At 36.8% G+C, this 52,379-nt stretch overlaps 7 protein-coding genes across 7 annotated transcripts; 1 reads left to right on the top strand and 6 right to left on the bottom strand.

Moving 5' to 3' along the window:
• Positions 1-1,595: 1,595 nt before the first annotated feature.
• LOC146137002 (cytochrome P450 7B1-like) lies at positions 1,596-13,115 on the bottom strand. The gene is made up of 10 exons (XM_083395716.1): positions 12,976-13,115; positions 12,190-12,276; positions 11,600-11,775; positions 10,822-10,970; positions 9,356-9,488; positions 7,062-7,232; positions 6,296-6,470; positions 4,952-5,057; positions 3,256-3,441; positions 1,596-1,792 (listed from the first exon to the last, which is right to left on the bottom strand). Exons 1-10 carry the CDS (start codon positions 13,097-13,099, stop codon positions 1,597-1,599), a joined length of 1,503 nt encoding a protein of 500 aa, XP_083251842.1. The 5' UTR covers positions 13,100-13,115; the 3' UTR covers position 1,596.
• Positions 13,116-17,294: 4,179 nt separating this feature from the next.
• Positions 17,295-20,311, bottom strand: LOC146137001 (malonyl-CoA-acyl carrier protein transacylase, mitochondrial-like). The gene is made up of 2 exons (XM_083395277.1): positions 19,898-20,311; positions 17,295-18,379 (listed from the first exon to the last, which is right to left on the bottom strand). The coding sequence occupies exons 1-2, from the start codon at positions 20,282-20,284 to the stop codon at positions 17,648-17,650; spliced, it is 1,119 nt and encodes a 372-aa protein (XP_083251403.1). The 5' UTR covers positions 20,285-20,311; the 3' UTR covers positions 17,295-17,647.
• A 494-nt stretch (positions 20,312-20,805) lies between these two features.
• Positions 20,806-21,928, bottom strand: LOC146137000 (protein AAR2 homolog). Its single transcript, XM_083395278.1, has one exon. It carries the CDS (start codon positions 21,896-21,898, stop codon positions 20,822-20,824), a length of 1,077 nt encoding a protein of 358 aa, XP_083251404.1. The 5' UTR covers positions 21,899-21,928; the 3' UTR covers positions 20,806-20,821.
• Positions 21,929-23,830: 1,902 nt separating this feature from the next.
• On the bottom strand, positions 23,831-29,513 carry LOC146136999 (NADH dehydrogenase [ubiquinone] iron-sulfur protein 3, mitochondrial-like). Its single transcript, XM_083395513.1, has 7 exons — positions 29,377-29,513; positions 28,337-28,411; positions 27,089-27,180; positions 26,414-26,569; positions 25,675-25,800; positions 24,961-25,080; positions 23,831-24,075 (listed from the first exon to the last, which is right to left on the bottom strand). Exons 1-7 carry the CDS (start codon positions 29,450-29,452, stop codon positions 23,908-23,910), a joined length of 813 nt encoding a protein of 270 aa, XP_083251639.1. The 5' UTR covers positions 29,453-29,513; the 3' UTR covers positions 23,831-23,907.
• Positions 29,514-29,850: 337 nt separating this feature from the next.
• Positions 29,851-31,195, top strand: LOC146136998 (malignant T-cell-amplified sequence 1-like). The gene is made up of 6 exons (XM_083396368.1): positions 29,851-29,861; positions 29,921-30,073; positions 30,518-30,615; positions 30,694-30,830; positions 30,898-30,965; positions 31,039-31,195. The coding sequence occupies exons 1-6, from the start codon at positions 29,851-29,853 to the stop codon at positions 31,118-31,120; spliced, it is 549 nt and encodes a 182-aa protein (XP_083252494.1). The 3' UTR covers positions 31,121-31,195.
• LOC146136997 (thioredoxin domain-containing protein 9-like) lies at positions 30,965-33,326 on the bottom strand. Its single transcript, XM_083396367.1, has 4 exons — positions 33,111-33,326; positions 32,298-32,416; positions 31,997-32,153; positions 30,965-31,710 (listed from the first exon to the last, which is right to left on the bottom strand). The coding sequence occupies exons 1-4, from the start codon at positions 33,276-33,278 to the stop codon at positions 31,489-31,491; spliced, it is 666 nt and encodes a 221-aa protein (XP_083252493.1). The 5' UTR covers positions 33,279-33,326; the 3' UTR covers positions 30,965-31,488.
• A 2,521-nt stretch (positions 33,327-35,847) lies between these two features.
• LOC146136996 (protein N-lysine methyltransferase METTL21D-like) lies at positions 35,848-36,989 on the bottom strand. Its single transcript, XM_083395818.1, has one exon. It carries the CDS (start codon positions 36,987-36,989, stop codon positions 36,219-36,221), a length of 771 nt encoding a protein of 256 aa, XP_083251944.1. The 3' UTR covers positions 35,848-36,218.
• Between the last annotated feature and the right edge of the window lie 15,390 nt (positions 36,990-52,379).

Raw genomic sequence — 52,379 nt, 5'->3', positions numbered from 1 at the left:
TTTTGGTAGCACCAGGATGACCTGAACATTTTGCACTGTTAGCCCCAGTCTCTTGATCAATTTCGATGACAATCAGGTCAATTTCCTTCTCTAGGCACGTTACTTCTTCTGTATTCATATTAAGGTATGTTTTGTATTCAAAAAAATAATTACCGTGGGTTTGCTTTTTATTTATTAGAGCAAACTTTGAGAAAATTTTAAAACGTCCTATGCAATTACAAGCAAAATCAAATAAAAATGGTCACGTGGCAACGCTTCATCCAAGCGTGACCAATCTGCAGAGGCTGGTCGAATAAAAAGGTGTCGCAATTCTTTATTTGTTTAATTTTTGCAAAACTAAAACTTTATTCCAAAGAATAAAGTTGTTTATTACCTTATTGTTTTAAAAAATATATATTTTTTGCTAAACAAGAAAAGTTATGATTGATTTCACGCTTGAGTGAACAATCAGTTACCTCTCTAGTATTACTGCTCTATGGTATAACAAAATATTAAGATTTTTGCTGGACTTCCGATATTTAAAGATTACCACTGGAATATAGCATCGTTATGGATAGAAAATAAATTTGGCCAGTGTTTCTTAAACTGGTGAATGGGAACTTCAGGGTGATTAAAATTTGAAGAAGTGAGCCAGGTTGAATGATGGGCGGCAAACTAGAATTGGGTGTATATCACAGCAGATTTTTAAAGCTTAGTCTAGCAGAAAACTAATAATAACAGAAAACACTAAAATCCGTCAATTCTTTAATAGAAGTGGGAAGAAAATATAATTCAATTACAATTTTAAAAAAATGTTTACTTATATATGTAACACCCTTCTCTGGTCTTCTAAAGTAATAATTTATTTTATGTACTTTTATTATATTTATGAATTCAAATATTCAAATAAATTGATATGTAGGCCTATGTAAAGAGTTAGTCTTTTACACATTAAAATAAATCAGAAACTATAGATAGGACCACATTAACAATAATGAAATATAAAGCTAGTAAGTCCAGTGACCGAAGTAGGCTATCAGTTCAAAACAAATTTTTGAAACTTAATTACTGGGATTATTTGGAACGAAAAATTTGTTTTGGTTATTAGGGTAAATTAATAGAGTGACAAAATTTTGTTATAGCCCCTGGGTAGTTCATCGTTTATGTTGGTTCACATTAGGCGTGTTTTACATCTGGTGTAAAGCGCTAGAGCCAAGGATTTGACAAAATAACGCGTTGCCAGCGTTAGCGGCAAATTTCCTAGCTCCTAACAGTTCAAATTAAAATATTTCAACATTTTGCAAAGAAAAGCGTTTTTTACGCTTAAGGTGGTGCCTAAGGTTTTTGTTTAGGCATAAAGACTAATGTGAAACAATCTGTGTAAAACGTAATAGGAATATCAAAGCCCATACAGAAGTAGGTATCATTTCGAACGTCTTACTACAACCTCCAACCATTGTACTCCAAAATTTGTGTAAATTTACCCAAACCGCAACCGCCAGGCCTTACTGCGACCGGGCCATTTATAACAAAAAAAAAAGTTTGGTGATCCCCTTTCAAACAAGCGATAAATCTCAACAAAACGAAGCGTAATCGAACAAAATGAAGAGAAAAAGTCTAGCAAGGAACCATCTCACGTCTTCTGAAGCGAACAGGGACGTCGTTAGTGGGCGGTAAAGAGCCAAACGCGGTTCGACTTACTCGTCCTTTGATTGGCTGCAGTGGTTCGACTGGTTTTATGTCATAGTAGAGCAGCATGAGAATCAGAAATTGCTTGATCTCGGCGACGGCGAAAAAGCGGCCGGGACATTTGCTGGTAAAAGGTGAAGACAACGTTGTTATTTTTTTACTTATATAGTTTTTAGCAATTGGTACCTATCAATGATATTAAAAAAGGGGAAAGATAACGTTGTTTTTTACTGTAGTTTTTAGCTTTAGATGCGTATCAATTGTATTTCCACGTTTCATAATTTTCCGTTTATTTTCGGGTAGTGAAAAAAATAAAACAATAAAAAATTGAAAAACGACAACAAAATACCAACAGATGGCCGAGGTTAGATTACGGTTTTGAGGGACCTGGCGCTATACTATGGCAGCTAGTGTTAAGCCTATTAATTTTGTGTTTGAAAAGCCCAATAAAACATCGGCCATCACATCATAATTCAAAGTAATATTTAGAAGTATGTATCGATCTGATAATTCCTTTTTTAATTTTTGGATAGGCCTGGGGCTGTGTTTTTGGATAGGCCTGGGGCTGCATCCCAATCAGGCTCCAACCTAAATCGACCTTGCAGATAACAAACTTTTTTTTCAAACGTCTGAAACACTAACTTTGTACACGTTTTATACACACCCACCATTTTATATATGCTTTAATCGAAAAGATTTTATTGCAAATCTGTTTAATCGAAAATTTTTAAGCAATAAAGTATAGGGAATGTGTGACATAAAAAACATTTAACACAAGACTTTGTAAAACTAAATAGTTTTTTATGCAAGATTTCTGATTGTAAGCTAAAACTGTTGAAAATGACAGTGAGTTTGCTGAAGCGCAATTTGATGTAGGTGCTTTATGGCCTATTTAATTGTGTAAGCATTCTATTACTTGCGGTCAAACGGTCAAAGGTCACTGAGCACATGTTGCCTTCACGTTGTAATCGTCCTTGAGGCAGTTGGTGTTACTACCTTGTCGCGGTAGGAGCATGTATTGTGAGTTACTAGTAGGCGAAGATGTTTAACTTACACTGATGTTATTTCTGTTCTAATAACATTGTTTTGTACTCATTCGAATTAAGATATGAATCAACTTGTGTAAGTTTTTGTGTTTATTAATAAATTCCTGTACACTGATAAAGACTAGTATCGGATCGGATCCATTAGTTTTCAAAAACAACCAGGAGTGCAAAAACACAAATCTTTTGAAGGTCATAAATGGGTCTGTAAAAAATCGGTCTGCAAATAGTCAAGGTCATAAATTGAACCTCCTGCAGGTCATAATTGGTCTGTAAGAAGACTTCTGAAGGTCATAATTTGAATCTCCTGAAGGTCATACATGGTCTGTAAAAAGTCTGAAGGTCATGAATTGAATCTCCTAAAGCTCATAAATATTATGTAAAAAGTCGGTCTGTAAAAAGTCAAGGTCATAAATTGGACCTCCTGAAGGTCATAAATGGCATGTAAAAAGTCTTCTGAAGGTCATAATTTGAAATTCCTGAAGGTCATAAATGTTCTGTAAAATCTATATACATCGATAGCAAACATCAATCTCATACCAACCTTAATCCGCTTCCAAACGGCTGCAGGTAATAGCGAACCTGCTTTCCGTTTTTGTAAAAGTCGGTTTTTTCGCTGCCGTCCTCGTTCAGAAAGCGGTCGAACTTGAACTTTTCCGGTTCAGGGAATATCTCGGGGTCTTGGTGGGTGAGCTGCAAAACTGCCATCACTGTGTCGCCCTCGCGGATTCTGCAGCATTAGTGGGGTATTGGTAAATGACGGCGAAAAATGGAACGTTTTCAGCAACGTTCAACGTTTGCATCACAGCACGAGTGCAAGTGATATACGTCTGCATAACACAGGGGTTCTTAAACTGGGGTCCATGGAGCCCTTGGGGGTCCGTGAACTAGTTTTAGGGGGCCCATGAAGGCCTGTTGGAAATATTAGTTAAAGAAGTACCCAATTAGAAAAAAAGTTTAATTAAAATTAAAATGGTTTTACACTGAATGTAGACTCCATTACAGTTTTACATTTTTTCGCTCGAAATCAGCAGTTTTTTAACTCTATTTGTAATATTACGGCAATTATGACGTCATCTCTGAAAATTGCTTGCTAACCGTGGTCCAAGTATAGCAAAAAATATTTAGGGGTCTGCGGTAAAAAAAAGTTTAAGAACCCCTGGCATAACATGTCCGTTACTTGACAATAGTGGGGTTATTAGGAAACGGCGGCGCGAAATTTGTAATGTTGTAATATAGCACAACACGCATGTAAGTGATTTACATAATATGCATAGAACCGAAGATGTCCGTTACTTGGCATTCTATTCCAATTGCGATACCCCACAAAAGTATCTCGACCTGATGCCAAAAGCAAATTGCTGCAAGTTTCTCACAAGCAAAAAAATATAAAATTGAAACGCTTAAAGGTCTTTTTGCCATGTTATTAGAAAAACAAGTTGATTTAGCCTAGAAAAAATTAGTTATCTGCAGTTGTAACATTACCCTTTTTGATACATTTATCTTGCAAATAAAAATCGCTTCGTTGTATCACAAACCATTAGTTAAGATCGTACGTTAATTTTGTATGCAGTAAACAAGTCATTTTGAAATGACTTATAACTTAAGTCAAAGTCAGGTCTTTTTGAATAAATAAAGGGTTAAGCCCCAGTCAAGTCATTATTAGAGCAAGTCAATTTCAAGTCACGTCCTTGTCGTAAAAGTTAAACTATTAAAATTGATAAACTAGTTTGATTATATTAGCAATACTTTAGCTAAACAACAACAAAAACGCAACATATAGTGGCAAGCAAATTGTTTTATGTTCAAAAATTGAGAAAAGTAACCCAAATTTATGACGGCACTTTGTGTTAACTTACGTGACCTACAAAAGACCAGTCAAGTTATTTTAAAACAGTGACTTAAATTAAAGTCATTGACAAGTCATTACAACAGTGCGGACTAGTACCGACAGCACGACTTGGTATGGTATAGTGGCTCCTACACTAAATTACGGCCATATTTATGCATATCTCAAGGAAGGAACAGTTACAACTGATAATGTAACTCGCATTTGCACTCTAGGAAGGCTAATTTGAAAATGAAAATCCAGATGTCAACTCTTATCAATACCAATTATTAGCAGAATAAAACTTTTATTTGTGGGTAAAACTTTCGCAAATCAGTTCAAACCTACAACTTTCTAACGATAAAAATGAAAAACTGCGAAATTAAGGCTAGTAACAAAAAAACTTCAATACCTGAAAGTCTGGTTGAGGCTTTTTACGTTGAGGTCGAAATTTTCCATTGCTCTTCGAAGCATAGAGGGGGAGTCACTAAGGCGAAATGACTCCCGCAAAATACTTTCTAAACAAAGAAACAGATTTATACTTCTATTAGGTTATATTTATATTCTATAAACATATATAGGCCTATAGCAATTTATAACACTTCCTCGTAGAAGAGCTGTATTAGGTTAGAAAATACATTGCCAGAAGACTGTATTAAGTCAAGATTACTCCAGACATCTACAGTTAAGGTAGGTTTACACTACAGCTGCACTGAACTGGGCAAAGCGTAATTTGCATTTAAATTATATTGTGTTTTCACGCATTGCTAAACTCAAGGCAGTGCAGCTGAAAAAACGTTACGTTTTGGAGCGAGTTTTACGCCCAGCTCAGCTCAGCGCAGCTGTAGTGTACACGGGCCTTTATATTTGGCTGTTTAACCATTTCGCACAACCATGCTCCATTAGGCCAAAGTAGAACTCATATTACTCAAATTCGAACACGTCAATCTCCAGTGTTGTATGAATTAAGCCATTGACTTAATTAAGTGCTCTTTAAGTCACAGCCTTCAAATGGCTCGATTTATGTCTTTTGACCAAGTTTTACTTGACTTGATTCAAGTTTTTTTCTTTTTCTTTTGGACATATGACTTGACTTGGACTGAAGTCATTTTGTAAAATATCTTGGGATTAAATTTAGTTTTCATAAAAATTTATCTCAATTTTGTACATTAAACCATTCGCTTGCAGTATATTGTGTTTGAATTGTTGTTCATAATCAGGCGAGTTTACCAATTTTAATATTTTAACGGTTACTTTAATGGCAATGACAAGACTTGAAGTGGACTGCTCTCATAATGACTTGACTGGGATTTGACCTGTGCAAACGATTACTTGGACTGGGACTTGACTGTTAGTTTTGCAAGGGTCGCGACTTGGACTTAAGTTATTTTTCAAATGACTTGACTGGGACCTAAGTCATTTCAAAATGACTCGTTTTTAGTTGACTTATTTTTCATAATCAGAAAAATTTACCAATTTTATTTGCATGACGTTATGTTTATGTCAATGACTTGACTTAAAATTGAATTGCTATAATGTTGACTTGACTGCGAGATTTTTAAATGTTTTTTTTTACAACACAGCTATGTGATCACTTGCAAAGTTTAAAACACTATAAAAAAAGCACATGGGGGATCAATGTTGCAGAAAACAGGTCAAAAAACACTTAAGTTACCTTGTTTGTTAAAGATTTTTCGTAGAAACCGCAAGACTATCTATTGTCTAGTCAACTAAGCAGGTAAGGGACTATTCTTACCGAGGACCGTCATTTTGGCCAACTGACTTCGATCAAAGTGGATCTGATTTTGCGAACCAACTTCTTGCGACGTTTCCTTCAACATCCGGGATATTTCCTGGCGTGCCGCTTGAGCGGCTTCGGGACACGTCAACAAATAGTACAGAGCCCAGAATGCGGTGATGACCGTGTTCGACTGTCAAGTGAAAAAATGAATAGCTTTGCAGCAAACGTTTGAGGAGCAAAAAGGCCGAAGTTGTCAACTTAACAACGATAAGAATTATGAGTTCAAAATAGGATAAAAACGTTGAGTTTCGACTTATATCCATGGAGATTTATCTACGAAGCAATAATCACTTGGGTAAATCTTTTATCTTTCCAAAATGACGTGCAGGTCTATACCCCCAAGTCAGACGCCCGGTAGAAAATTTTGGTTTAAGTAATTATGTCAAAAAATATACTCGGAAAGTACTCGGAAAGTAGGGATATCCAATAATATCGGATCGGCACCATCACCCGGATGCAAGTTAGTATCGGTACTCGTCTGATACTAGAGAGTTGTCTGTACCGATCGAAAACCAAATTAGTTTCATTACGACGACTTCAGGAGAGTTGCGTACTCTCTTAAAGGTAAATTACTGAGAAATTACTACGTTAAAATGGAAGATAAATAGGCTTAGTAACGCCTAAGTAATTTCGGCCTTAGATCGGACGGCTAAAAGCATATAAATGACGTCGTTTGTTATTAGACCGGAAAGCACTACGTAGAACTAAAACAAATCCTAACTTCTGCTGCAAACAACTGCGCGAGACTCTGCTTCATTGCGTCATCTGAACTCCGGCCCTCTCTCCTCACGTTTTCGACGCTTTCCGAGATGAGCGGATGAACTCCTTCGCGTTTCTCCATAACATCGGGACGAAGAAGTTCCCACAAACGCTCCCTGGCTTCGCTGACGCCCTGAACATTTAGTGAACACACCGTAAGACCTTAAATCAGGGGTCGGCAACCTTTTTCTAGTCGCGGCCAAAACCAAACTTAGAAAGGTCTTTGCGGGCCGCACAATAAGAATTGCGTTATTGAAATGTTAGAAATGTGAATCAGCCGGGCTTCGGATCGTTTTTGCACTTTAAAACGTGTTTAATTACATTTAAAAAGGCAGTAAACTGTTGGCGCAAAGTGCAAAAAAAGCGTTTGTTTGGTTTAAAATTAGAGTCCACACGTCGTCATCCATACTACTAATAAAAAGTGTAATAAAACTACTTTGAAGAAATGGAATAACTTTGATAGTTGATCTATTCAGTGTTTGTTACCTTTTTTAAGTCGGGGCACACCTGGCGAGCGAAGTAGGCCAGTGGTTCCCCAACGTTTTTGGTTCGCGGCACATAAAAATATCTTAAATATTTCGCGGCCCACTTTTAACAGAACAACAATAGGGTCATTTTGCAATCGCTCTTAACGCACGACAAACAAATGAAAATGTCTCAATATGATTAATTTGTAATGGGTAGTGCATATTTAAGTCTAAAATGCTTGAGCCTATTGGTATCCAAACACTCTATTTCCGAAATTACAAAAAGTTTCGCGGCACACGGCTTGGTAATTACTCCCATGAAACCTTTAAATACAACGTCAACTAAAGCAGCAGAATGCTACGGTAGCCTATAGCTAGTAATTAAGGCCGGAATATCTTAAAAATATATATATATATTCAATATAGGTGGTAAGAGTAGGAAATACAAGCTGGTAAGATTAGGAATAGGTAGACATGTGTAGTTTAAGACAAAAACGTTAAAAGCCCAAAAGTTTTATTGAAATGAGCCTCGGGTTAATTGCTTGTCGGGCCGGATGCCGCCCGCGGGTTCTATACGTTTAATATATTTTAGATTGTTGAACGTAATAAACCCACATCTCTTTGCGGCAATACAAGCTAAAAGTTCGCATTTAAAAAAGTTGTAATAAATTTCCTTTGCTGAACATTTGTGTTTTTTTAAGGCCAATCCGCGACATAATTTTCATATTAAACCGTTTCGCAGGGTGAAAAAGGCTGCCGATTCCTTCTTTAAATGATACTCTCGAGCTTTGTAAAACCCTAATGTAAATGCCGCCGCAACCCAATGCCATCAGACGTTGGGTACATTAAAAAAGAAACAACGTTTTACGTGAAACGCGTTCACGATTTTCGTAAACGTTTAGCAAATACAGGATTCTTTAAACACGTTAACCGTTAACATGCTTTTATATGACACCAACCGCTATCGATAAGTAAACCATCACCTGTTAATGTAACCGGGATTACAATAAAACTTACATGAAGGGAATTATTATAAACTTACATAAAGAGGATGACGTTAACACGTGCGTCTAACAGGAGTTGCAAGTCTCGTTTAAATATTTGCTCTGAGTAAACAAACACGGTAAGCTAAGCGCTGTTAGACTAATACACCAAACTACGGCCCAAGGGCCGAATCCTCGCCGGTTGAATTCTTTTGGATTTGGCCTCACCACGGAATTTCACGCTTTTATGTTTGACGCAGCTGTTTTAAAACAACAAGCTTCCTGATTTTCTATAATTTACAAACAAGCGACAGTGTATACAGATACGTTATACACGATAAAAAGAAAAACAACTCATTGATGGTTAACTTTCGGCCCGCGAAATATTCCCTAAAACAAGGTTACCTATAGTTAATTAACCGCAATGTTTATCAGTAAAACTAAGTTAATTATTTACGAGATTTTAAACCCAACGAGAATTTAATAAAGCTTATACATATATTTTTGTAAAATTAAATATATAAATATATATACATATTTTCGTTTGTTTTGTTAATAATTAAGTCAAGTAAGGTTAAAACAACATTTTCTATCCGGCTCATGATTATTATTATCAATCATAAGAGTCATTCGCTCTTTACGAAAAACGTGGAGACCACCGTTACTTTGTTACACGTAATATAACCGCTGAGTTTAACAGACCAAGCACTTTATAGTTTCTTAAAATTGTTTAATATGTTTCACACAAAACAAGCCCGTTGAAGAATTAGGTTATTTTTTTAAGCCAAATGTTGACGAAGTCTGACCTTGAGCGACGAGATTGGATAACCTTGAGCGATTAGGGGAAACGCGTCGTCAAATATTACGAAATCCTTGATGATTTCTTGAAACTTTGCGTCGTCGATGAAGCCAGAACTCGATTTGGTGCCTTGTCCGAATCTAAGAAAACAGGCTCTGCCTACAATTTATTGACAAATTGTTTGGCCTATGTTCCAGTGTTGTAGTGACTTAAGTCAATGACAAAGGCTTGTGACTTAAGTGCAAATATCAAATGACTTGTATGGACTTAAGTCCTTAACCAAAATGTCTGAACTTGACTTGACTCTTTTCGCATAAAAGACATTTTGTCAACCACCTTGGGTTAAAATTAAGTATTTCCATTTAATATTTTTAAATAAAATTGGGTTATTTGTCGTAATTGTTGGACGTGAAACAATTTTCATGCTGTATATAGCGTTTTTAGTCAAGATACTTTCATAAACGGACGAATTTACCAATTTTATTCGCTTGATGTTATGTTTATGTCAATGGCTTGACCTAAATTTGAGTTGCTCTAATTGTGACTTAAACAGTACTTAAGTCTTTCAAAATGACTTGTTTATAGCACTGCTTTATTCACTTGTAAGGTTTGAACACTAAGGTAACAATAGGCACACGAGTGACCATGTTGCTGCAAACAGATCGGAACACTAAAATCACGCCACTAGCTTTCTCATAAAATGGTTTCCCAGAAGTTACCTTGTTTGCTTAGTTTTTTTCGTGGAAACCGCAAGGCCTTTGCGGTAACATTTAAAACAGCTTCAAAAACCCAAACATCTAGTAAAATAATGCAGGTTTGCAATTTAGTTATTTTGAAAATTATCATAGCATCGTGCGAGGTGCTTGGTAACTGCTTTGTTTCAACATTAAAATGCAAATATTTACAAAGCGTCAATATTTACCGAACTAAAACAGCTGATGCGGTGGAGCGGAAATCAATTTCGACTTTATCGAAACGCATTTATGTTACATTCGAAAAAGGTTATACGAGTTAATTAAAATAGGTAAACATGCCGTAAAACAAACATGGGAAATTTGGCAGTTAAGCTAATGTTGGAAATTAACTGGAATTCTGGAATGATACGTAGGTCTCTGAAAAAATGGACTTTACCGGACGATAATCTTTTAAGTTATTCAAATGACTTGGCTATGTTTGTATTGCATTAAACTTTATAGGTTTTGAATAAAATTGGCCTCTTTTTCCTTCTTTACCCACCTTAAACCAGGTGGTCTTTAACATTGATGAATATTTTAAGGGAGCTTTTATTACTTTAATAAAGTTGGCGCAGCTTTAGATATTTAAAAGAAAAATAAATCTGTGTTTTGGAATTACAAACTTGTAAGACACGATATTGACAGGTGGAGCTGCAATAGAGTGCTGGTTACGATTATAATAGCCAGGCGCTTTTGGCAACAGTTACAAAGTTCAAGAAACGTTACTCATTTATCTTACAGGGACTTGAATCCAGCCGTGAACATGACGTCATACGTGAGGGCAAGAAGATTCGCCTGACACCACTTGGGGTTGGTGAAGCGGTCTTTGTTCAAAACCTCGCACAGGTTGTTCATCATTATCTTCATCAGTTCCTCAAGGGACTCGCCCTGTAAGACAAGAGTGTCTACTCTATCAAATCCCGGTTGGAGTGCACCGCAGACAGCTTAGCATACACGACAAAAACTGATGTGAAAACGTTGGAAGGACGTTAGTAATTTATTTTGTTTTTACATCGTGTTGAAATAACCCACTAATGCAGTGGTTCTCAACCGGGCGCCATTTGGGTGCTAACTTTTTGTGTATATTAAGAGTGGAATAACTCCAACTTAAAAGGAAATAATGGAAACTTAAATTTAATGAGCAATGCGCTGTCGTTTGATATCATGCGTGTTATACGTGGTTCTACTATAGTTTTTCACACAACTGGTCATAAAGTTTAGGACTTAAAAAGTTGTAGCCTATTTTTAAACAGTTGCACAACACTTGCAGCATTGTGACGTACGATAAAGTCCAAAATAAACAATTAACTCTATGTTACGTCACGATGAGGCAACTTACGGAACTGGCGAAGTTCTAGATTGGACGGACAAGCCTTCAACATCTTGCATTTTGCATTTGAGATATAAAATTGTGATATATTTGGCGAACCGGCAAAAAAGTTGACACGGACCGGTGCCGCTTTGCGGACCGGCGGCCGAGAACCACTGCTCTATCCTATACTATCGTGCTTCCATACCTGCAAGTGTTGGTGGAAGAGTCCATTGTTGGTGCTGTGCTCGACTCCTCGGCGCACAAAGTCGAACACCTTCTTGACGAAGGGAATCGAGTGGATTCGAAAGTTGAGTCTCCGGCTTTCCTTGGCGATTATCGGATGAGTGAACGGGTCGGTAACGAACGTAAAGTAACGGCCACCTTTAAAAGTGTTTTTAGATGTTATTTGGCAGTGTTGTAAAAAGGCAATTTGGAATGAAGTCCAAGTCAAGTCATTTGTTAAATAACTCAAGTCCAGGTCAAGTCTTTTTAAACAATTACAAGTCATTATTAGAGCAAGGGCTGCGGAGTCAGAGTTCGAAAGTCGGAACTCGAGTAAGACCACGTAAAACTATCTTGACTAAAATACTAAAATAGCAAAACCAAACATACAGCAAGCTAAATTAAATAAATATTTATTTCATAATGAAAAAAAAAATTACAACAAAAAATATTTTTCTCAGGTTTGCTTTTTTTTCGAAAATTATAATTAATTTTACTTTGTTAGCGCGCCAATAACCTTTTGTTGATAACTAAGTCCCCCCCTCCAACTTCTGCTCTATAAGGTTTGCTTACCCATTGCAACGGTGAATATTGGGCCATATTTCTTTTCGCACTTTTGCAGAAAACCACAAGGATCCTTCTGGTAATCAAGTCCGCGGCCTTAAAAGAAGAAAACATGTAGATTAACTAGGGATGTACGATACTTAACATTTATCCCGATACCGATTCCCGATATGTTGGACAAAAATATCGCGATTCGATCCGATACATAATGACGTCATTCCTACGCACAAGCAATCAAAATTAGACGAAGGAGCAATTTTTCTAAGTTTTGGGGCAATTTGGCCTTGTTGAAGAGGTTTAGTAACCTGCAGATAAATTTACCTTTTTTAAAATAGAAATCACCGCGTTGGATTGCAAAACATTACCACCCTAGTATCGGACGATAACCGATACTAGAACTTAGTATCGGGTAAAATCTTCCATCGAATATTTTAAGATTAACTATAACTAAGTGCTATTCAGCATATACTCCACACAAGACCGTAACTTTGTGACTTGGGACCATGTCGAGTTTGTGACGTCATGCTTGAGCATTTGTATGCCCCACATACAAACATAATAAATGGTCCCCAACCCAAATAATGTGCGCTGATTAAATTATGGAAACCCTGTCGTATGATTCTAGACAAGCGCCAAATATAGAGTACACTTCATTTAAAAGAGAATACGTTAAGTCCAACTAGATTTATTTAGGAGAATTCTGAGACTTGCAAAAAACTAAAATTATTTCCATAAAAATACGCATTTTTGTCAGAATAATTTTGTCTTTTGTATAAAACCAAAAATCGTACTTACCAAGCCACGGAATATAATAAGGCACCATTGGAGGCTCGGAACCTTTGGACGATCTCTTAGTGTTGAACCAGAATAAATAAACCGCGCAAAGAAACAGCAACAGTGATACGACTAAAGTCAACATCGTTTGCTCTGCGCCTAAATCCCTGCAATGAATGAAAATTCGCTTTGCTTTTGTATTATGAAACAACCAGTGGCGAAAGTAAGGTAAAAAACCGTACCGGTAAATTGGGTTTTTCAGGCACCGGTACAATTTTTTTTCTTTGGGACATCGAAAGATAACCTCATGCGTGTCCAAAAGTTACTTTTTTAGACTTAGATGTCCTGGTATGACGTAATTTTATGACGTCATCTCTACTAAATCTGCCATGGCTTTGAAAATTATTCTACTTAACCACTGGAAGTAACTAAAATGCCATAAACAGTCGCCGTAAATAATATTGAAATTCTGATGAAGACTGCAAACCAGTGGTTATCAAACTTTGTTACTTAAGATTTACAACCGAGTATTTTTGTGTAAAAAATAAAATACCGTATGAGAATTATACGTTGGCACAAGCCAGGGATTGCGAACCTTTTCATCGCGCGGGTCACAGACACGACTTTAATCCTTACAAAATGCCCAGGTGAGTCATACATTTAATTATTTGCCAATTTTATGCGAAACTCTGCTGTGTCGTTTGGAGTATATTTGTGATTTAAGGTTTTTGGATAATTTCCAAATTCGAAATCCCACAAATATTAAGAAGCTAAATAGTTAACAAATGCTGCAGCATTTTTTATGGGATTACAGGAGTTCAGCAGAAAGCTTTTCGACATGATTTATTGGTTTAAACATGTTTTTTAGAACTTTTAGTCCGCGAACTCATAGTTTCCCTTAATGGATCACCACCCGATAAGTTTTATGGCGATAAACAAAATGCTTTTAGTTGTCTGCTTTTCTGCACCGAATTGTTAAAGTGCAGTTAATGTAGGCAACCCCTTAAACACTTTTGCACGACGCACAGATTTGCCAGTCCTGATTTAAACAGTATAGTGCTATCTAACGAAGAACTGTTTTTTTATACTTGTTCTTTCATGAAAATAATTGATAACATATCGGTATTTCTTGAGAGACAAGTGGGTCATTAAAAATCTGTGGTGGGTCATGACTCCGCGGGACAGTGGTTCCCCGGCATAAGCAAACATGACTTGAATATAAGTCAATATCAGCCCGTCACCTGAAAATATTATGTACTTTACCTAATGCCTTTCCGGGCAATAAGGGTTAGTTATAATTGCATTTAATTGTTGTGTAATAATATAGTTTGAAACAAGGGTGCTGCGGTTTATTTTATAATTTGTTTAGCGGTCGGCAAAATTGGACATACCACTGCTGTAAACAAGCAATTTTCCTCTTTCCTTTTCAGTACAAAATTGGCCAGCTTTCTTGAGTTAATAACATTTGTACTAATAAATTCTACTCTGTACATTTTGAATAACCGTGTTGGACTATTTCCCTGATGTTTTGTTTTTATCTAAGGACAACAAAAGAACACTAAACTTCCTTTATTCTCTACTAAAATTGTTATCAGCATCTGTTGTAAATAACTAAGCTCAAAGCGAATTTGTGTTACTACTAAACAACGTATTGAATAGTGGACTCACATATCACCGGTATCTTAATAATCTTTACAGCAACTTGTGGCTTGTGGTTGCTTACACAGTTCACAGTCAAAAAGTTCTCTGAAGCGCTAACTTTTTAAATCGCGTGCTGCCAAGCGAGACCTTAGCAGAAGAAGGCATTTTTTACGCGAGCATTGTCTGCGTTGATTGAATAGCACCCCAGGTCAATGCCCTTCGAAACATTTAAGTAAAGGGAGATGTGTTTGTTAGTTGGTTGGGTTTATTTAAATTAATAAACAGCCAAGTTAAACCTAAGCCAATCTTTGGCAAAAGAACAGTTCTTCTGTAAAAAGAATTTTATTTTTTTATTTAAGTTCGAAACATTTAAGTAAAGGGAGGTATGTTTGTTTGTTGATTTAGGTTTATTGAGGCAATATATACAGACTTAAGCCCAATTGGTCATTATGCGAGCAAGTAAAAATTCAAGAAAGTCATTGACATAAAAAGTAAGACATACAACTTAAATTGGTGCACTCGCCCGATTATAAACAATACCTCAAACTAAAAATAACAAAAACGCAATTATCAAGCAAAATTTTGCGTGTAAAAATTGAGCTTGAATAACCTAAAATTAATTCAAATTATTTTATGAAAAACATTTGATTTGAACACAATTTTTTTGACAAAATGACTCTAATTCAAGTAATTTGCCAAAAAATTAAAACAAGTCATTTTATTCGAAAGACTTACGTCAAGTTAGGTTATTTAAAAACAGTGACATAAGTGCACCTAAGTCAAGTCATTGTTTTAAGTCATTATAACACTGGGGATAATATTCACAATCCGCGACCAGAAGAATTTAGGACGTAAGTTGCTAACTTGATACTTTTTATATTAAATAGAAGTTTGCCTTCAACATTAAGCTGACTAAAATATAGTTTTAGTGTAGTGACTCTGCAAATCTAGCAACCTAGCTTTATCAGCCAAACCGAATTCCTACTGTATTGTAATATTGTCCCTATTTTTTGCTCTCTTATATACCTTGCCCTTACTTGATCTTTCCGTCGTAGACCTCCTGGATCTCGGACCGTCCAGAACAGTCACGTCTGGCCTTTTACTTCCCGCTATCCTGCGACCTTCTGTGACGGAATAAACGAACCCAACTGTGGAGTGCATCGCGAACTTGATTACAAAAGAATTGTGGATTTTAGTCCATACCATTTCGCTCAGTTCATTTACTAATATTTCTTCCGATTTATAAGTCGTATTTCTTTGTTAATTTCTTTAATCGAAAACTATTTGTGCACTCTCTCACCAGTTTGTATGAAGTGCAGTGTGCAGTTCACAACTGTTTACGGTCATTTAAAATGATATTCATGAGCTGAGTTGTTCCGACATCGTTTGTTATTTTGGACTCTAGCCATAAGACCAAAATAAGAACAACTTCAACGTCGGAACAAGACCAAAATAGCACTAATACCTAGCGTCGTAATCCAAAAATACCGGATTAGGACCTAAACTAGTCGCAAACACCTAAATGGCAAAAATTAGGCTTATACAACATTTTAGCTAGCACAAAACCCCGCCCCTAAGTACACCACTAATTCCCCCAATAATTTCAACTCCAGTCCATTTTCTAACCCCACCCATTATCCACAAATAACCCCAAACAGGACCAAAAAATCCAGTGTCAAAACAGCGGCGCTCTAACGGCACCATTCAAACTAGGGCGGCCAAACGTTGACACCATGACGGTCGATGATAGACCCATGAGCCTGATTTCATTTCTTCTTCTGTCGCGGTTATTACTGAGTATTTGGCTCTATTACGTCGCTGGTTTAATCCTATGGTTATATATATTTTTCTGCTTTACGTCATATTGCTTTTTAGGTGTTATTGTGTGTTCCCATTCTTTTATCATTCGCAAAACTAGCACTAGCTGTACACTGTACCGGTATCACACGTCAACTGACTTTCATAAAAACAGGAATCAGCCTTTTTTATCTAACCTAATTGTACCAGTATTCTTATAAACCGTCATTACAACGACCCTTACAATAAGAAGTTGTATTCTGATATGGGTAACCCAGCTAGAATTTACATGTAGTAGAATCGACGCACTTCCTACTATTAAGATAGCGTATTCTATTAACTTAGAGAACATAATTTGCGTGCAGCAGTAAACAAAAAACAACAGGATTGCGTTTTATTTTTTAGACGCCGATTCTACAATGTCTGTCAAGTAGAAATTTTCCATACGTATTATTTAAGACAAATGCAGTGCCGATCCGACGGGATTCTACATGACGTCATTCTTGTTAAATAGGCAAAATTAATGAAGAGCGTACAAAAGGTTTGTTGCTAACAAAAAGTCGCTGTAGTTTTATAAAGTTGAAAACATCGTAACACGGGCGGAAAAAAATAACTTTTCATGTGTAAATGAAGATTATAACCCTGATGCTGTTAGTTATGCTGCCAAAACTTCAGTTTATAACTTCATTTACAACAGAAGAGCGATTTATATCTATTGATATGTTGCAAATTCATTACATTATCGGACATCCTTACTATAGAAGCAGACCGATAAATCGGTCGATATTTCACTCCAACTGATATATTGGTATCGGTAAGTTTGGCCGATATTTTGTCACGAAAATAAGATATGGTTGTTCCCAAAAGCAAAACAAACTTTCTTTAAAAAAAGTTATTTAACATCCAAAATAAGAGTGTAATAAATATAGGTATAGAACTTTAATATTATTGGGATGTTATTTTTAATTAATTAACATTTTGATAATATTTCAGGCAAATAAAAATGTCGGTATTGCTATCGGTCGGCTCAAGTGCTGGTCACACCTCACTGGCCACCGGTTACAGGTATAGTGACGTCAAGTAAAGCAAAGCAGTGTGATAATGCTTATTAAATGCACAGCGTAAAATCGGCTATCGGGTATCAGTCCGAAAAAGTGATAACATTTGATCTCTAATCCCCACTGCCTCATCAGCCTTCAACGCCGGGATTTTCTCCACAAGTTCACACAATTACCAGCAACAGCTTTCCTCACAATCACAGGCTGTCCAGCGGGTTTACAGCCAAATACTGTTGGTATGCCTTGCCGTTGCACTTCCTCAGCAGAACGCCGAGCTGTTTGCCGGGCCCGGCTTCGTACGCGTGCGGCATTGGGACGTCTGGGACTCGCGCGAACATCTTGTGCACAGTTTGTTCCCAGCGAACGGGCGAGACTAGCTGTAGAGGCAGCGAGCGGCAAATCTCAGCCACACTGCCGTACTTTTTGCCGCTAACGTTGCTGTAAACGTTCACGATTGGAGTTTGGAAGGTAACGCGTCTAAGCGCGCGCGAAAGTTTTTCAACCGCGGGACGCATCAGCTCGCTATGGAACGCGCCCGAAACTGGGATCGGTGTGGTCTTGACGATGCCGTGTTCGCGACAGTTTGCTACCAAGTAATCAAGCGCGCCTTTATGGCCAGCTATGGTGACGAGGTTTGGCGCTAAGTAGCCGGACACTTTGCACACTGGGTTCTCTATCAGTAGTTCGTTTCTGGCGTGTTGCGCTGCCTCGTTACAAGCAGCTTTGAAGTGAGTGCCCGCGCGGCCGATAGCCGTTATCATACCCGATGGCGTTTCGTTGCAAGCGGATTGCATGGCCTCGGCGCGCGTTTTTACAAGGCGAACTGCGTCTTCGAAGCTTATGGCGCCTGAGAAGACCAGGGCTGCGTACTCGCCCACACTGAAGCCAGCGCACGACGAGCAGGTCTCTAGAACGTTCGGCTCCTCTACCTGTAAAATATAAGGGTTGGTTTTGCCAAAAGCAGTACGATGACTGATTATACCAATATTACAAAAAGGAGTCAGATCCGATCTGATACCAAAAAGCCGGTTTATTGCAACTTTCGGCAGATTAGATTAAAGTTCAATCCGGATTGAAAAGTAATCCGTTCCAGCGTCGTAATTACATGGCGTGAAATTTAAGCCAGCTTGAGTGAACAAACTGCACTGATATGTATTATTACGTAATATATATTCCAGTAAACTTATGATGCACAACCCATTTTTCAGCTTAGGCTACTCCTTGCGGTAGCAATCTATTGCTGCTTGTTCATTTTTATTAACCTAAAATTGAAAAAAAAACAAGAATTACTTTGTCAACGCTATGTACAAGGCAGAGTGGAAAAAAGAAGGTGAAACTGAAAGATGTACCAAACATGACTAATAAAAAATGTATTTGGCGCTGGCCTAGAATCCTACCACAGCGTTGAGACAATTATTAAAGCATTGCACAATATTTGGATGATGGTGGGAAAAGTATTACTATTTAAACCTACCCAAACCCGCATCCTAACCCAAATAATGTTCGATTTTGTCGACTAGTCGTTAGTGTTACGTCATAATGCCGTGGCAGTGAACTCGTAACACTTAAAAAAAAATTAAACTTCTCGCTCGATTTAGGCCGTAATCGAAATAAACAGATTAAGCGCGAACGGATTGTAAACCACTCCTTTTGACCGATTAAGAAACGAGAGAACTTAATTCAATCCAGCGCCAAAACGAGAGAGAATGAATTAACGAAATAGATTTGAATCCGGCTTAAACGTGCATATAAACGGGCTGAAAGACTGCATTATTATTCTAATACAAACAAAATTGATTATTAGAACTAACAAAGTTGTTTATATAAAATGTTGATAATAAGTTTCCCAGGTAATAAAAAAAAAAAAAAAAAATTAAAAAAAAAGTCAAAATTTGCCTGAATTACTAAGAAGTTCAATCACCATCAGTATTACCAACAACTACTACCAATAACTGCAAAAAAAATGTATTCTCATACAAACAAAATCGATTAATAGAATAACAAAATAGGTTGACTGAAACATGCAAAGATAAACTTTTATAGGTAATTATGTAAAATTTGCCTTAATTAGGCCAAAATTTGCCTTTAATATTTCAAAAAGTAGTCAGATCCGATCCGATCTGATACCAATGACTACATTAGTTTTCTTATACAAACAAAATAGATTAACTAAAACTTTCAAAGATAAGTTTTCCAACGTTATTAGGCCAAATTCGCGTTTATTGCTGAGAAGTTAAATCCATCAGTTGTTAACCTACAAATTGTTTTACACCAAAAGCAATCCAAGGCTGATACTTGACATTTAATTGGATACTGGTAATACAAAAAGTACCCAATGACTGTTTTAGTATTCTCATACACACAAAATCAATTAATAGAATAACAAAATAAATTAATAAAACGTTAAATTTTCCTAGGTAATAAGGCAAAGGGGCAAGTTTAATTACCTGTAGTTTTTCAACGCCTGCAAGTGAAGTTACAAGAATCGCGGGTTGACAGTGAACCGTTCGATCCAATTCACTTTGTGGGCCCTTCTGGCAAAACTTCAACAAGTCGTAGTTGAGAATGTTGGAGGCGGCAGCGAACATTTCTTTGACGTTGGGGTATTCTAAGAGTCCTTTAGTCATCCCCACTTTCTGGCTTGCCTGGCCGGAGAAAAGCAGAATGGTTGTTGTTTTGGGGTCGATTTTGACCCTAGCTTGCGTAGTCGGTACTACCATTTGTTGGACTTCTTCTGGGACATCACTAAACTTTTCCGTTGAAAAACACCTTGAGCTTAGAAATCGTCCAAGGGCTTTTATTCTGAATCTGGACACTTTGTTACACCAGGACATTTTCGCTAAATATTTAAACCTGATTTAAGAAACATACATTGTATAAAATTGGAGAAAAAAATTAAGGTAAAGTGCACACTGCACAAAAGCCGTAAGTATAACGCTTGATGCTTTGGTGACCCAATTCTCTTTGCTTAACTTTTTGCAAGCGAACAAATGACAAATAAACAATAGCATAAATAAGTTAGAGTTTATTAGGAGACATGTATTGCATTTTTTATGCAATTTATTCAAATTTTGAGTAACTTTGGTCAGTGTTGATCTTAATTAATTTAACCATGTGGAGTACGACAGTCGGCGACCCAACTAAATCAAACAGCGACCCAACTTCAAGCACAACCTAAAGGTTTAGTTACATTGTATAATAGTGTAGCATAACAAAATCGAAATTGTTTTGTTGTCATTTATGTAGCTTAAAAATCTAAAGTTTTCATAGTCATGACTGAAAGTTGAAGTGAGAAAGTTTTATATGCATATATCTAATATAAAAAATATATTTCTTTAACTAGAAATTCAAGTTTTTAAAGACCACATGATTCAAATTTCAACGACCACGGGAGCCCAGTCATCAGGATCCTGGTTCAGCTTCCACTTATATTTCTTAGTAAGATGTTTGCGGAACTGCTTTGCCCTGGTTTGTAACTCCTCGTTGTAGCAGCTCAACTGGATATTGCAAAACAAGCGTGAAAGGGTTGACACTAAAAAGTTGTTCGAAGACACAATGTCAACAAAAAAGTCCACTGGTATTTCATCTATCTGGTGATACAGCACACCAACTAAAGATTTGTACAAGTCGAGATAATTGTTCAAGGCTCCTTCGCACATGCATAACACCCTGGTCAGGTTTTTCCAGTGTTCGAACGAATCAAAAACTTGGCCCAATATAAAGCAGACAAAGGCAAACTGCATTTCACCGAGAATGTCATTCGGGCTTTCGTAATTGCCAAACAATGTTTCCAGAATGTAGGAAGAGTCCATGCTGTGCTTAGACATTTCTGAAGGACTTGCACCAACAGGGTACCACTTTTCAGGAATACTGCTAAAGTTAATAACACTAGACGGATTGACCTTCAAGTTTGGAAGACCATCTTCATCCAAATCTGGCTTTTCTGCCATTCTTTCTTGAGACGAGCTCGATGCATTAGGTAGCAGTTCTAGGACAGACCTTATTTTACCATCTTCCGGCTGTAGTTTTTGCACCAAATTCGGAGTAATAAAACTTGACATTGAAACCCATTTCTTCAGTGTGTCATACGGATATGCGGCTAAATTTTTATCTAAATTTTTTAGGTTGAGTCTCAGTGAGTCGAGTTCAGCGTCTGTTGGAAAGGTTTTCACTAGCTCCTCAGTTTCATGGCTGTATTGGTAGACGAGGATTTCTCGCACCGCAAAGTTGTGAAAAAATCCGGTCCTCGGTGCCGGTTGGCCACCCTGATTGGACACGGCACTGTAGAAAACAAAATGAACCCCAGGTGGGATCATTTTCACCCCTTCAAAGTTGGGGCCAGTGACCCAACTATTCCAGTCCATTCCGAAGTTAGTACCTTGAGGTACATCTTTTAGAATAAGAAAAGCACCATTCTCGAATAAAGCTCTTGCTGTTTCTTGATCCATAGCAAAATACAGTAAGATAATGGCACTAGTAATCTATAAACCCTGATCCTAAAATAAAAAAGTCATTAATCTGAGGCTAGTTGGCATAATTGTTTCTAAATCACTTTTTTGGTCATGAAACACACTTTCTTAGCTTCAAGTTAAAAATAAATTTTAGATATACTTGGTACATGTCTGTGCATATGATTATGTGGTGTACGCTTGATGTCGATATGAGAGTATCTTCATTTTGATTTATTTTTTCGGATTGGTCTTGTCAATCGTTTTAACTCAAGTCCAAGTCAAACTCTCTTTGAATAAAAAACAAGTCCTGTGCCAGTCAAGTCATAATTGAAGCAAGTCAATTCCAAGCCAAGTCCTTGTCATAAAAAATACATGTTAAATTATTAAAATTGGGCGAACTCGTCCGATTATGAGCAATGCCCAACTAAAAACATCAAAAAGGTAATAAAGGGCGAGCAAATTGTTTTATGTGTAAAAATTAGGATAAGTATCAAAATTTTACGAAAAAATGCTTAATGAAATTTACACTTAATTTAATCCAAGTCATTTGTCTAAAAGACTTAAGTCAAGTCCTTTACCCAAAATGACTCAAGTCATTCTAAAACAGTGAATTAAGTCAAGTCATTGTCTTCGGTCAAATTTACAACACCGCAATTTACTGTGTGCCTTTATCGAAAATACTATACACGTAACTACAGGAAGGTCAGTTTGATTGGGCACCAATAATTTTCACCACTTTCGATAAATGAATAGGGCGGTCAGTGAACTAAAAAGAAACACTAAGTGTGGTGGTAAGGTGGCCATATAACTGCGTGTATATGTCAAAGTAGTTAATATTTAGCAGGAAAGTTTTACTCTAATATAAACTGCGTTTGCTAAACGTTTCACGTGTTTTTAAAAACGTAAACATTGCGAAATAAAGGTATTTACGTCAAACGTAAGCGTAGTTTTTGCAAATCGGGGATAAACGTAAAGCAAAAATCAACCCATTTTTGTTTAACTTTATAAATAATATTAAAGTATTTATGGAAATATTAGGGCTTTTAGATATATTATGTAGCATTATGTTAATTTATCTATAGTAACAACCCTGAAATAATGCTACTCTCATATAAACTTCACTGATGTTCAATCAAATGTGACCAACGCCTAAAGCTACTCCAGGGTTTTTTAACCAAAGGAATTCACGGATTGTTCCAAATGTTTTACTGTAATTTATTTCTTTGCTCAGGTAATTGTAAAACTAACTCACATTTTGTATTGTGTTACTGTGTTATCAGTTACTTGTAAAAAAATATAATTGCAAAGGTTGGTTATGAAACATATGTACACAAATATGTGTGTTATCAACTGAAATCTCAGTTGGTAGAGCGACAGTCCTGGCTTGACCGGAGGTCGTGAGTTCGAACCTCACTGCAGGCTAGTTGCTTTTCTAGCTCGCTCTGCTTGCATTATTGATCGACAGATTCGGTGCGTCTGCAATGGCTTTCAGTGTACTAATGGTTGGTTATTTAAGCAATTCTAGAAGGGTGGCGAAAATTGGTTGGTGATTTGAAAGGGGTTCAGCAACGAAATAGGTTAAGAACCACTGAAGTACTCTTTACTGTTCGTTATTCGATTTCATGCTACCCAGGTTGCCAAAACCCGGCGCTCCAGTTTAAGAAACACTGTGTTTGGGGGTGGTAAATTTGTTTAGTTTGCAGCTAACTTTCTAAACTTAGAAGACTTCCCATGATTAACCTGTATGCAAAAAATGGCTTTAGTTCTTCCCGAATTATTTGTCTCAAAACAAGAATAAAATTTGGGCGCCGTATAATTTAGCCCAGTCTTCGGAAGGTCTCGAACATATGCTTTTAATATTAAAGAGTCCATAGAAAAAGGGGCAAAACCTATAGAGGTTGAAAAAAAGAGCCACACACCCGAAACCGTTAAAGCTTTTCCTTTTGTTATACAACATTCGAAATGAGAGAAACCAGAGGAACAACAACAAATGATCAATAAGCAGTTTATTTCTTCTCTTCGGCTGGGGTTTCGGGGGCTGGGGCGTCGAGTGCCGGGGTCGGGCGATAGTTGGGGAAGACCTCCCACGGGGTCTTGAGATCGAACTTGCGGAATTCCTGGGCGAGTTCGACCGGGTCGCGTACTATTCGCTGCAGGTCATCGTCGTAACGAACCTGTCAAAAAACAAACATGAGGAGTGCTGATAACTTAGGTAAGTTGTTACGATTTTTTGCTGAGATTACCAGTGAAGTAAACAGATCTAAGTTTAAAATGACTCAAGTCCTATAGTCAAGCCATTTGTGAAACTGTTTTTTTAAGAAATAACTTTTTTGATTAATGAGCAATTGATTAATGTCGTCGTCGCAGAGAACCTGTCAAAAACGTCAGGTCAAGCGCTGATGGTTTTAACCTTTTTGGGTGAGATTACCAGTGTTAGATAAGTGTATTAAAGAAATAATAAAGTTGCCTCAGTTTGCCCAAGTCGAGTCCCAGTCAAGTAACTATTAGAACAAGTGATTTCCACGTCAAATCATAATGCACAAATAAAAACAATTAAAACCATTAAAATTGGTAAATTCGTCAGTTTATAAGCAATAACTCTACTAAAAAACAAAACAAAAAAACAACATAAATAGCAATCGAATCGTTTTACGTCCAAAACATTACATAAATAGCTAAGTTTATAAAAAAAATGTTAAATTAAAACACTTATTTCAACCCAAGTGTTTAATATAATGACTCAATTATTCCGCCAATTTACGTAACTAAAATAACGTGGATATCAGCAATCCACTTAAAGGGGTTTTGTATAATTCATTCACTCACAATACATTGTTGGAAAATATTGCACCATATGCTATTCCACCTTTACAATTTACAGTTGGCGGCCTTATCAGTTTTAAAATTTGGTACTGCGCATGCGCATGTCGGAATCGGGACTCGGGACTCAGTAGTTTTACGCGGTCTTACTCGATTCCCGAGTCCGACTCCGCAGCCCTGGTTTAAAGCATGAGATTACGCTATTTTCACCCATTTTCAATTACCGCTAGACGTCCTACCTCGTAGTATCCAGACAACGGGAAATCTTTTCTGAATGGATGACCATCGAATCCGTAGTCGGTTAAGATTCTTCTCAAGTCGGGGTGGTGTCGGAAGAACACGCCGTACATGTCCCAAACCTAGATTACAAGGACTTTAAAGCTTCCCGAGAAATGCATTATACATTATACAATTATAGATGCGTGTATACTGCAACAACTGTGATCTAGCCCTTCAGAAGTCGTCCTTCTGATCAACGATACCGGTTTGTGTAAGATAGTACAGCTTTAAGAGACCAACTGGATCGGTCGATCAATTAATAATTCTCATAAGGCAAATCTATAAATTTACCTACACAGGGAAATGTAAATTAGGCGATAGCTGAGTGCTTTAATTGTATTTCATCCTATGTGGCAAGTGACGTAAAGTAATCCATTCAAAAGCTAAGGAATTTCACTTCACAAAAAGTGTTTTTACTGAAAATTAGTAAGTATTACGAGAAAAAAGCAGAGAATTAGCATACCTTGGTGACAATAATTGCGATAGCTAAAAAATTATTTGCTTAAAATTTCTAAAAAATATGTAAAAAAAAGCGTATAACAGATAATTATAACGCCTCATTATGATTAAGTGCAGGTTTATTTAAAGATTTGTCTGTAGAAATCGCTAAGAAATGGTAAGAGATGGAAAATATAATTGTTTGGAATCAGACTTTCGTCGGTTTTTCGTCTTACCTCTCTTTCATACCAGTTTGCACTCGGGTGGACGCTGCAAAGTGAGTCGATAGCAGTCACCTCGTTCGTGTAGGTTTTAATCCTGATCCTTTGATTGTAGTTGATTGACAGCAGGTTGTAGACGACCTGGAAAGCGTTTTTTTTACACTTTAACCCAGGGGGCTTCAAACTGCAATCCGCGCGACAGATCTTAGGCCCGTTGGGATAAATAAAAGTACGATCTGAGCTCAATGCAAATAAAAGGCCTGGATTACTCAACCTGCCGGCTCGCATATACTGTATATTTCTCTTTTCAAGATAGAATACAGTTAAAATGTTGTTGGTGTAATTCAAAGCTAAAATTTGATAAACTTTTACACGAACAAAACGGAAATATATCAATTTATGCACTTTCATACAAATAAGAATGTATGGTACATTATTATGCTTAATCAAATAGAATTCGTGAAATTAATATGACCGAAGGTAATCATTTATTATTATTATTTATCAGGCAAAACTTTGAGTACAGTAACCTCCAACCTTAAATTAGTGTTTGACAAATCACCCTAAGGTAGTAATCGCTGTATTGGGTTGTAAATCATGGATGAAATTTCTATACCAATTTGGTATAAAATAGGCCGCCATCCTAATATCGGGCAGGTAACAATGCTACCACTTAGCAAAAGGTATTATCTCCAAAATTAAAAAAAATGTATTATCTTCAAAATATCATCAGACATCCTTAAACGCAAGTTACCTCAAAACGACAGGGTCTAGTTGGCACATCCACTGCTGTCAGATCTGACAAGTTAGTGAACTGACAAAGAAGATTATCCCGGAGGAATGTCATGACTGGAATAACGGATTCAGGTGAAATCATCACTTCCAATTCGTTGGTGTAAGTAACTTGTACCTGAATTTGCAAAAAATGCAATTATTTTGTAAGAGAATTATAATATATAACTTACAATTAAATCAATAAAATAATTTGTACTTCAAATGAAATGCTATTTTTGAAGACAAAAACTTTGCATTATAGCTTTGATAGAAAATCACAGCATATACTTGAAAACCTTTATTGATTATAAGGCCACATTTAGTCTACAAACTAGTTGATTTAAATGTGACATTCTGGATAGCTTTTAGACAGCAGAGTGTTTTAAGTTACTCTCACTAAATTGAAGCTGGGATTGAAATGTTTGAGCAGCTTACAATCGAAGCTGATAAGAAAACCAAGTACAGGTTTTCACAAACACATGCACTATGGTAGATCACAACGAAATAGTTTAGTTCTTATTTTGATAAATTAATTGTTGTGAGATTAGGCAGCAAACTTTATATTTGTCCTCACAATTCTAAAATAAACTTACTTATTTTCAGAATGAGGCAGTTATCATCTCCACTAACAGTATTGCATTAGTAAATGGCTCACCTGTTGCACATATTTCGGCAAGCAGTTTGCAACGTAATCTCCAAATTCCACAAGTTTCTGTTTCACCACAGAAGATGAGGCAAGAGTAGCGGCTAAACAAAAGTTAATAAAACATTTCTAATCTTTGTGCCAAACCCAATTAGGCTACATAAGATTTTTTTTGCTAAGCCATTAACATTGCTATTCTTAGTGCAAAATAATTTTGGTTTTGCCAAATTAGATAAGATTATTCAATTAAGCCTTCAATGTGAATTCAAACATAAAGTTAATAGCACATTGCTAGTCTTTGAGGCAACTTGCATAGAGGTTTATCAGATAAGCCTTCAATGTTTTATGAATTTAGAAATAAAAAGCTGATTATCATTAGTTTCCAATCAACCAACAAAAATTCTTAATTAATGAGATTTTTTTCGAAGAACCAAAATGGAGACCTGGTCACACACCAATACATGCTAAAGTGAGATACAGTATTAAGACAATTTCACCATGATTTTAATAGTGACTAATACCAAATTTAAATACAAGAAGATATCTGTAATACAAAAGAGGAAAATCTGAATCACAAAAACTTTAATACTTGATACATCTACAAAAAATAATTAACACAAGAAACACTGTGTGTGAATGATGCTAGGAGGTTTCCATAGAGTTTACAATAAGGGTGTACAACCTGCAGACATGGCAGGGGTTAAACAACTCCATTGGCTGTAAAATTGGTATTTTTTAAATGTATGTGGGTATGTTGTAGAATTCACAAAAAATATTGGTTTGCCTAGACCAGGGTGAACATGGCTGGAAGTTTTTCAAAGGTTATGTCAGAATACAGGTAGATATAATAAACCTGCTATTTCGGGTTGTATTTATGTGAAAATATTAAACTTAAATTGAATATAAATGCAATCAATGGAATGGGAATGCATTTTTTGAAAAAAAATAAATCGATTTTGAAATTGTACACTCCAATAGGCCTTAATGAGACAACACAAACTAGTCCAACCCCTAAATCTGGAGACAAAACAATATGTACCAGATTTTAACAGCAGTTATAGTAGCCGGTGCACTTTTGACTTTCATTGCACCCAAGTACCCACTTTTTGTGCACCCATGAGATCTCGTGAAGATCTGCCATACTTTCCATTGAGCATTATTACATTTTACAGTCTACATGAGATCGTGATATATGAAAGAGTTACAGCTATATGGTTTATGAAGTGTTTTAATCTTGTGAACAGCCTTGTTTGTACTTACGAATTTGTTCAGTCGCTGGAAAGACGTCGGTCTCAGCGCTGTAGAACTGTTTTTGAGTCAGAATATTACTTGCAGCTGGAAAAGAATAATCAGTTAAAACATATAATATATTTTTTTACTAAAAATTTGTAATTTTAGTCTTGCAAACCAGCGTTAGACCTCAATATCCAAACCTATACCAGTTTCTTTTCACCCAAGGTATGGAATATTTAATCCCCATTACCCAGTGAATTTGCAATGAAAAAATCATTTTTGCTGTACAGCTGTGCATATTGCAAAAATTATGGCAGAATTTTTAGAACGTTTGGAGTTATTTTGGGGAGTCAAAAATTATGGTATGGAGTTGGGAAAAACTGTGAAATGCACATGCAATACACCAGTGTTTAAGAAGTGAAATTATGGGTGCTGGTCAAGAATCCTACCACATTTATTTTAACACTAACGAATAGGGATTTTCTAAGTAGAACATTGAAACCCCGGATTCGAATCTAAATGGGATTGGTATACAGGAAATAACCCAAAAATCGCAACCTAGCCCCCCCCCCCAAAAAAAAAGTACATTGTTGTTGCATGTTTTAACCAAAACTCTCTCAAAGCATAGCTTACTTGTATAACTACAGCAGAGACTTGGCAGTTAATTTTTGCAAGCTGGTCCTCTTAACATTTGTTTCTATGCTTGTTCCACAAGTAAAGCCACCTAGGCTACTATTAATTTTGAAATTTATTTTTAGGAAAATAAATGGATAAGGATTACTATAAGCGTGCTGCGTGACATATTGTCAAAAAAAATACTTAAATAACAATACTTGAGGGGACTATTTATTCCAAAGATTTCTTCCTTTTTAAGACTCATTTTTATTATGTTGAAATTGAAATATTTTTATTAATGTAATTCTCAGGAGCAATATAAATCCCCGAAAGAAAATGTGGTATAGGATCCTAGACCATCGCCAAAATATGTGAAATCTCTACCAATCTTGTGCAGCGTTAAAAATAACCAACCCCTTTTTAAAGGTTACAATTTTTTACAAACAACTTACAATTGACACGTCGAGCAACAACTCCATTGACTGACGTTCTGGAAAGACCGATCAGCGAACGAAATAGTCTCGACATGATTTTAAACCTGCTTCAAAAACTTCGCTAAATTTTGATGTTGAGGGTTGTCTCGAAAAAATATTGAAAAATCCCCTTTTATATAGAATATCCTTAACCCTGGGGTTTGGCCGACCAAACTTATTATTTTTAGTTCAAATTTAAAATAAACTTTTTGTCAATATAATATATTAAATAAACAAACAAAGCGAAATTTTGTTATGACATATTTAGTAACCTCAGATAAGAACAAAAAGAAAGTATATTTTGTCAGCTTTTTAAAAATGAACCTTATTCTGCCTGTAAAGTAGCGGATTAAAGGCACACATAGCGATGTTGATAACTTGTACTTTCACCAGTTGAATAGAGATATTTCACGTTGTTCAAGTATTTGAAACGTAAATATAAACGCTACAAAGATGTTCAAAAAGTAAGATCAAACTGTGTAGGAATTGGTGTGACAAAAGTTTAACTCTGTTTTGCCTTTAGATTTGATGAAAGCGAAAATATTTCTTCTACGAATCAACTGAAATCTTCTGTACAGCGTCAAATTAGAACCAAGTTGGTTGATCAAATGCCGGAAATCGAACCTTTTTTACAAGATATTTGGCCCAAAAAGGAAAATGCGAAAATTATAAAATGGTGATGCCCAAATAATAATGTTTAATTAAGGATTTGTCAGGGTTCGAATGACTAAGTCATTAACTTGACTGAAGTGCACTCAAGTCACTGTTTTAAATGACTTGACTAGATTTGAGTCATTTTGTCAAATAACTTGGGATTAAATTAAGTGTTTTTTCATTAAAATTTATCAGTTTTTCACATTAAACACTTTTATTGCTATATATTGCGTTTGTGTTATTTTTTTAGTTAAATTGTTGCTTATGATCGGACAAGTTTTTTTTAATAGTTTAACAGTTTACTTTTATGTCTTGAAACTCATAATGACTTGGACTGGACATTTTTGAAAAATACTTGAATTGGAATAATTTTTCAAATGACCTAACTGGCACTTAAAGGACATTGCAAAAAGACTTGTTTAAAACACTGGTATTTGTGCTAACTTTTAATGATTTTTTGTTTTAGTCATGACCACATTGAAATCCTTTCCGTTGCTGAGGAATGCTTATTTTTCAAACATCGTGACGGGCCATGGTTTCCTACAATTAAACTTCTTCACAAGTGTAAGTAAATAGGATTATTTTGTAATTTACAATGTTCACAATACCATAACTCTCCAAGTTCTATATTGTATATTATAGATCCTTGCATTTTACCTAAGCAACAAGTGGACAGAGGTGCCATAAAGTTTGTTCTGAGCGGAGCAAACATAATGTGTCCAGGACTAACTTCACCAGGAGCGAAAATGGACATGGAGTGTGATGTCAATCAAGTTGTGGTAAAAACTTAAATAGATTTCCATTATGCTGGTATTTTTTATATTAAGTACAAACTTTTTTCCGTAGGCTATTCAAGCTGAAGACAAGATGCACGCAATTGCTATTGGCCAAATGAAAATGACTCCACAAAATATGTAAGAAACATTTTTATTTAAACACAAAGACAACAACATTTTAATCATATAACTTTTGTTTGTCATTTTGCAGATTGCAAGTCAACAAGGGTATTGGTATAGACACCATACACTACTTAAACGATGGCCTTTGGCATTTAAAAGCAGTCAAATGAAATTTATGCAATTGTTTCACTGTTTTATCATTTTGTGCTTTTTCGTTTTTCTCCCAGAATATTGGCTGGTTTCTGGTGCCAACAATAAAATGAAAAGCAAGATAGTTTGTTATGTACAGCACAGTATTTATGTTCGTACAAATGTAGTAAGATGACACGAGAAAGGTGATTTTACTATTCTTATCAAAATTGACAAAATATTGTAAAAAAACTCCTAAACATTGCTTTATCTGTTTTGAAGTTATACAACTGTGTGGTTAAATATAACATTGCACCTGCAATATCTTTACAAAATTGTTAGACATCAAAAAAGAAAACATGAGAATGGTTTCATGCAAACAATGAAGAGAGATGAGTTCACTTGTTAATTAGACCTCAAAATCAGAATCGCTATCGTCATCATCTTTGCCGCGAATCGTCTTTTTTGGTTTGTTTTTCATAAAAGATTTTGAAGAGTGTTTGGAATTGTCAGGTGGGGCACTCAAATCGCCAGAATACTGAATGATCTCGGCACGACCCAATCTCCATTCTAACATTTCGGTTGTAAAATCATCACAGTTTCCCAACTCAGTAAAACCAACAATAAATCCCTGCAAAATAAATATTAAAAATAAATTTTTATGTCATTTTGCCCTTTTTAATGACATGAAGTTATTCGTCAAACTTTGAAGCATACAGTCTAAGAGTAAGAGGTTTTAGGTAGTCATAGTGAAAATATCAACGCCCATATAGAAGTAGGTAGCAATGTTTCAAATATAGCATTAATTATGCATTAGATGTTGAAAGCGAATAAAGAAATTCTTCAAAAGCTACCTTCTTCTATATTGACTTTATATTCTTAATAAACTCAAAACATGTTTTGACTATATCTTTTACCTGAGTTTTGCTGTCTTTGACAAGACTCATTGTAGGAATGACCTTGATACCCAACCTTTGGGTTAAGAAGGGTGATTTTTCAACATTCAACTTAACAAATCTGGTTTCCATGTGTTTTTGAGCGATGGTGGAAAGGTGACTGTCCAAAATTTTACATCTGAATAACAAATATATTACTTTTTATTTAAGAGAATGTACACATTTGTTTGGCTTTTAGAGATACCAATTCCATATGACTTTCTACTCTTGTTGAACTAAATAAAACTTTTAACAGTTAGGAAAAATAAACAACTTTTCTCACCTAAAAGTGGAATCTTTGTAAAAATGGCAAACAACATTTTTGCTTTCTTTGCACACATCGAAAAACTCTTTTTCAGATGACAATTCTGTGTAAGAACCATGTCCTTTACTTGCCCATTCCTACAAAAGTGCAAAAGTTATTATATATTTTTAATACAGTGCAGAAATATATGTCACTATGAAACATTATTGAATCAGATAACTTGAGTCAGAAAGTTGTAATTTAAACATTTATAGTATAAGTCAAATAATTGTGAGCAAAATAGATTTGCAGCAAAGCAGAATGACAAAAGTTAATATTTCTATGATAAATGCATGAGCGTGTGTTAGATAAATACATGAACATATGTTAAGTTGTGTTGAAATAAATGGGATATAATTAAATAGGGTAAGGGAAAATCTGAAATCAGAAGTGTAATGCTTGATTGAATAGCTAATTTTTGTGGTAAGTCTAGAATACAAGTTCCAACAGTTTAAAATATGGCATACAATTTATGGTTAAAAGTCACTAATTGTCAAATGACTTGACTTGCCTTAAGTCCTTGTGTCAAATAACTTGTAAAGTAAATGTTTTCACTAATTTGTTTTATGTTTATTTTTCATAGATGGCAACTTCCATAAATTTAAGTAGTTAAAAAACAATTTATGCCTATGACTAGACTTTTTACCGTTTTTTTTAACTTGCTTAATAACGACTAGAATAGCACTTGACTTGGTGTTTTTTTACAAAAAAAAAATGAATTTAGACTGTGTACTACACTGGAATCTCCAGACAAAAATAAATCTATAAGTTTGTCTGATAAACAAGACAGACCTGCTTTTGTGCCTGTGCCTTTCTCATGGCTTGAATTCTTCTTTCGCGAATTCTCTCAAGATCGTCTTCGTCAATATTATCAAGTCGATTGATCTCGGAATCGAGATGTTGTTCGACAACCTGCGCAGCTTGCATCAGCTGCTTTTCAAGCACGGCACTGGCATCCATTCTATTGTCACTGTTAAATTTTTACTACACAAAATGTACAAAAAATGGAGAAACTGAAGGAAAAATAATTTTATAAAGTTAAAATTAAAGAATGTGGACGAATTAGAACTTATGAAATGGAAAAGCTGTGCACTGGAAAAAAGCACAATGACACAATCTTAAATGAGTTGTTTTTCATTAATATATTGATTAAAAAAATACATAATTACTGCTACTCAACTAGTCTCTTTTTAAATAACAACAGAGCTTGAATCTTCTTGAATTAAGTTTCTAATAAATCCAGATTGCAATTATAGCATAAGCTGTCATTACATTTTTTCGCTGGCCTAGAATCCTAACATATTTTCCTCCATGGCTTTGTATAGCCAATAACATTGTTTGGGTTAGGGCGCAAGTGGAGTCATATTATTATATTTATTCTCCCATATTTATTTATTTCATTTTTGACAACTTGTTTTGTACTTTTAAAAAGTGGTAGAATTCTGGGCACTGGTTTAGAATCCTTTGGTTTGGGGATGATATAGCTAACATAATTTGGATTAGGGTGCGATTTACTGTTTGGGTGGGTCAAGTATTATTATTATATTTAGGCGCTGGCCTAGAATCCTACCACAGCGTTCGAACAATTATTAAATTAACACACAATGTTTGAGTTAGAGTGAGGGTGTAGGTGGATCAAGCATTCTTATGTCTATTAATAAATAATAATAAAGACCTACACAAACCCAAACTGCACCCTAACCCAAATAATAATGTGCGTTGTGGTAGGATTCTAGACCAGCACCTTATTTTTATTCTCCCTATATTTATTTCTTCCTTGTAATTTCATTATTAACAACTCGTTTGTTGTAAAAAAACAAAGTGTTAGGGTTCTAGACCAGCGCCGGATTTTGGATTACATTTTTTTTAGAGATTTAACAGAAAAATGTCATTTTGTTTGATAAGACTAGCAACTCTTGGTAAATCCAAGCAATTGATTTATAGCTGCCAGTGTTACCACCACACGCAGAAATTATCCATGAAATTTGATAAATTTGGTTTCGCTCTGACTCTCTGCTAAAGGTGCTTTAACAATATACTTTACCATCATATGACGTCAAAATGAAGTTACAGTGCGTAATTTAAATGAATTTTTGTTCTACACTGGATTCGACATATTAACAACAGTGTGACACTGGCGCTGTAAAATTTATTGAATTTATCACTTAATACATCGATTTTAAAACTTTTTAATCAACTGTATTAGCAAATGTGATAACATTGTTAGTAAATCCGGACCAGTATAATAATTCGAATTACTGATTACCGAGTCTTATAAAGCTTATGTGACTTGTTAAAGTAAGACGTTTTAGCTTTGCCTTGAATAAATGTGTAAATTTTTCTTTATATTTGTAATATACGTTAAAGATAACTATATTAAATTATAATAAAATTCTATCGCACGTGTAAAAAATGGCTTCACTCCGCAACCGTTGCTATTGCTTCACGCTTCAATGGACTCGAATTTTTATATTAAGGGATTCTATCGATACTTATTCCAATTCCAATCAAAGTATATAAACTTTGATCTTATAAGTTTGAAGAAAACTATTTTTTTTAGCAGTGACTCATGCCTGTAATATCACATTAACTAAATGCTGCCAAGAAAATTTATTGGATTCCTCAGTGTACATATTCTTAAACCTTAGTTAAAGAGTATTACCATTTACCATATCCATCCTTGGCACCTTAAAGATAAAATCGCCAATACGGGCCCTATTTTTCAGTGTCTTGAAATGTCTTTTGGGTTTGAAAGCATTTCGTGTCAGTAATTTTTAGGCAACTAATAATTTTTAGTAACTTTTTTTCAAACTCAGTTTTACGCCTGAAGTTCTGAACTACATCAATAACGAAGTTATTTTGTAAATAGAAAACCTACAAAGACCCTTTGTAACGTAAATTATTTTTGTTTACCTCTTCGTTGTGAACTTAATGCTTTTTACAGTAAGATATTACCTACTTCATACACATAGTCTGTACAAATAAAAATATTTTTTTTGCTGCTACTTTCAGAGAGGCACAAATTTGCCTTTTGCTTACACAGTTTATACTGGTGAACTTTTAGTTTCTTGCAGCATTTCTAATTAAAGTACTAAATAAAATGGTAGTAAACACCCCAAATGACACATGCAAGCGGCAAACTAGTTCAATTCACTTATTAACCCCCCAACAATAAGATATTGCAGCCCTCCTGCACCCACACTTTAATCTGACAATTTCAATTATGGTACTATATAAAAATCTTACATTTTCATTATAACAAATTCTTGCAAAAGCAAACATTGTCAAACAATAAATAAACATGTTTAAACACCACACAACATTTTTTTATTTTCAGCAGCCGTAAAAACAAAAATCTGACAATAAGGTATTTTTTAAACATGGTGTGTCTTCAGTTACTTTAAACCTAATCGAAGAAATACGGCCTGCCCTACATTATGTGGAAATAATGAATGCATGTAATATAACAATTTTAAATTATAAGAGCTATACCTCAAATAAATTATTTCCAATATCAATGGATTTTCACTTTATTTAATAGTTCAAAACCCTATATTTCGATATATAAAACTCTGAGAAGTATTTTGATATTGCAGAAATGGCATAAAAAAGAGTGCATGTAAATTGGCAGTGTGTTAGTAATATATTGCTGGAATGGTAAAACGGCAGTAAAACAATTTGCTACAATATATAAGTAATTTACTATTATATACATCACGTAATAGTCCTAACAATGTCAACAGGCTATTTAAACCACTAAAGTAAAATAATAAATATTGTTAATTGTCAATAGGATTACTTTTCAGCAGCAATGTGGGAGGGAGGTAATTACAGAGCTATACAAAACGACTCCAGCTATACAAACGCAATAAACTTGGCTCCAGCAAAATGCCCTGCTTTTCAGCCTGTAATTTGTATAATAGATATGTCTTCACTTCGATATACTTCATCCATGTCACATTGCGGAACATAATCAACATTTAACTTGTGTGTCTGAGATAGCAAACCGAAAAACAGTTCCAAAAGCTCCTCTTTATTTCCAGTATCTCTTCTTTCAAATGAGCACAGAATTTGAACCTTGTCTTTAAACTGATTAATAAGTGTGACCATGGTATCGACAAGTGAAATAACGCCTTCTTTATAATAAATACAATCAGCAACCAAAACACAAAAGGGTTTATCTGAAAGTTTAACACTAGATGAATCTGTTGCCAATAGAGAACAGGCCTCCAAAATGTCATCATTGTTTCCCCAGTGCAACACACTTGCTCCAATTTCAAAATTATCCTTTAAATTTTTATAAGCACAGCTATTTTGGTTGCACTCCTTTTGACATTGCGTGACATCAAAGCCGTCACTTGCAATGGCCTCCAAATTGTGACGAATGTTTTGCTGTAAAAGCGGAATCACCTTCGGTACATCGGTGATGACCACCTTGGCGGCGCCGGCCACTTTAGCAGCGATGCCAACAGCACCGGTCCCAGCCCCAAGCTCTAGCACATTCTTGCCGATCACTTGTAATCTTCCTTTCGGAGTGAAGAGATACTTAAGCAGGACAAGTCCAGCATCCCACAGAACACATCCACTTTCACCCTCCTCGAGTTGATATATGGACAGTGATTTATCCTCTTCCAAATAAACTTCCCTTACAAAAGTTGCCGCCCTATCCATGATTTCTCTTTTGCAAAGTTATGCAAAGCCATGAAAGCCGGGTCTATATTTTTCTATTCTACATTGTCACTGGAATATAAAGGTAGTATACTGAGAGCTACGTTGTAGTATCAAAGTGTTGTAAATTATTTAAAATGAATTACCGTAAGTCAGTGTTGCAAACAAGTCATTTTGAAATAACTCAAATCCAAGACAAGTCTTTTCAAAAAGTAACAAGGCTAGAACAGTCAAGACCCACTTTGGAAGTATGACAAGAACACCCATGAGTTTTTTTAATAGATCAAACCAGTACCCCCAAAACTGAAAATGCACCCAGGTTTTTTCATACAGTAAACAGGTTAATGCACCTGCAAGATCTCGTGGAGATCTGACATACTTTCCAAACAGGACAGGGTCAAGTCATTATTAGAGCCATTCAACTTTGAGTCAAATCACAAAAAAACAAACCATTAAAATGGGTAAAATTATCAGCTTTAAGCAATAACTTAAAAATTACAAAAAAACAACATGAAGCAATCAACTTATGTTTAACATCAAAAAATGAAAAATTCATAAAAAATGTTTAGTGAAAACACTTGATTTTAACCAACGTCATCTGACTTCACGATTTATATCCAATTCAAACCATTTATCCAAAATACTTTTGAGTCCGGTCAATTTTCATTTAAAAACAGTGACGCAAGTTAAGCCATAACAAAACTGCCTTAAGTCTAAGTTTTATTAGAATTACAGAATTAAGTCTGAGTTCTTGTCAATTACAACTTATAGTAGTCAAAGCATAACAACAGCAGTTCAGCCATAAGGACGGTAATTCATTAGCTTTAAACTTTAAGTTAGTAAACTCATATCTTGCCAAGCAGAAGCAATATTTTGGCAAACAGGACTGTTACATGTAATAAGAGGCCAGAGGGTAAAAAACATTACTTTTAACAATATATTCAATTAAACCTTTATGTTAAAATGAAGCCATTTTACATAAACACTTAAAAGTCAGTTTTACCAAAAAACTGCTACCAACAAACAAATCAATCTAACACAGACCAACGCCTAGATAGGAGTTGCACAGACACAGTCGTTAGCCACTTTGTAAAATAGTCCACACTAAACCGAGCACAATCTAGTTAAGTGATGCTTCTGTAGTTTTTGTACGCAGGGTGGCGCTGGTCTAGAATCCTACCACAACGAAACACCATTTGGGTTAGGGTGCGGGTTAGCGTTTGGGTTAAGGTGGGTCAAGTATGATTATTAAACAAAGAATATAATAATACTTGACCCACCTACACCCGAACGCTAACCCGCACACTAAGTCAAATTTTGTGCGTTGATTTTAGAACTGTGGTAGGATTCTAGACCAGCGCCCGCAGGGTTGCCAGATGGCCAAAATGAAAAAAGCCAAACTTGGGAATCTCGAAAAAAGATAAATCTACTACAAACTCTAACAAGCCTATCTTTTTCATCAAATAAATAAAATAATGCAATAAATTGTCATGCTGGTACAATTGAATTTCTCTTTCTGAGGCAATTTTCTCCATTTGTTTCTCTTTTTGTAAATTTTCTTGGCAATTTTTCCCTTTTTGGGATTTTTTTTAGGCAATTTTTATCTTTTTGTGTTATTTAGAACTCTTTTTAACATGACTCTTGGAATTTTTGAATAAAATAAACAAAAAATATTTTTTTTTAAGTCTAAAGTAGTTTAAAAAAAGCCTAAATTTTCAAATTTGGCTTTAAAAAATCCGGCAACCCTGTTTGTACGTCTGAGTTTCACGCACCTTACAAGAGACGGGCTCAAAACCAAAATGTGCACCACAATCCAAGGTGCACATTGTGCGCACAATATGCATTGTGCACTTGCGATATGTACGCGAACCTAAACGTGCGATATGTGACGATTAAGTGCGCATTGTGCACTTGCTATATTTGCAACAAATGTGCACTAAATATGCATCTAATGTGCACCTCACGTGAATTTAACGTGCTCTTGATGTGCATGTGCGCCGAAAGTGGCTTAAAAAATGCACACTTGTTTCCCGTGATTACTTTTTCCACCGCTTGTGATGGTAAGGCGCTATTTGTCCGGCAGCCGATTATTATTATCGAACTTAAAAACAGACAGACAGGCAGATGTAGGATTTGTACTTGCTAATTCTTACCAGAAGATATACAGATAAAAGAAAAACGCTCTCCATGGAGAAGGACCGCGAAGTTCTCGCCAAATTTTTCGTTACCGGTACTTAATTGTATGAGAAATTCTGCAATATATATTTACAAACACGAAAAGCAATACTTTAATGTAAAATCACAATGCTATGGCATGCCACGTCAGATAATGTCACCTGAAAGGTTGTTAAACAAACATTGATTGCTCGAAATGTTTGACTAAAAGGAAAATGAATACATTCAGGTGCAGGGCTAAAAAATTAAGTGTACAGTTTTGCAGTAAAAGTTTTTATGTTAACGTAGCTAAAATATAGGTTTGCAATTTGCAATTAATTAATGTGGAAAAATTTGCAAACGAAAGCTGCATGGGAACGTTGTCCAGTTTGTGTTTGATTCTTTACATTTTTGGATGTTGCATAAAAATATGCCTTTATTTTTATTCTCAGTAATTATTTATTTCTCCGTAATCTAATATTAGCCTATATATTTTTTTTATGTTTCTGTACCATTTTTCTACGTTCGTCTTTAATTTCCCTTCAGTGTAATTGATTTTTAATTTTTTTATTTCTATAGCCTTTCATTTATTTTTACTATAATTCCATTTTCCTTTGTCATTTGAGGTTAGGCCATATTTAATTTTTTTCTGTGGCATTTTCATATTACCTATCTATCGATAGTATTTCGTTTATAATTGTGCTATATGCGTGCCGTGGCGCCTTCAATTTTCTGTTTTTGTAAAATAAACTTTTGTGTTGAAGTTTTTTTTAATTTACGGAATTATGGCCTGACTTAACGTTCTACAATCACTCATTTTTAATATATTTCATATTAAAATGTTTGCCTTTTTTTAAATGCAGTGAATCAGAGAGGTCGATCGAGCCACCATTGCGAAAGTTATTTATTTAGGAGTCATTGATCATTTAAAAAACAAACAATCTAAGCTGACGTATCACTATCAATGTTCAACTAAGTCTAACAATTTTTTTCTAAGTTCAAACATAGATCTTTAAATACAAGAAGTGTTGCCTTACGTTTAAAAGGTCCCATCAACATGCAATTGGGTAGGGGTGCCCAAAACGTGACATTTTATTCCGATAACCAATATCGTGGACAAAAAGTATCACAATCCGACACCCAATGACGTCATAACCATGCCCACATAAGCAGAGTAGATAAAAATTATGAACGTTTAAAATTCTTTTACAGGTTTTAAGGCTAAATTTGCAGGTTTAGTTACCTCCAGTTGTTAAGTTATTTTTTTAGTAAATTTACCCTATATAATCCAAAATCCGTACAATTGGGACTCAATTAAAAAAATATAATTATAAAAAGAATCGATCGAAAAATAACATGCCTAATAAATTCACTCAATATAATCAGAAATCCAGAGAATTGGGACTCAATTAAAAATATATATAATAATAAAAAGAATTGCACAAAACATAACATGCATTACTTGATCTTCTTAATACAAAAACATCATCGGACAAATCGTTTCATATGAAGTTATTTCTTTTACTGTATAACGTCCACTGGTGCATTGTAAGTGGCACATTGAGCGATAGTGCACAATGTTCACGTTTTGGTTCGCGTAAATATCGCAAGTGCACAATGTGCGCACAGTGTGCACGTTTTGGTTAGCGTACATATCGCAAGTGCACAATGTGCGCACAGTGTGCACGTTTTGGTTAGCGTACATATCGCAAGTGCACAATGTGCGCACAGTGTGCACGTTTTGGTTCGCGTAAATATCGCAAGTGCCAATGTGCGCACAATGTGCACGTTTTGGTTAGCGTACATATCGCAAGTGCACAATGTGCACGTATTGGTTCGCGTACATATCGCAAGTGCACAATGTGTGCACGTTTTGGTTAGCGTACATATCGCAAGTGCACAATGTGCTCACAGTGTGCACGTTTTGGTTAGCGTACATATCGCAAGTGCACGCACGTTTTGGTTAGCGTACATATCGCAAGTGCACAATGTGCGCACAGTGTGCACGTTTTGGTTAGCGTACATATCGCAAGTACACAATGTGCGCACAGTGTGCACGTTTTGGTTAGCGTACATATCGCAAGTACACAATGTGCGCACAGTGTGCACGTTTTGGTTAGCGTACATATCGCAAGTGCACAATGTGCGCACAGTGTGCACGTTTTGGTTCGCGTACATATCGCAAGTGCACAATGTGCACGTTTTGGTTTTGTGTCCTGTTGCCTTACAATACTCCTAAAACAACCTCTTTATCGCAATCTTGCTGTCATAAATTTTACTTACGATTTTTAAGTCCCAGTCAAGTTATTTGTAAAATCACTCAACTTCAAGTCATGTATTTTTCAAAACAGACCAGGAAGTTTAAAGCGTTGTGTCGACCTGCGCGCAAAATCTGATATTTCTGTGTCTCGGCAGAATGTTGCAATTATGCAGGGTCACAGCAAGATTGTCAAAAGCTTTTGTGGCAAACTGGTTACCACTATACGCAATGGATTGCAGTGTTGTAATGACTAAAGTCAAGTCATTGATACTGTTTTCAAATGACTTGACTTGACTAAAGTCTTTCGGACAAATGACTAGGGATGAAATGAAGCGTTTTCTAGTATTTTTTTTTTATAAAATTGAGCTATTTATCCAAAAGTTTACACATAAAACAAATTGCTTGCTATATGTTGCGTTTTTCGTATGACTTGACTAGGACTTGACTTGCGCAACTGATGACCTAGACTGGGACTTGACTTGGTATTTATTCTAAAAGACTTGACTGGACTTGAGTCATTTTAAAATGATTTGTTTACAACACTGATGTATTTCATTGTGTTATGCCAAGTCAGTTTAAATTCTTTTGAAAGTGATTTGAAAAGACGCATGTCTGTTTGTGATTGGTTATGACGTGTTTGCTTGAGGATAATATATTGTTAAATACTTTTAATATATTTTTAAATACCTGGATTTCTTTCCTTGCTTATAGCCGGTCTAAGGTATCCAGTCGGCATCTGATTAGCTAGTCGCGGCTGCTTGAAATATTCCCAACTATTTGCGTTAATTACAATTACAGGGCGTGGTGCTGCGCTGTAAGCTGTATTCATTTAAGCGCAATCTAGCAATCTGACAATATGCACTTTGAAACCCTGAGACAAATTGTTTAGTTTCCATTTAATGAGTTAAATTAGAAAGATTTTGTAAATAGTTTCGCAAATCTTTTTTTCGCATGGTGCAGTTTTTTCTATTTCCTATATTATTAGATCGACGTCTTTCTTTAAAGTGGTGGTTGTACAGCTAAACGGTGTAAAATTTCTGCACAAAACATTATAAGTTTTTCGACACCTGCCTGTGCATTTTTAGTAAAACTACTATTGTTTCCGTGTAATATGTAACAAACTCTTATTAAGTATATGGTACATTATTATAGAGCAGAAACTGGTATAGATTTTTTTATTATTTACAAATGTACACACACAAAATACGGTGCATCGCATTTACAAATTTACAAGCATATCACTAACAAATTACAAAAATTCTATGAATGTTCAAATTTTAATGAGCAGATTTTTCTTGCTAGAAAATGTAGATATTAACTTTAAACTTAATGTGTTTGTTTTGTTGTTTTTTTACCTTAAAATTGTTTTTTACATCGATGTAACCTTAGTACTGCTAAAGCTTGACCTCACAGATGTTTTAACTTTGCGATACCCGGCAAAACATCTATCAATCAGTGCCGAATAGAGTATGGGGTTCATGGCGCTATTAATGGGAAGCAAAATACCAGCACTGACAACGTAAACGTCTTTTGACAAAGGAACGCCGGACAACGCAACGTAGCCAAGCACACACATAGGAATCCAGCAGCAAAAATCGGTAATAAGCAGACGCGAAATGCGTTTCTGCATCTTGGTGTTTGGCTGGCGATTCTTCGCTTTTGACATTCGATTGCTGCGTATGTAAATGAGTACATAGGATACTAGCATGAAAATGAACAGCAAGAAATTGATGGTGATAAGACACACAGAGTATTGCCAGGAAGAATCGTTAACTGAGGCGAACAGCCTGGGCATGCAAACACTAGTTTCGCCGTAATAACCGACCACACCTTTTATCGGTTGATTGGGAAAGGTTTGGCCTATAATTTCAATGACGTCATGCCAGGAAAGTGACGCGTTAGTGGGTCTGATATTGTAGGCTAGGGTTACCATTTTTTGCTTAAGGACTTGGTCGGTGTCGAAAAAGCGGCTTACAAACCAAGCCCGGGCAACAAAGTACCCTGAACTGTAGTCGATTACGGGCATGACTGCAAAAAGGATGGCGAACAACCACACACTAAAGCACGAAAGGTAAATCCACTTAAGCTCTAGGGTTCGGGTAATAAACGGTTTGTAAATAGTAAGCAGTCGAAACGCCGTCATGACAGCCATAGTGCCCGAAGAGGCCATGGTAGCGATAATACACATCATACCGAGCACGGAGCAGTTAAAGCTGGTACGCCAAAACGCGTCAAACGAGCAATAGTGGCCAGAAAACTGGTGGCCCTTAATGCTTATCGCGATCAGATAGAGTCCCATGAGAAAGTCGGCCGGCACCAAACTGAGCAAAAATATGTAGGTGCTCTTGGTGAAGTTTTCGGCGTTGGTTTTATTAAGGAACTCCTTGGCTGTGATGATGAGAATGGTAAGGTTGCCGATGGCAGCGGTCAGTCCCATGATCCAGAATATGGCGCGGAAAATAGGGTTGGCGATCATTTCCTTCTGATTGGAGAAGATGGTGTTCCGCTTGCTGATAGGCGGGCATTCGTCGCTACCGTCGGAGCACTGTGGGATTCCATCTTCCACAAAGGCGATATCCACTGAGAGAGGCTTTCCGTTGCGACAGTAGAACCTCTTTCCGCTACAAAGCCCTTGATCTTCGTCGGAACGATCATCGCAATCCACTATCCCGTCGCAAACTGTGCTCACGTCCACGCTGGTGAAGCCAGCACTCATGCACTCGTGGCGCATCGAGCAGATACCGGTTTCGTTGCAAGTGGCGCTCAAGGTGGGGTGCTGGATACCCTGACAAGCCCCACCTGCGTACTTGGCGCGTCGGTACATGCACCCCATGTCGCAGAAAGCCGGGCGGTTTGCGCAGCCGGAACACTCGTCGCGCATATCCACGCACTCCGGCCGCCCGTCGCACTTCTTGGCCATCACGAAGGCGCCGAAATAGAGGTTGGGCCTGCACGAGATCTCGCCTGCTTTGTCCTGATCCGACTTGAGGCCGCTGCAATGCTTCATGTTCACATCGCCGGCGCATTTAACTTTAGGCTTGCATAAAACGCTGTCCATAGCGGTGCAGTCGCTCGAGTTGCTGCAGTGCATCTCATCTTGCGGGCAGGTTTCTTTGGAGTCGCCTAGGATGGAATTACACACAGTCTTGTTTCCGCACAGGCACTCGTCCGATAGGTCGTAGCAGTCGGCCACTCCGTCGCAGACTTGCTGCTGCGAGATCACCAGTCTTTTGTCCAGGCACAAGAAGCAGATAAACTCCCCGTCGACGAAGCAAATGTCTGACCGGTCGGCGCACTGGGCCTCCTGGTCGTAAAGATTGATCTGCGGCAAAACGCACACGCCTTTCCTGGCAGAGCCGGCGCACTTGAATCCGAACCCGGTCTTGGTTTCATCGTCGTTACATTGTAGGCCGAGACCGCTGTCGCAAAACGCCGCCGCCCAAATGAAGTTGCCGTCTGTGCATTGGGAAAGGTTGGTGTTCTGGTTATTGCCCTCGCAAATCCATCCTCCGTTAGAACAAGCTTTATCCTTGCGTCCAGGACACGGCCCCATCAGAGCACGGCAATGGGTGGTGTTGTGTATGGTCTGAAACAGCTCCTTGTTGGTATCGTTTGTACAGTAGGTCACCTTAACGCGCTTTTGGTCGATTGCAACTGCGCGGTCTGTACACGGCTCTGTGCGGTTTATGCACTGGATCTTGCCGTCCGCTTTTTGCTGCTCACAAGCGCGGCAGTACTTTTCATCGCTACCGTCGCGGCAATCCGAGCTACCGTCGCACACCTCGCGCCCGCTCACACACTGCAGCCCGTCGCCGCAATGCACTGCTCCGCGCACACACGCGCTGCAGTTGGCGTCGTCGCTTCCGTCGTAGCACTGCATGTAACCGTCGCACCATTCACGAGCCAAAATGCATTCCTTGCCGTTGCCGCAAAGCCGCGCGCCCTTCTTGCAAAACGAGCAGTTATTTTCGTCGGTTCCATCGGCGCAGTTCTGGAACCCGTCGCACCACTTGGACTTCAGCACGCATTTGTCGATGGTCTGGCACTTCAGCGCGCCGCTTTTGCACGTTTTGCAGTTGCGCTCGTCTTCACCCCACCAGCAGTTCTCCTTAGCGTCGCAAACCCCAGTCTTGTTGATGCAGCTGTTGGAATCGAAGCACTTGAACTCGTACTCTTTGCAGACTCGCGCTGTGGCCGCGCAAAGGCAGACCGCGAGCAGAGCCAAGGCGAGTTTCTTGTCGCTTCCGAACATTGTTAGAAACAAGTGGTCCTCACAACTTACAGCAGACTAATAAAACATTAACAACATCACATAACAATAAAAATAAAATTTTAAATTTGAATATTGTACACAGTAAGTTAATTACTATAACATTAGCAGTTCTGTAGTATATATTTTAAGGCATAATATGCTTGATAATCTAATTGTAAAACATTATTTCATAAAGTTATTGAAAGTTTCATGGCACATTGTGCAAAGTTTGAGAACAATATGTTTTTGTCTCAAAAATAGAATGGTTTATACAGCGTATAAATCGATTCCCGATCATTATGCTAATGATTTGTCAAAGAAGCACCTGTAAAGCTATAGCCGTTTTAATTACATTATAATTGTTAAAAGGTCAACGATGTTACGTTATTAACTTCTAGATCAGAGGTTCTTAACCGGGGGGGGGGGGGGGGGGGGGTCTAAGGGGGGGTCTAATTCTAAGGGGGGCGCGAGCTCGACTTCAATATTTTAACTTTTTGCAGTGATTTTAATGGTTTCGTTTGGGTTAGGCATAATTCCTACATACAAACTCTGTTTTTTGCCAACTTTAACATTAAAACTGCAAAAATTTTGCGCTGCGCGCGAATCTTTTAATTCCCTTTCACAAAATCCACGGTTTCACCGCCCTATTAAATTAACTTATAGATAAACGATAAAAGCTATCGCCCTTTCGCACTATTTTTCATCCATATTTTATATATCATAACATTATAACAGGCTAAAGCAACAGGGGGAGTCGAACTTTTATTGCGCGAAACTATATTGTTTTTGCAATATTGCCGTTGTATTGTGTGTCGTTACATCTTTTGAAACATCATAACGCAATGTTTAATATTTACGCTTGACATTTTTTGCGCTCGACACCATACAACTCTTACAAACGTGGAGTCAATGCCCTCGCAACACGTTTGTCAAAATCAGCTCGATAAAATCAATGTGTCGAGCTCGCGCAATTTGTTGTGTGCCCAATGCGAAACGCCTCTTCGGTTGCAGTTTAGCCAATTCGACCAAATAAAACTCGAAATTTTTCGCGCTTACCGCGACCAACAACCCCCTTCACTATTTTCCTGTTTTATTAGTGATGTTTAATTGCAAAATGTCGAAATATTTTCATAGGGGGGCGCAAGGCATGAGAAAATTATCAAAAGGGGGCGCGGCTGAAAAAAGGTTAAGAACCACTGTTCTAGATGGAAAACAAAAACACACCAACGATGTTGTACATCGATAATGACTACAGTCGCCAGCAAAATTGATTTCTCAAAAAAACTACAAAACGCGTTTACTTCATAAATGACTAATAAAAAATGTCTTATGAAACCTAATTTAGGGCTGTTTATTATTGTAATTTTTTCTGCACCTTTGCGCATTTCGATGGCAGCTTTTAGCCTATGTTGAAAATAACCGAGACGCTAAAAATCGGGCAACCATCGGCTGTAAATTTTGCAAAAAAATCCCAACAAAAATCAGTGGACCAGCTAATTATACATATTTCAGTTAATAATTTATGCGTATTCCATAAAACCAATAAGCCGAACCTTTTCACATCGTCAAAATCGAATGATAATTGCCTTGACACTGAATAAAAAACTAAACCAAACCACAATACGAGGAAGCCCGCGCTGCGTTTGCAAAAGTGTTTCAGTTTTACCGATATAGGGTCCTCGGTAAAGTTTTACGTCACCGGATCGGCGACGTTTGTCTCAGGTGACAACTGAACTAGATAATGCGTTATTCACAACAGCCGATTTGTCGTTTTTGCATCGGGCAAATATAGCGTGAATAACTCGCTTACAGAGGCTGACTTCACTTAATTTATCTGATCGTGCGCAACCATTCGCCTACAACGTCAACGAACATGATAAACACGTCGTCGTTTATCGATTGTCAATAACATTTGTTATCGTTAAATGGAAATTAAAAACAAATGTTTTCTGCAAACGTTTTCAAAACAATTATTTTAAAGCACCTGAATATGCCAACATTGAAATCATACATAAGCTATTCTTGCCAGGCATAATATACAACGGAGTGTTGCTCTTCCAGCAGTATATATAATAGATCGACGTTTCGACGTGCTATACAGAACCTCTTTATCAGGACACTGACGTTACATGTAAAACAGATTCCTTGTACTTGTTGATTTATAAGGAATCTTTTTGACATGTAACGTCAGTATCCTGATGAAGACTTTCTTCTGTATAGCACGTCGAAAAGTCGATCTATTATATATTCTGCTGGAAGAGCAACACTCCGTTATATATTGAAATCATACTTTCGTTTAATGGCGTTATTTTGTTGCCGCGTCCTAATCTGACAAGCACCATGAACACTTTATATTGCATAGATATTATCAGCGCCAATTTGAAATAACTGACATCGCTATCGCTGTTAAATCAAACGCACTTATAACGACGTACGCGCTGTAAAGGTTTAACGCAAACTGGCATTTGCAACCTAGAAAATCTAAACGTCCTAGCTGAATTCTGCGCTCTTAAAGCCAACGTAACCCGGTTTCCCATTTTATACCCAAATACAGCGGCAAAAATCCCTGACGCAGGCATTCGCGGCATCAAACAACAAAACTGCTGCTGCTGCATTCGAAAGGTCGATGTAAAACGACGATGATACATCGACGACCGAAACCATTTTGGCAGTTTTGTTTGTCAGTTGACCCTCCCGACCCAAGGAAGTGCTAGGTCGTCCGGGTGAGCGCGGAAAGCATGGGTATATATGTTGTTATGAGAGCTGTGGAAATGTCCATCAGCTACGACGGCCAGTTATGTTTCTAGGCAACCTTCTGCAGTTAGACAGCGGCCAAACTGCGACCGGCCCAGGCAATTCATTTCGAAAAAAACCAGGTAATTCATTTTTCGTTAAGCGTAAAAACGTTTGCAATGTTTTGAAGAATTCTTCTTCCGTTTGGTACACTCAAAGAGAAATGTGATATTTTAGTATATCGTTATCTTTTAGAAATATTAAAGTTCAACTCACTCTTGTTTTTTGTAAATCAATAAATAATACACGAAGTTCCAAAAAAAATACCAGGTGATTATGTTTGAAAGTGCATTTCAACGTGCTGCAATATTTATATTATATACTGTTTTTTTCCATTATACTGTTTTTGCTAACAGGCTTTTAAAGATGGTACCTATCACCTTTATGAAAACTATACTTAACAAAACTGCCAGATCGCCGATTTGGATGTAATTGTACTGAAAAATGAATTTCAAGTACATACTATAACGTGCGACATACGACCTGCCAATCAACTTAAATCCGGGCCGTGGCTTATTTTTATTTTAAGCATATAAGCTAAGCGAAAGCATGGGTGAGTTTCTACATGTTTGGTTCTATCGTAAACACTTTTTCCAGGGACGAATCTATAGTTATGACCCCGCCAAATTCTATTTGTAGTTTGTTTTAAATATTAAAACGGAAATTGTTTTCGTGTTTCGCTCGAATCTCCGGCCTTCTCCTATGTTCCAAGAAAATTTTTGGAATATTTACAGACAAAAAGCGTCCTCTGCATTGTGGCGCTTTGTCCCACGAAACTTTAACTAACTTAACCTAATATTTATATGTATATTAAATTGCGACCTTTTCGTTTTTTAGAAACCTTGCGCAAAAACTTTTTTTTTATAGGCCAGGAAGCCATTTATACGACAAATTTAAGAAAAACTTCAGATGAATAGAAAAAATATTATGTTACAGCTTTGATATGCATTAAACCTGACCGAATCTGTCGCTATGTATTCCGTCTTTAAAACATGAACAAAATACCGGCCGTTTTTCTAAACTCTGAAACATGACGATTCACATTTTGTCAACCTATTTTGGTTGAAACCACGTTTGCGTTTCTCCCGATTTTTACGGTCTTTGTAATTTGTCCGTTGTATCGCAAGTAGCACATCGGCATCTTCAAGCCTTAAAGGTGAAGAAACATCACAAGTTTTTTTGGTGAGACATATTTACGTATTTTACCCTTCGGACAACGCGCCCCACAAATTGATAAACGTAATTTCTTATCGGTGCTCAATGCGTCACGCCCCTGTAAGTCTCAATTTTTTCTAATTTAAATTCTACTTAAATTACACATTTGCGCACAACTGCAACGTAACAACGAGTTCGGTAGCTTAGGCCGATTTGTTTTATAGCGTCAAAGTATGGCGTCATATGCGTGTATTTCAGATTCTATTTTCGACCAGCACGCCACAACTTTTTAAGTTTCTCTTGCGTCCCGCGGTTCAAAATAATTGCCTACCCCTGGGCTACAGGGATGAAGGTATTTCTTTGGCTCGGGGGGGTGGGGTCAGGGTTACTATTTTTGAACTAAATTAACTTATAGTTTGGCATTTTATTTGAACTCTGTAAAGCGTTTGCCGTTGCTATTCTTATAGGACAGAAGGAAGGACAGCAGCTATCTATAGCCCGACTTGAAAGTAGGAAGATTTTGACAATCACGTATTCATTTGCATTCAAACACCAACTAACATGCTTCCACATTTCCATGCTATACTATTTCTGTCCAACTTTGCCAGATAAAAAGAACTCAACAAGATGTTATATGCAAAGAAATAAAAATAGCGGGAAAATATCCAACAGTTTGCACTCGAACGAATATTGATATCTTAACTTTGCTCATGTGCATAGGTGTCGGGTTTAAACGGTTAAATATAGAATCTCATATCATTTTGAAAACCATACTGTAGAAACGTGAAAGGCTGTTCAAAGGTAATTGTTATAAACACTGCGGTTAGAAAGCACGCCTTTCTGTCGCATGCTCGTAGTCTAAGGTTCAAATCCAGGGACGCCGGAGAGGGGGGTGAGGGGGGGTAAGCGCCCCTCCTGCCCTTTGCTAAGGGGTGCAGGGGGGGGGGGCAAAAGTGCCCTTTTCATGAAAAATGATATATTGCTTTCACAACGTTAAATATTATGCGACGGAAATCATATAGCAGTGTTGTACACGCATTTTTTTTATAAGAAACTTGGCTCAAGCCGAGTACTAAGAGTTCCTTAAATTTTCTATTGTTTTCTATTTTAAGCCAATCTAGAGGACGTGGCCGCAAAAATTTTTCAGCGTGAGTACCCCCGTACCCCCCAATATTTCGGCTCGCTACGCTCGCCTGCGGTCTATGTTGCCCTTACCCAAAAAAAAAGTCGCCCCCTCCCCCTTGCCTTGAAATCGCTCCGGCGTCCCTGTTCAAATCATCCGCAATTGTTTTGGTGAAATTACAATATAGACGGCAAAAGCCGCTTTTATCTTCATTGTACCGCTTTTACCTTAAAAGGTAGAGGAACACATGTCGAGCTAAACCACAAACCTTATATAAGCGACCTGAGGTTCAACTTCAAGTTGTCATATGTCATCCGCACCAACGTCCGTTATCGCTTTTATGTAAACGAGCAACACGAAACGGTTTTGGAACCAATTTTAGATCAATTTTTAGATTTGGGGATTTTTCGTCGGCTGCATTACACACGGTTTCAGTAAAGTATATTTATGGTCGAATTGACAGTGTCGAAAATACTTGAAGTGCACTTAATGATTTTATTTAAAAGACTTGACTGAAGTAGTTCAGGTAAAACGCCTTAACTTGGATTTTAGTCCAAGTAGTAACTGAGTTGTAAGTTAAAAAAATTGTAAAATTAAATCCAAAACTGTTTTTGCAACAAACGTTTTGCTTGCTATTTGTTTTGTGCTGTGATTAATACGTTAGGTTAAATATTTAAAATCCAAAAATTGAAATCAATTTAAAACGATTTTGATGCTAATGATTTGACTAAAAACTGACTTAAGAAATACTTTGGACCGAGGACGACTTGTAATTTGCTGCGAATGACTTTGTGATTATTTCAAATTGTTTACCACACTGATGCGAATCGCAAAAACGCCCACAAATGCTGGAAAATAGGCGGGTTCAGGCGATAGTTTATCTCTCGTCGGCAGAGCGCGCAATTCCCACTTGATGCATTGTCAACCGAAAGTGGGTGCGGCGAATGCGTAGCAGGAAAGTGGTGATCAACTATAACTGTAGGCCTATACCGGCAGGTTTATTTTGGTATAACCTTCGCTACCCAGAGCCTATAGTGGCTGTAAATAAACAGGGCACGATGGATGGCCGCTAACCTGTAAACAAGCTGCCCTGAGTGCGCCATTTTTAATGGTGACGTGATGTATATTACACGATTGAGAATACCCAACTCTGCAGTGAAGCAGACAGATTTTATTTTCTTTGAGTTCTGGAACATTGCACACGGTGGTCAAATTAGGCAAAAAATAAAAAAAATAAAAAAACAAACAAACAAAAAAAATTGGTAAAATAATTTGCAGATTCGTCTTCAGGTAAAGGCTTAAAAGCAAATGTTTTCCCATATCTTTTCTTCACCAGGCCATCACGCTATCCACTTGAAAGTGTTTAAACTAATAATTCAGTTGCACATTTCTGCACAACATCCAACGATATTTAATCTAAGGTTTCGTGGGGCCGCTTGTTTTAGTCATCCCGTTGTGACGTAACTTTGTGACGTCACTCCTGAAAAATTTAATTGTTCAGGTAGGAAAGTTATCCCACTTTGAGCACTGATGGCAATTTTAACTTATTGCAACAGATCTTTGGGGCATATTGGTTGGGTTTGTAGGAAGACTTAGTAAGAATATCAAACCCCATACACAAGTAGATATCATTTTGAACGTTTCCAATAACTCTTT

The sequence above is a fragment of the Ascidiella aspersa genome, chromosome 8, assembly GCF_963924565.1.
Source record: "Ascidiella aspersa chromosome 8, kaAscAspe10.2, whole genome shotgun sequence".
NCBI classification, from domain to species: Eukaryota; Metazoa; Chordata; class Ascidiacea; order Phlebobranchia; family Ascidiidae; genus Ascidiella; species Ascidiella aspersa.
The sequence above is the reverse complement of the archived record's forward strand: the minus strand, read 5'-3'. Positions and strand labels throughout refer to the sequence as shown.

Bases quoted from the DNA above. Each gene is read 5' to 3' on its own strand.
- LOC146137001 (XM_083395277.1), bottom strand. From the start codon at position 20,284: ATGTCCTGGTGTAACAAAGTGTCCAGATTCAGAATAAAAGCCCTTGGA. The intron at 18,380-19,897 runs GTAATTAAACTT...TATATTTTACAG, and splicing joins CAGGCGTTGAAAAACTACAG to GTAGAGGAGCCGAACGTTCT.
- LOC146136999 (XM_083395513.1), bottom strand. From the start codon at position 29,452: ATGTCGAGACTATTTCGTTCGCTGATCGGTCTTTCCAGAACGTCAGTC. The intron at 28,412-29,376 runs GTAAGTTGTTTG...ATTCTTTTCCAG, and splicing joins TGTTGCTCGACGTGTCAATT to CTGCAAGTAATATTCTGACT. The intron at 26,570-27,088 runs GTGAGCCATTTA...TTGCAAATTCAG, and splicing joins TGCCGAAATATGTGCAACAG to GTACAAGTTACTTACACCAA.
- LOC146136998 (XM_083396368.1), top strand. The intron at 30,074-30,517 runs GTGATGCCCAAA...TTTTTGTTTTAG, and splicing joins AATGCGAAAATTATAAAATG to TCATGACCACATTGAAATCC. The intron at 30,616-30,693 runs GTAAGTAAATAG...TGTATATTATAG, and splicing joins AATTAAACTTCTTCACAAGT to ATCCTTGCATTTTACCTAAG.
- LOC146137000 (XM_083395278.1), bottom strand. From the start codon at position 21,898: ATGGATCAAGAAACAGCAAGAGCTTTATTCGAGAATGGTGCTTTTCTT.
- LOC146137002 (XM_083395716.1), bottom strand. From the start codon at position 13,099: ATGTTGACTTTAGTCGTATCACTGTTGCTGTTTCTTTGCGCGGTTTAT. The intron at 6,471-7,061 runs GTTAGGATTTGT...TTCACTTGACAG, and splicing joins CGCAGTTGTTTGCAGCAGAA to TCGAACACGGTCATCACCGC. The intron at 3,442-4,951 runs GTATTGAAGTTT...CTAATGCTGCAG, and splicing joins AGCCTCAACCAGACTTTCAG to AATCCGCGAGGGCGACACAG.
- LOC146136997 (XM_083396367.1), bottom strand. From the start codon at position 33,278: ATGGATGCCAGTGCCGTGCTTGAAAAGCAGCTGATGCAAGCTGCGCAG. The intron at 32,417-33,110 runs GTCTGTCTTGTT...GCACTTTTGTAG, and splicing joins AGGCACAGGCACAAAAGCAG to GAATGGGCAAGTAAAGGACA. The intron at 31,711-31,996 runs GTAAAAGATATA...TTTATTTTGCAG, and splicing joins TCAAAGACAGCAAAACTCAG to GGATTTATTGTTGGTTTTAC.
- LOC146136996 (XM_083395818.1), bottom strand. From the start codon at position 36,989: ATGGATAGGGCGGCAACTTTTGTAAGGGAAGTTTATTTGGAAGAGGAT.